General features: G+C 39.3%; 2 protein-coding genes across 5 annotated transcripts; one reads left to right on the forward strand and one right to left on the reverse strand.

Moving 5' to 3' along the window:
* Nucleotides 1–3736: 3736 nt before the first annotated feature.
* KLHL28 (kelch like family member 28) lies at nucleotides 3737–17955 on the reverse strand. The gene is made up of 5 exons (XM_088149612.1): nucleotides 17693–17955; nucleotides 14673–15571; nucleotides 12645–13088; nucleotides 10293–10501; nucleotides 3737–7794 (listed from the first exon to the last, which is right to left on the reverse strand). Exons 1-5 carry the CDS (start codon nucleotides 17888–17890, stop codon nucleotides 7631–7633), a joined length of 1914 nt encoding a protein of 637 aa, XP_088005738.1. The 5' UTR covers nucleotides 17891–17955; the 3' UTR covers nucleotides 3737–7630.
* TOGARAM1 (TOG array regulator of axonemal microtubules 1) lies at nucleotides 17847–60647 on the forward strand. Of its 4 annotated transcripts, none has more exons than XM_025170462.2 (22): nucleotides 17847–19467; nucleotides 23886–23937; nucleotides 26299–26433; nucleotides 27723–28019; nucleotides 29262–29527; nucleotides 29911–30143; nucleotides 31231–31331; nucleotides 40970–41137; nucleotides 41958–42056; nucleotides 42547–42719; nucleotides 44067–44223; nucleotides 44689–44766; nucleotides 45531–45684; nucleotides 46000–46105; nucleotides 48564–48799; nucleotides 51072–51230; nucleotides 52195–52321; nucleotides 53213–53328; nucleotides 54229–54418; nucleotides 57476–57695; nucleotides 58669–58755; nucleotides 59285–60647. In XM_025170462.2, exons 1-22 carry the CDS (start codon nucleotides 18319–18321, stop codon nucleotides 59536–59538), a joined length of 4557 nt encoding a protein of 1518 aa, XP_025026230.2. In that variant the 5' UTR covers nucleotides 17847–18318; the 3' UTR covers nucleotides 59539–60647. The 4 variants fall into 4 exon arrangements, with proteins under 4 accessions (XP_025026230.2, XP_088005737.1, XP_088005736.1 ...); XM_088149611.1 differs by having other exon boundaries at nucleotides 45525–45684; nucleotides 59285–60646; XM_088149610.1 differs by having other exon boundaries at nucleotides 27723–28031; nucleotides 59285–60645.
* Nucleotides 60648–62871: the final 2224 nt, after the last annotated feature.

Here is a 62871-nt window from a genome sequence, read left to right on the forward strand (position 1 = left end):
AAGTCAATGGGGGAGCCAGCAGCAAGTCGTAAATCGCTCCCACTCCCACTGCTTCTTTACCCTTGGTCATTCTGTTTCTGTTCAGGCAAGGAAATATCTCTGAAATGACGACCCGATGGGTCATGGATTGTCTAGTACCCAATTATATCTTTTGACTCCAGGTGGCCAAATGAAGCTGTCGAGGTTCTGACCCAGTGCCTGGAGGCTGTGCAGGTTTGGATGGAGTCAGGCCCAGCCAAAGAACAACAGGGAAACAGTCTAGCCAAGTTCAGCTCTTTATTGCTTACACCATCTAGACACAATCTTGCCAGACTGAATGTGTTCTATGCTAACCTAATAGATATACTCTGGGAGAATCTAGGGAGTGGCTATCTTAAGTCTCTTCTTCTTCCCATGCTCCTGCTCTGGACTATGTTGCCTCTTGCCTCCCGCTTTTCCTTCTGGGAATGCCCTCCCTCCTTCCTGAGAACTTGGGTCTCTACTGCATTCCATCACAGATGGGGAGGAACCATCTCTGATTCAATCCTACCAAGACCGAGTGGCATTGGTTTGGACTGTCCAGATCTGGGGTATTCCAAATATGACCAAAGGTGATGTGCAATTTGGGTGACTTCCTGGACTCATAGCTCCTGCTTGATGAGCAGGTGGCAGCTGTGGCCAGGAAGGCCTTTGCACAGCTTCATCTGATGCAGCAGTTGCAGCCTTTCCTAGATTGCAGGGGTCCTTCAGACAGTCACGGCATGACTGCTGCAATGCACTCTACGTGGGGCTATGCTTGAAGACCACCTGGAAGCTTCAGCTGGTCCAGAATCCAGCATTCTGCTTTGCGAGCTGCGCTAGTTGCCAGTTTGCTTCAGGGTGTGATTCAGGGTCGCTACCTATAAAGCCCTATACGGCATAGGGTCTGGTTACACAAGGGACTGGCTATCTCCCATAACATCTGCCCAGCCAATCTGATCTGGCAGGGTCGGCGCGCTCCAAGTTCCATTGATTAAACAGAAGAGTGCCTTTTCTGTAGCAGTGCCTGCCCTCTGGAATGAGGTTACCCCCTAGATTCAAATGGTCCCCACCTTACTGGTATTTCGAAGGGCCCTGAAGACACGGCTCTTTCCTCAGGCCTTTGGTGAGGATGATTGATGCATCTTTTCTTCTTTCTTCTTGTTCCCATCTTGGTTTGTTTTCTCTGCCATCTTTGTTTTGTGTATCTTGTATTGTTAAATGTTTTTAACAATTTGTAAACTACCCAAAGTCACTGGGAGTCAGGCTGCATATAAATTTAATAAATTATTATAAGCCTTACTCTCAAGGATGCTGGTGTTTTCCCTTAATCACACATGTAATCCAGTGATCCTCAATCAGGGTGTTGTGGCAACTTGAGGTGCCACAGAGATCATGCAGGGGTGCCATCAAAATTTTATTTTAACCTATAAACTCTTCTGAGTTGGGCATATATGTTGTTAAATGTTCTGAGTTAGCTGATGAGCTAATCCTTGAGTTAAAAAATGTAGGAGATGACTGTTTTTCCACCATGTAATCCAGAAGGGGAATAGTTATTCTCTAGGTAACAACTAAAAGTTGTGTGGTCAGTAAGGAACGGTAATAGTACTATTGGACACCAGAGAAGATATCTGGAAGTGCACATTGTGGCCACAAGTTTATAATGGATAAACTTGCCGGTACAATGAGAAAGAATGAAAATAACAGTGGTCAGGCAGACAAAGGAGGAAATACAAATGAGAAAGAAAAATATTGTCCCACAATTAGCAAGATTAAGGCAAATACAAAAACACAAGTGATTTCTGTCCAGAAAGTTACTTAACAATGGGATTCACTTGGTGTAGTAATGAATTTAATTCTACTCCACAGCATGTCATTTATAGTGACAAGTTCTGGAGTTCTCTGGAATGTTTATTCCCCAAGCATTAGGTTTTGGACATCCCTAGTCATTGGTCAATCCCACATGCAAGCACTAATCAAGGTGAACCTGCCTAGCTTCTGAGATCAGCCAAGGTCTCAGATGCTGTCATTGATTAAAGGCCATCAAGTCCAACACTAGATGGATATAATAGATGAATGAACCTAGTATTAGGAAACTTTTTTTCCATTGCTTTTATTGAATGATGTTAGTCACTGTCATTATGATGATCTCTTGTTTACTCCCACAAAGACTATTGGAATCAAATGTCCTGTGAAAAAAGGCAACAGGGCCATCTGCTCTGAAAGTGAAAGAAGTCATCCAGACCCTCCTGCACAACTCATTTCCATCACAGCTGGTCATCCTAGTATTATAAACTGGTGCCTCCATTATCTTGATTTTCATTTCCATCCCCTTTCTTTTAGACTGTCAGTTTGATGGCAAGGTCTGTTTTTATCTTGTTTTTATAGTTTTGTAAACTACTCTGGGAACCTACTAGATTGCAGGGTGGAACATAAAAGGTTTTACATAAATGTAATAGAAACATTTTTTACTGGGTTTATGCTTCTAGTCAGTGTTTAGCTTTATCCAATCAATCTTTTTTTAAAATATAATTTTATTGAAAGTTTTAAGAAACAAGAGTAAAAATTAATACAAACTAAAATAAAGTAAGAAGGAAAAAAGAAAAGGAAATCCTTAGACGGCTCCATTGTAATTGATATTATGCTCTCTCCGTGGGGTTTGTATATTTTAAAACTTATTTTTTAAAATTTTTTTGAGGTTTTCATTGTAATAATCACTTTTTATCTTTGTATAATGATCGTTTTTATCCATTTATTATTTATTGTACGCTGCCCAGAGTTGCTTTGTGTGAGATGAGTGGCTATATAAATGTGTCATATAAATACATAAAATAAAAATAAAGAAAGTAAAAGAGGAATCTAAAGTGCAAAAAGAAAAAAAAGGTAGAAAAATAGAAAAGAAAATATAAAGAAATGGCTTCCAATCTTCTTTATAGCACTTCTAAGTACAATTGTAGATTTACTTTTCTCTAAAATTACATCGTGATTCTTCTTTCTATAATCTATCCCATCTAATAGTCAAAACCATAGATCATAAGTTCATTTTTTTTTTGTGTTTCATGCAAAAAGTCCATAAGGGGTTTATATACAAAACAACTCCATTTCTTTTTTTTTCCTGCTGAGATAAATTCTTCACCCACATTTTTGTAAGTCAAATATTTTATATCGTTTTTTCTAATACATGTTACTTGTAAGCAAATTATATCTTGTTTTTTTCAAATAATGAATTTTTTTTTCTCTTTTGAGGAGCATTTGCTCTATTTATATTCCATGTTAAGCATTTGTAATCCATAATCAGGCCAAAAGTTAATCCCATCGAAATGGAATCTTTTTGTCCCATTGAAATGGAATCTTTTTCTTTTTAAGTCTATCAGTCAGAAAGAAGTTTGTTCGTCCTAGTCCAACATTTTAACTTTACACCAATGAACCATGGAGTAATGATTAAATAAATTTATTTAAAAAACAGGAAGCCCCCAAAACAAACTGTCGGCTAGGCAGCCAATATAGAAGTGTCACATACTGAGCAAAATCAAGGGTAACTGGCAAATTGCAACTGACTGCCATGTCATGCGGTGCCCCAGGGACAGGCAAGTAAGTTATCCATGATTACTACCTGACTTGGTTAGCATATTGGAAATAAAAGTGTGTTTATTAAAGATTATTCCTGGTTTGTCTATGATATTTAAAGATGAAGATAATCAAGTTAGATTAAAAAGAATTACAACTGAACTTTTTTGCTTTCATAAATTTATTTAGTAAACAGTGCACATTGAAATGAAATACTGTAGCAATAACAACAGAACATGACCACATTTAGCAAACAAAAAAGGAGAAAATTATTGAGTGGTTTCCCACTCAACTACCATCTTTGTAAAGAAGGATGGCAGAGAAAGAAAGAAATGAAATTCTGCTGGTAGGAGAATGCAAACAATAAAACAATATTGCCTGTCTGATAATATCCACAGAAAATCCCTCTGTGCAGGCTAGAATCCTACTGAAAACTACTGTGCATGAAGGTTTGGAATTGGGTCAAAGAGGTGAAAGCACAGCATAGCATGTAAGGCAAAGAAAGGAATTATCTCTCAGTTCTTTTATGAATGAAAAGGGATTTAAGGCAAGTTAGGAGTTCATATTCTTTCATACAATGGAAGGAGTTAACAAATGAACCTTGGTAGATGGGGTAGAAGAAAAAAATGGAAATAGAGAGAAGGCTGCCTAGGTTTGCCACATAACAAAAATACTTAACCGCTACAATGCCCCAATGTTACACTCTGGTTGACATATCTCCAGGGACTCTTCTATACCATTTTATATTTCCTGACCGAAGAGAAGAGCTAGCCAAGGGCTAAGTGCTAACTTCTCTCTCTCATAATTACTCATTTATCATGAATAGGTATATTATGAGAAGATAAATTCTTCTGTAACAGATGCTGACACTGGAAACATTTGTCTGGCTCTGGAGCTATCATTTTAAATGGGATATTACATATGTATATAATGCTGCCCTATCTAACTTACGTACAAAGCTGTGGGTTTAACTATTATTTTTTCCAAACAAAAGAAAAGCCTGAAAATAAGCAGCCAGTAAATGTTAAAGTGCTTTTGCTTAATCATTAAATAAGTCACTTGAATGGTTTTGTGGAACTGGATGTTAAGGTAGGTACTATTTTAGGAAAAGGCCTTCTCTGCAATGCTGAGCTATAATAAGCTTATTGCAGCCTACGTATGTTAAAATTGGTTGTCTAATTTGTCTACGCTTGAGCAATTCAGTGAATGGCAAAATAAAAGAGAACTGACTATGGTGAATTTATTTAAATATGTTATTCCCTATATTTGCTACAAAGACAGTGTCTACTGCACTAGTGAATTAATCTGCAATTAATCTGATCTTGACTAAAATAGCTATTTGTGCCTTAATTTGTTCTTAATATAGATGGTCTACATCATTAAAAACCAATCAACCAAGTCTCCTTGCAGACAAAGATTAAGCTAGGCTCAAATAAATCAACAACGTCCTTAAGCTGAATTGCACAACGAGGACTGCCCTCAAACTGCCTGGAGATTACTAATAACACAAAAAGTGCTATATTAAGATTAACTGACTTCCTGCTGGGTACATGCCATCACCCAAAAGGACTGAAGAATGTCAAATGTTGTCACATTCTGAACTCTTTTTAGAACAAAAACAAAAAAAATATCCTTAAGTCTGATATTCAGATCTGCCTACCAAAACAGCTTGAGTGGATGCTCTGCAAAACATGCATGAACAAGGCAGACAACCAGGGGAACTCTTCTTAAGTCCTTTAGCTACAGCAATATTTTTTACCATTCTCCCCTGCATGACCAATTTTCTCTTTCTCACTATCCAGAGCTGCTCTTTCTATTCCCAGAATCTCACTATGTGACTTCCTAAACACCTACCAGATACCAATATATTTTTCTAAATACAAAGGCAGCTTGGAGAGAGACCTAGGACAAAAAACAATTTAGCCGTGCATTTTCGCGAACTGAAACTGAATAGCTGCCGATCCATAACAAGCAGCTGCTTCTATTGTCCCATATGGTTGCTTTCTTCAGAGTCCAGATCTCCCAAATGAGTTTCACTGAAATGAATGAGAATGTCCTAAGCGCACAATTCCATGCATAAAAAAATCAATGTAAATGTTGCATTATGCTATTATTGCTGCATAACATGTATCAACTAGCATATTACAAATTGCTTGTTTCATCAGTTAAGTTGCTTCAAAACTCTGCTTAACTCCACAAATATCTAAACAAGAGTTTTAGGATTTGATAACATGTTCAAGTGTTGGTAGAAAAGTGATGTTAAGTAGTTTAAGAAGTGTGCTCTTCTGGTTTTAATCAGAACATTGATTAGCTCATGGAAGAAGAAGAGCCTTTGCAGCTTGGTTAGCTGCCATTCTTATTACACAGCACAGATTACTAGTCCATAATCTCCCCTTTTACACAGACAGAAGTAAAAGGCTCAAAATACAAATCAGCCACACATCTTATTATTGCATGTTTGTGAATACTACCAAAAATCGTGCTAAAGGGAGATGAGGAGAAATGTATTTTCAAAGGGAGAAAAGGCAGACAAGAGTAAATTTAAATACAACTCATTTGACAAAGCAGAAATATACATTGAAAAATACCTGAAATAGAAACCTGCAGAAACAGTTTCAGTTATCTATGTGAAATAATATTAAAATACAGGCTCATGCTTCAGTCTCTCAGAACCTAACAGTTTCAGGATGACCAGATTTCAATTTATTAGAGGAACCGTCCTGTTAATAGAACAATCCAACCACTACTAAAAAGTTCTGCTGAGTTGAAGGATATCTCAAAGCAATGTTTGGAGGGACTACTGTTGAAGAGTACAGTGAGATAAATATCCACTACTGTTGCCTAATTCATTTTTTAAGGAAAATAACTATCTATCAGGAAATAATAAATACTCCCTTCATTCTCTAATTTGTTCAGGTATGAGTTCTCCAAACATGCTCACCTAATAAAAATTAGCACAAGAAAAGTTTGAAAATCTCACAGGAATAGAGAAGAAAAATAAGTAAAAAGAAAGAGTCCATCATATTTTAGTCTGTCAGCATTCATTACACAACCTGCAGATCACCAAATGAAGACAATGTATTACTTTAGTCAAAATTTTGCCTTAGTCCAATGCTGTACATATTTGAAAATTAATCCCTCTTATTTTAGTGGGACTTGCTCTTAAGATTTCTAGCAATCTCAATAGTCTAATTGTTTAGCACCATGTCAAAGTCAGTACACACTGAAAAATTGGTTGTACATTCTTTGAAGTCACATGTGGGCTACATACCACAGATTTATGCACTGGGGTGGGAAGTTTTTTTTTTTGGAGCATTTACACATGTGTTAGGATATCATTATGCATTATTTCAGTAAACCCAAACAACATGGGTTTTCTCTATCAGCTTGTAAGCTGTAGATCTTCAGATAAAGGGTGAGAAGAATTATGTTTTAGATGTACAGGCAGGTCCAAATAGTATAAGGATAAAAATGAAACTTTAAGTGCATTAAGCTGAAAATAGCTATTCATTCTTATCCTCCAGCAAGTTACCCCCCAAAAGAGAGATGTATTAAGTGCAGATAAACAGATTACAGTATCAGATATTTACAAAACCTGTGTAATGGGTGGAGAGAAAAGGCAGCCCTTTAACTGTTCATAAAAAATTGTGAAGCAATTATGGTCTCTATGTAAAGATGGAGACAGACATCTAGTAAGATTGTGCAACACACTCAAATGATCCCACCCCTTTAGCAATACCTATGCCAGTCACAGGAAGAGAAAGAAGATCAAAGCTCTGAGTCCGGGAGTTTCTATGCCTACTGCAGGCAACACAGTGCTTCTTGTTTCAAGATAAATTATTTCAGATCAATAACAGTATGCAATGTGGATACCCATTAGAAACACAATTCCATATTCTCTCCTTCCATTTCTTTCCTACCAACAATACCCAAGCCTTATTTGGGGTTCACCTGTTTGCATTATAATTAAGCTGTCTCTCCTTTCTCCCATCTTGAAGAAATACAGCTTCTGCTGTGTATGGGCTGGGTATCTTCAGTCTACTTGAGTCCTCAAATATATTCTTCTTCAAAGTGCAGTCAAGCCAAAATTGCATCGGCAGTACATCATACCAGCAGTGTCCAGCCAATTATCAGATATAGGGTCGTATTTCTGTACAGTATTAAGATAGGATGACCCTGAGTGTCCACCAACTACATAAAGATAGGTATCAATTACAGCTGCACCAACTCCTATTGAAGAAGAAAAAAGAAAATATATTTCTATATTTAATATTACAATTTCAAGTGCTTTTCATAGAAACAAACTAAAAAAACCTCCATAATTTAAATAAATGTTAAAGACCTTGTGGTTATTGTGAGAAAAATAGGAGGCAGGAGTATTACATATGTTCACCGCCCTCATTTATGTATATACATGGGGCTACTCTTGAAGAGTATCCAGAAGCTATAGCTGGTTCAAAATGCAGCCACACGGGCAATTTTGGGTGCCTCAAAGATGGCACATGTTACATTTTGCTGCATGAGCTGCATTGGGTGCCAGTTTGCTTCCAGGTCCAATTCAAGGTGTTATCACCTTTAAAGCCCTCCATGGCATGGGACTGGGTTACCTGAGGGACCATCTCACCCCATTATATTGACTTATCCCACCTGGTCAAGCAGAGAGGACATGCTGCAGACCCCGTCAACGAAAGAATGTCAACTGGCGGGGCCCAGAAGGAGAGCCTTCTCTGCTATGGCCCCCACCCTATGGAATACCCTCCCCCAAGAGGTGAGGCAGGCCCCTACTCTCTTGACCTTCCAGAAAGCAGTTAAGACTTGGTTCTGCCAACTTGCATGGGGTGAGAAAAGAGGCAGCCAACCCTGGGGGTGGCTAGCACCTTGAAGATGCTCCCATATGTTAATATCTTTTTGATCACCAGTATCTTGGAAAATATCATTTATGTATGTATTTGGTTTTATTGTATTTTTATATTATTTTTATTCTATTTTAACTGATATTTATTTGTTGTTTTTATTGTAAACCGCCCAGAGTCACTTCCTCGTGAGATGGGCAGTGTCCAAATTTGAAATATAAATAAAACAAAAAAATAAAAATAATTAAAAAATAAAAAAGGCAGGATAAAAACCTAAAATAATAATAAAAACATAATAATAGTAACAAATGCCATAATGTGGAGGGTGGAAAATGTCCAAAGGTCAGACTTTTTCTTGAGGGAGGGGAGGAACACTATTAAATTCTCCCTTCAGCCCATCTCTTCACTGCCCTCCCTTATCATGCATCCTAGCAAAAGGCTGTAGTGTAGGAAACGCAGAACTAGAAATGTATGATGGAATGGAATTATGAAGGCCAGGCTCAGGGAGATAAGTGTTTTCTTAGTTCACTGAAAGAGCGTGGGAACTAAGAAAACACTTATCTCCTTGAGCCTAGCCTTCATAATTCCATTCCATTACAAAATGGCCAATATTATTCTAACATCATGAATGGGATAGGCAGAAAATGCTTTCTGGAACAAATTCTAGGCCTCCAGGTTATGCTTTAGTCTCATAAAGAACTTCAGCCGAAGAAAAAAGCAACAGTTTATCCTTGAGAAGGAGAGTTGAAATGGCCACATTCTCTAGGGCCAGATTAAAGGAAGGCCATGAAGGCTAAATTGGGTCCACTGAGTTCAGGAAAAAAAACCCCAGGCCTTTCATAGCTCACTGTTGTTATGAGGCATATTTTTATGTAATTCTTTATAATGCAAGTGAGAAAAATCTAAAGGTCACCAACAAAAGAAATTGCTTGGGAATCAAGTCCCAAATCAGTACTCCAAAAAAAAAAAAAAATCTCGCTCAACTTCAAGTACCAGAAAATAAAAAATCCACCTCCTGTGGTGATAAAAGGTACCCCCCCACACATGTAAGCTGCATTCACTACCAAACCTTTGAGACTCCCCCACTTCCCTCCCATACTTATGACCTCTGAAAGTACCCTTGTAAGAAAACATTCACATCAAGCTAAATTGACTCTGAGTGGCAACAGGGAGAAGAATCAATTACGACCTGTGGCCCAGTAAACCAAATTGCTTCTATTCACTGACCATATCTCAAAGATAGTATGGCTAGCATGCTGACATGAGGTTCACAACAATTTCAGTACTGATATCATCAAAAATTGCTGAAAGATCTAGAAGAATTAAAAGGGTCATGTTCCCTGCCTGCTCATAATTTCTAGGATTACTCATTCACCAAAGCCTCTAAATCTAAAATAGACACGGAGCTGTATTTTCCATGGTGAAGTCCATATTCCCACGAAACTAATCTTAATTAACTTATTTTATGTTAAAAAGTCCTCCAAAACCCTAAATGGGCCAAAGTTTTGATGCCCACCCTCTTTATTAATATAATCACTATGTTCCTTTCACCTTCAGATGAAAAAAGAAATGCAGTTCTTGGTTGTAAATAGTTTACCTATTTATGTCTAAATTATTGATGATATAAATGCTATCAGGTAAATCTCTCTTCCTTTTTCCTGAGTTCTTTGGTCCTCCGCAGCAAGGATAAATTTCTTTTAGGAAAAGACAGCTGAATAGCACTCTGGGATATTCTTACATGATATTCTATTTGCATAGTAATAGCATGGTAAGGTGAATTTGTTCAAGGTAAGACTTAATTACTCCCAAAGTCACATGAAAAAAAAGAACAGCAAAATTTAGCTGAACAACAGCAGCTATTGAGAAGTTTATTACCTGTTCTGGGTTCCTTCATTGGATGACAAACAGTCCACTGGTTTTGGTGTGGATCATACCGCTCAATGCTGGACAAGTGAGAAACACCATTATGCCCTCCAACTACAAAAATGAAGCCTAGCATAACCCCAACACCAAAGTTTATTCTCTTGTCTGCCATCGGTGCAACGGTTTCCCAGGAGTCCTTGTTGGGATCATAACGTTCCACACTGCAGATGAAAACAAACAACAATATTTAATGACAAGAGTTTTCACTGATTACTGCAAGACACTACTGTAACTGCACTCATGAGGGATAACCAGCATGTTGCGATTCCCACATGAATGCAGCTTCAATGGCCTCCTGAGATATTCCATAATACAACAGTTATAGTCAAGGTATTTTGATAGCACATAAAAACAGTACAGTCAAGGTGGAAATCATGGACCAAAAGGGGAAAAAGGACTGATTATGGCTTAAGGCACAAAAAGAAGCAACTAATTTTTAAATCAATGGATGTAAGACAATTATGCAACAGAAGAGGTAAAAGGGAGTATTGCACCTAGCCACAATAAAACAATACAAAGAAAAAAAAATACCCTCACCCTCATTTAACAGGATTGGGCTGTATGTCCTTTTGATGACTAAAATACTATGAACATTTCCACATGTAGAAAATGAAGTGTGAAACAGGAATAAAAAAAAATTGTAAAAAGGTAGCAAATGTAGGGCAATAAGGTAAAGAGACTCAAACATCTGCCTGCAGCAGTGTAAGGCCATGAAAATTTTGTACCTACCCTGTTTGATTTAGTTCAAAATTATTTTGCTCTACGTCCATCACCATTGGCCAGACAGTTGGTCATGGACAGGATTCTACAAATCCATTCCCTAGGTCACCATTAAGAATCACCTCTGCATTCATGTCCACCCCAAACTTCTTTTGTCCCCCCCTTCTGCAAATGTTCAGTGAACTGCGAAACTCCAAGGGAAAGAACAGGGCATTTCTCTATTGCCTTTTCACTGGGCTTCTACAAAAGTCCAGAAGGAATGAAAAGAAACTACCTGTTTTCCTCTCCAAGCGATCTTCATATATCTTGAAGAAAGGAGGAACAGGCCAGGAGTAGCAAGAAATAATGACAGGCATTTAAGCCAAGATCTATAACCTCTGGGCTAAAAATCCATATAGGATTTTTAATTAAATAAAATATGCAGTCTCTAGTCTGTTTATAGTGCTGGGAACCTCCCCCCTCCCACCAAAATAAAATCCATTTGCGTTTGGGAAACACAAACCATGCTTCCTCCAAACAGGCCATAAATCATGGCAATACTCCAGCTTCCAGAAGCTTCTACATTTCGTTCAAGAACTTCCACGATCTCTTTGTAGTAATCACATACAAATCACATACTAACTTAAGTTCTGCTAGTTGACCGTGAAGCTATTTTTCCACAAGAAACTCATCAATCAGAAGAGACTTGAACATTTGCCTGCAGTGGTGTTATTCCATGTTCATGAAGTTCTTTATATAGCCAAGTTTTGATTAAGTTTTAGAACAATTTTAACTCCAGGATATTACTTTAGATTTAACTTTTTTTTAATGAGGATTGCCTACTGAAAGTCTGTACAGTGGATTGGACTAGAATTAAATGACATAAAAGCTATAATTGATAAGTTGGACTCTAATTTTGTATGGGTTTAACCTGGGGAATTCTTGCTGTAATTAAAACTAACATAGATATAGGAAAAAATTCCCAGGCTGTGTTCACATTATACTCTTACCTATTGTTAATTTAACTATTGTTCCCCTAATACTTCAGAAAATTGGGTTAACATGGGCACACTAAACCGTGAACCAGCCACAAGTGTAGTTATGCAACACACTAGCATAAAACGTGGCTATTTCACATTTCACTGTAGCTCAGGAACATAACCCAAGTCTGCTAAAATTAAGTTGCCCTACAAGGCTTGAATATCAGATATCTACTCTTGCATCATCAACCAGGAGCTCTCATAAAGTGAGTATTTAGTTAGAAACAAAGCTTGGTGTCTGACATGTGCATGCACATGACCAATAAATGGTTCAAGGACATTTCTAAGTAACCTTCTAGCCATAAGATGATTTAAAACTTAACTAAACATACAGTTTCCTCCTCCCAAGTTTTGAAGGAAAACACAACTATAATTTTAATAAACAATCACAGGGAATTCCTTGGACAAATTACCTAAAGCATGACTTAACAAGGCATAGCGGGAATAATTAATATGGTAGACAGTCCTGCACATATCATCTATCTATCTATCTATCTATCTATCTATCTATCTATCTATCTATCTATCTATCTATCTATCTTTCCAAGTGTAAATATACACTTGCCTGTTCATATGAGCTGGACCATAGCCCCCAATGGCATAAATCATTCCATCCAAAACAGCTGCAGCAAAGCAACTCCTGGTTTTGTTCATTGGTGCAACAGGCTGCCACTCCTTCACCTTTGGAATATACTTCTCCACTGATTGCAGGTAGGACTGCCCGTCATAACCCCCCAAAGCATAGATTTCTCGTGACAGAACTGCTACTCCCAAAGTACTTCGACTCTCATTCATACTCTCAACTGATGTCCAAGTGTTTGTATCGGGGTCCCAGCATTCCACAGAGCTTTCATGTTTCCGATAATTGATGCCTTGACACATATGGGTTGCAATTCCTCCTATTACATAGATTTTCTGATCAAGGGCACAGATTCCAAATTCATAGCGAGGAACACTCAGAGGTGCCAAGCCTATCCAGGAGTCATTCTTAGGAAAATACATCTCAACACTGGAGGAGAAAAAAAAGTAATGAGGCAAAATGAAATTTCAACATATCAAAAACCACTACCCAAAATAGAATTTAAATACTTTTAACCTGTATCTCCTCATTCAAAGAGGTGTTTTTTAAAAAAACAAAAACTCCAGGGTAGTTGCTTGATACTGAACCATCTTCTAAATAGATCAGGGGGACCTCCCAAAAATATTGTGATTGAATACATATTTTGTGTTAAGCCATAATATGGTTTGGTTCGGGCTTAATGCCCTGTGCAACCAAGTCATTATGGCATATAAATAGTTGATGGCTTAAGTTATGTGTGATCTCTGTGGTATATTCATCAAACTAATCATAAACTAACCACTGCTCAGTGTGAGGTATGAAACCAGTCTCTAAATTGTAAGAATTGGAAGGAAAATCAGAATAACAATACTTAAATATAATTTTACTTGCAACATTTCTTAATATGAAATTAACATAAGAATGCAATTATTCATTATTTGCTCTGAGAATACATGGAGGATACCTTCACAAAATCTTCCTTGCACCATGACACTTTATATCACTCAACTCTACAAAAGCAGAGCTTTATTGTTCTCAAAAACAGCTCACCTATTTAATGAAAAGATTGCTCACCTGAACTTAGATTCTGTTTAATGGGCAAAGTTTGCAGAGTGAAGCCATCCTACCTGGTTTTTCATCTATCCTTCAAAGTCTTTCAATTGCTGCTGCTGCAACAGGTTAAATTCAATATATAAGCAGTTCACACAAAATCTACTGTGTAAGATCTCCTAAACCTTTAGAGTGGTCTGAGGGCAAGGATTCTCAGGAAGAAAGGGAATTTAAACTAGTAGCAGTATCTCTTCCACAGTAATACTACTATTCATAAAACTACTACGCAATATTTGGAGAGAATGTAGTCAAGTAAAATATAGCCCTTAAAAGGTGAGGTGGGGGAGACAGCATCCAGTAGGTTGTTGACTTTCCAAATATGAGCTCAATCATAAATTTTACAGCTAGCAATTTTAGGTAATGAGACTGATCTCATTACCTAAAGGATATGTAACCTCACCATATTTCTGTTGCAGTAAGAGCTCTGATAGTTGACAAACAAAAATAATAAGGCCATTCATACTTCTAACACAACAGAAGTTAAATTTGCAGCTTAATTTTGATCTCATTTGTAACACCATTTTACACTTAATTGTGAAAAAAAACTGAAATTTCTTCACTTTTTTAATAAACAGGATAAATTAGAGTCATATGATTAAGATATAAATATATTCCTGAACTAAAAGAATGCTAATGATTCTTACAGAACTGTGACAGTGAGAACAACAGCAAAATGAAGAGCGTTGCAAATTAAAACACCCTGCCAATTATCTGCTTTTCTGAGGCTTTTCCATTCCAAACTATTCCCGTTCTTGTACTATGGCATGACAAGCAACTGAAGGTTGTCAAAAACTCTATCATCCAATTTTCCACAGAGGTGGGTTCCACTGCTAGCTATCTTGACTTGTGAACAGAAAAGATTAGCAAGACAAATCTGCTCAACCTCCCCTTTTTTTTGTTCTTGTGGCTCTTGTTATTTCTCACCTTTCCAAACACGCAAAGAGTCCAGCTTTTCCTCCCACTGCACAGAGTACTTTAGGAGGGCAGCGAGGACGTGTAGTTAGTACAGTCTGATATGAAAGCCTATGTTCAGGCATGAAATGGTATTTCAGGGCTTCATTCAACAGGTGTTTACAAGTGTGGTCATCACGAATGAGATGATTGGCTTCATAAAGTCTTGTGAGAAATTTAACACTCAACAGAGGCAGCCGTACGCAATGAAGCAGCTGCGCCAGAAATTTCTGACGCTCCTGCACATCATATTTGATCCAAGATTCCAGTGCATAAAAAACCATTTCCTCCGTAACCACATTCAAGCAGTCGTTGGAAACAATTTCATCCAGCTCAGAATGGGTAAGTTCAAAGAACTCTTCTGTTTGACAAACATCTTCAAAGTTCTGGCAAATATATTTATTGGCAGCTGAGTAGAGATCATGGCAGCCATATGTCTCTGCAAAACGGGAGATCCCAATACAATTGCCAGGATCCAGCTGGCTTTCCAAAAAGGTACAACATTCTTTCAGCACAAGTTTGATTTGCAAGAGATTGGCAGCAGGCAGAAGTGATTCCACAGTGTCCTGTGATATGAATACAGTCCCTGTATAGGCGTATTCCACTATGGCCTGCAGAGCTGCTTCTGCAATGCACTGGAATTCCACCTCTGAGTTCTCCTTCTCGGAAAGATTGCCACTGAACATGGCTTTGAAATATGGGCTGATACTAGCAAGCACAACTTTATGGGCATGGATCTTGACATCTCCAACACGAAGGATGACATCGCAGAGTTCATGGTGCTGGCGGAGTAGATTCAGGCCTTGCAGGAGTTGCTCTGAATGTAAGGGGATTAAATTAGCAATCATATAGGTTGGAGATGACTGGTCCATCTGTAAAAAAAAGATTTTTTAAATTTAAAACAGACTTTCATAAATTTTCAACTAAAATACTTCTTTATATAAAGCAATATAAGAACTCATGCCCTTATCACAATGCAATATATTCTAAATAGGGTAGCTTTGAAGATGTCTCAGAAGCTGAGCAGGTCCAAAATGCAGCAGTCTGCTTGTTAAATGGCATTAGTCACCATGTGTTACACCTATTTTGTGGACCCTGCATTAGTTACCAATAGATTTCTAGGTGAATTTCAAAGTGCTAGTTTGATTTATATGCCTTGGTACCTATGTATTTCCAAGACTACCTACTCTAACCAGATTCAGCCCATTCAAGGAGGCTCTCTTGCAGAAGCTGCTTGTGATACCCTAATTCTATAAGGTGAATGAAGTTGAAGCCAAAAAGTGCTGCTTTTCCAAGATGGTACCAACACTATGGAACAGCTTTCCTCTAGATTATGAATGCCTTCAGATTATTCTCTTTGCATTTTGTTTCAAACCATTCCTAATTTTAAAGAATCACTGAGCTTCTTTATCCTTTTCAATTCCTATATATATCTCTGCCTGTCTTTTTGGATAGAAATACTGAAAATTTATTGAAAAGAGATTTTCATATTTCTCCTTAAAACTGCAAATATGTGTATACACTGCCGAATTATATTCTTTTCTTAATATATATATCTGTGTATTTTTGTTGTTTATTGTGCTATTTTTTATTTTCAATGATTTACTGATACAGTGTTTGAATAACAATAAGAAAAATGAGCGGGACTTAAACTGAAAATCTGAGTCTGAAGCATTACTCTCATGAAGCAGAAAACAACAAGCCTGCCTAGAGATGCAATAAGACAGTAGCCATAATATGCTATATATCATATACTGCTCAACTTATGTGCTTTATGTGGCTGGGGAACACTTTGAATAATATTCTAAAAAGCTGTTTCAGAGTATACAGAAAAGCAAACATGTAGTCAGTGATTTACTGAAGTAGTGTGCCTGTTATGGGGCTGACAAGTGCTGCATTTATGCTCCCATGTGCTCTGAAGCAACTTTTCAGTGTCAAATCTTAAAACTTTATACAAACTCTGCTTTGGGCTCCATGAAACTTTATGGCTATGGAATGCTCACTCATTTCTGGCGCTGATTACTTTGAAAAGCCTGATCACAATAACCAATAAAAAGAACCACCAGAGGTCCCTACCTTATACCAAAAAAAAAAAAGTTAAAATCTATCCCTACTTTTGAAAACCAGTAATTTACAGCCTGTACATTTGACTATGATAACCTCAGTCCAAGGCAAATGATCAGCTTTAACATCACTATTCTAGTCTCAAGACAAACATACTAGAGATGACTACAGAAATTCCTACAAATTCACTTGAGAACCAAGCCAATCATTTTCCATTCTTGCATTCAGGTCTAGCAACACCAACTGATAGCTAACTGTTCCCAATACTATGGTTAGCAATGAATGAAACACTACAACTTTAGGTTTTAGGCTAGGGAAAAAACACAAAGGAGGTAAATGACAGGATGGAGAAAGTTGGTCATGAGGTGCTATTCCAATGTCTCACCATTTTAATTATATTAATAAAAAAAAGGGTCAAAAGAGACATACATCTCAGCTACATATAGCTGAGGCAGAACAATTTTCCTCAACGTGACCTGCAACTGCTACCACCTCCAACCATCATGCTGGGTAAAGATGAAAAGAGTTTGGTAAAAGTGAATGCAGAGACAGAGGAAGAGCGAAGTGCCTGCAAAGAGGAGAAAGCGAAGGGGATTTTTATTTTCGGAGGTATAACGCGGGGGGCGGGGGCAGGGGGAGGCCAGGGCAGCCACCGAGATGGAGAGAATACAAACGCATCTTAACCTTCCTGAGGAACAGCCCAAAACGTTTTAGCAAATGCCCATCTCACGCCCATTTGCGAAGCAGAGCGAGCAACGGGGAGAAACAAGGCCTTCCCTCAGCCAAAGTCATCCCTTTCAACCTCCGTATCATCGGATGCTGATTTCTTATCGATATCGTGAGGCGCGCAGCCAGGCTCTTTCCAGTCCAGAGTTTCCCCATTTCGGCCATTCCCTCACAGTTAACATTGCAGGAGGAGAGGCACTCACCGGACTCTCGTGACTGCAGCCCGGTCCGGGCGGGGGCCTCAGCGGGCTCCTCAGGCACAACAACACAGCCAGACGCAGCGGAAGAGGAGAAGAGAAAGAGGCGACAGCCACCTGCGTCACTTCCGCTAACGACCCACAGACTCCTCCCCAAAGGTTTCGCCTCCCGGCAGCCTTTTTGCCATTCTCGGGGAGCGTCATTACAACGAGATAGAAGTTTACATTTAAAACCAAACAGCCGTGGGTGTGAATAATTATAGCAGCACCTAAGCTTCTAGCCCTGTCCTTTGCTTCGTGAGGGATTGGACTACATACCCCGGCGTGCATTACAGACCTAGGCGTTCTACGAACGTTCGCACGGTATCCCGCGTGAGCATTCTTCCCGCCCTTCGTGGCTTGTTTTTTATCAAGCGATTGACAGGCGCTGTGGTTCTCCACCCCCGCTGGGCTTTGTGCGCACGCGCAATGATTCCTCCGTCGTGGCTGAGGCGGCGAGGGAGGTGGCGGTAGCGGCCGTGACGCGTTTCCCTGGAGACGGCGATGCTCCCCTGTGAGGGGCCCGGCGGCGGCGGCGGCGGCGGCCTCGGGGCGGGCTGGCGGGGCAGCCGGGCAAGGCCCTGGAGAGGGGCATGGCCAGAGAGGAAGAGCAGGAAGGGGGTGCCGCCGGCGGAGGAGGAGGAGGCGGCGGCCGCGGCGGCGGGGAGCCGTGGGAAGCGCCCGTTGCCGCTTTTCCCGCAGGCCGCATCCCGCCGCCGACCCAAGCAGGAGCCACGCTGCGCTTCGGGCTGGTCCCATCGGAGCTGCACGCGCGGCTGCTGGACCAGCACGACTACCGAGGCCGCGTGGGCGCCATGGAGCAGCTAAAGCGGGTTTTGGGCGAGGCGCCGGGAGCGGCCTTGGCCTGCTTGCCGCCGCCTAGCCTCCTTGGGCTGCTCAGCCTGCTGCGGGCGCTGCTGGACGACTCTAACTTCAAGGTGGCGCTGGGTGCGCTGGAAGGGCTGCGCCTGCTGGCTGTCCGCCTAGGCCCGGCCGCGGGGAGCAGGTCCCGCTTGGAGCCGTTGGTGGCGGCCGCAGCTAAGGTGCTAGGCGATGCTAAGCTGGCCATCCGCCAGGAGTACCATCAACTCTTTCTGGGTCTGATGCGGGCAGCCGGCCCTCAGCCCGTGCTGGATCTTCTTCTGCGCCCCGAGCACCTGCAGCACCGCAATTCCCGCGTCCGCGAGGTTGTCCTGGCCATTTCCATCGCTGCTCTCCTCACCTTCCCTAGCGAGGACTTCGAGCTCCCCAAGCTGGTGGCTGCGCTTGCCCCTGCTCTGGCGGACAGCAAACGCCGGGTTCGTCACGCCGCCCTAGAGGCTTTTGCTGTCTTAGCCTCGGCCCTGGGTCCCGGTCGCACCAGCCTCATCTTCAAGGCTGTGGACGTTGTTGAACTTCAGGATAATTGTGAAGGAGTTATGAGTGCTGTACAGGCCCGGTTGGCGAGAAAAACCCTTCCCAAGCTGACGGACCAGTGGTTTGTGGAGTATGCTGTTCCCCTGCCGTCTTCAGCAAATGGGCGTGGCTTCCATTTGCCCCATGGAGCAGACACAGATTGGCTCCTGGAGGGCAACCGTATCCAGAGTGCCCACAGCTACTCTGGAGAGACTGCTGGGTCTTTTACCCCTTTTGCAGATCAAGGAGTATGTCCCCGGCGTGTGTTAAGTGCTGGGAAAGGGAAACTGCCTTGGGAGAGTGAACGGCCTGGAAACCAAACTTGTTTTGCAAAGGGAAGTGAACCAGTAAGTAAAATCATTGTATAGTACAGTGGTCTAAATTGCTCTTCTGCAACATGGTATCCTCTAGATGTCTTCGGGCTAGAACTTCCTTCAGCCAGCAATCTCATTAACTCTGCTGTGCTACTCTGCTCTGCTGAAGGGATTTGGAGTCCAGCATGTCCAGATGGTACTAGGTTAGGGAAAATTAGTTTGCATTCTGTTAAAGAATGAAGACTAAACCCCTTCACTCCAGATTTTTAGCTGGAGATTTGTTTATCCTGCCATTCCTTGACATTTGAGTGGCCCAATTGAACTTAGTTTTAGATATTCTTAATATGCCTTATGTTTTAAATAATATTTTAAGGTATCACATTTTAATACTGTAATAGCATAATTGTGATTTAATTTTTGGAAGCCAGCCTTAGTGCTATGGTTAGTATGGGTGGGATATAGATCTAAATAAATTAAAAATGATATAACTCTAATTTTATTTTTTCACCCAACCCCTAAAGACTTAACTTTCAGGTCACCCAATTTGATCCTCTTGGTCACTACTTTCTGATATAATTATTGAATATGATCATCATGCTGCACAGTTATGTAGTCAGGTTAATGGTTTTGTGGATGTTAAAGGAAAAAGAAGTAGAATTTAAGAAGATTGTTGCCTATGTTGAAAGATCTGCACTGTTTGCCAGTTGCTAGCTGGGCACAATTTAAGGTGTTGGTGTAAAACTTAAGGCCTTTTGCTTTACTGTTAAGAACTTGTTCTGCCAGTAAGATATGCTGGAGAGGCCCATTTGATGATGCCCTTAAACTATAACTTTACTAATATTGAGATGGGCCAGAGTCCAAATCCAGAGTCACTTTGTGTGAGATGGGCAGCTATATAAATGTGACATATAAATAAGGCATGTGGGGGAGGGCCTTCTCCTGTGCCACTTTGAACTGTAAAGGGTATTCCTCTTGAAACTGGAGTGCCATTGGCATCCACTTTCTTTAAAATAATAGCGAAACCACATTTCTTTCACCAGATGCTTTAAATGTTTGAGATCTTTATTGGTTTTACCTTATGTTTCTAAAAATGTTTTCTAGAAATTTAAAAAAATGTATTCTGCATTTTTATTGTTCCTTTGAGTGCTGCATAAAAATGCAATATGCAAAAAATTATTATACATTAGATTTGTAATAAATTTCTTAAATCATTGGAGCTTAATTTCCCCACAACAATAACCCTGTGAGATAAATTGGGCTGGGAGAGAATGCTGCCCCCAAACGAGGAAGGATTTGAACCCTATTTTATAAACTAAGGGGGCTGGGCAGGACATTTAAAGAGAAAGTACATATCTTTTCAAATGCAAAACTCAAATAGGTGAACAATTCATTGAGGTAATATTTTTTTAAGAAGACTATTCTTGCATACTTGCTATCATACCCATATAAATAATAGTTAGCTTAATCATTTTAAGACTTTTAGTTGGAAAACCCTGACTCTTACAAAACATTTTTGTCAGATTTCTTGGAAGCCTCTCTATAAGCAATTTGGCAAAATTACTATCTGTTAAGAACATTTCTTAGAATCTATTTTGTAATTTATTTGCTGCTTAAGGAGCATAGTATGTCTCATCTTTCATTTTTATTAATCAGTTGATATCTTTATATGATAGCGGAGAAAGCTTAGAAAAGATGGCTTGTTGTGGTTGCCATCTTTACATTTCATGTTTTGAACACTGTAGTACTTATGGGTTTAAACAAACATTTTTGCTCAGAAAATTCTAAATTTTTGAAGCAGAGTGATTCCCCATGGCTTCTACTCTTTTGGCTTTTTTTTCAGTCAGATGGCTCTTATTTATTGAAAGAATTACAACTGGGGCTTCAGATTTTTTTAATTAGGATGTTTACTGCCTTATGTTTTGATTTGAGCCTGTTATCCCACTATGTACCATAAATATAAGACATTCTTCATATGGACAGTTCTGTTCTCTTTAGTATTGTATAACGCAATAGCTTATTGGGGCTTGCAACATATCCTGTCTTGAATTTGGAAGCCTCTGTGTGCAGTCCATGAGGTTCATTATAAAGTGATTACTTTCTGGACTACATATGTCTGAAAGGTAATAGGAACACTCTCTTCCCCTCTTATTTATTTATTATTTATTTATTTTTTTGGATTTCTCCCCGGCCCATCTCCCCCACAATAGGGGACTCTGGGCGACTTACAAAAACCATTAAAAACTATAAATATATCTAAAACACAAATACATCCAGCATTAAAACAATACTAAAAAAAGGAAACTCTTCAGGTTTTCCTGATGGTTGAGTTATGTAAATGGGTGAATTTCAGGCATATGCTTTGGATATCTGCATAGTCTTCCCATGCTGTGCTCTACTATTCAAAATTTGTTTTCATACAGAACTTGCAGTTGTATTTAGGAAGGAAGATTTGGAGTTGATGGAAAGCTAAATTATCATGGAGATTAGCTGAGGTTTAAACTCCATCATATCTTTCCTTCTTCTGAAATTCCGCATAGGAGCATGATGTCAGCAAAAATTGACAATGTACAGTGGTACCTCGGTTCACGAACTTAATTGGTTCCGTGACTCTGGTCGCGACCCGAATTGGTCGTGACCCGAATCAAATTTTCCCATAAGGTTCAATGTAAATACGGTTAATCCGTTCTGACCCCTATGAATTTGGTTGCCAACTGATTTTGGCCGCCAACCGAATCAAATTTTCCCATAAGGTTCAATGTAAATACAGTTAATCCATTCTGAACTATATGTATTTTTTTTTAAACCACAAAAATATGAAACAGTACAGTACAGTACAAAGAGAGAGAATGCTAACCTTGCTTGAGGCGACTTCTGGCGTGGAGGACAGGAAGGCAGGTAGGGAGGCGGTTATTGATTGGAGGGAGAGTCCCCCTCCCTACAGGAAGCCACGACCACGTGTCACAGCAGGGAAAATGGCCGCGGATCCTGTTCGTCACCCAATGCGGAGTTCATGAACGGAAGCAAAATTTTGCGAACGGTGCTGTTCATGAAACGAATTGTTCGTGAACAGAAGCGTTCGTGAACCGAGGTACCACTGTATAGTCACAATGTCTTGAATACATGCCATAAAGAAGGACATTGGAAACTGTCAGATATTTCAACTGCTGTATTCCATATTAGGTAGTGAGCTGTGATAAGAGGAGATGGTAGATCAAACTGAATTTTTTAAAATTTCTAGTTGTGAATAGTCCCCATGTAGAGCATGAACCTAGCAACTGACTTTCAGGAGAGTGCAGGCCTTGATCTTGATAGATTTGTTCAAGCCATTATGGCTGATCAAGGTTTGATTGTCTGTACTTAAAAAGTGCCCTGAAAGTTTTTGAATCAACAGCTGAAGATGCTGCTTAAATTTGCTGTACATCTCTATTCTTCAAGAGATTTTATATACACTTCTATCCTTTGTTAGACTTCACCCCTGGACATTTCTTTTGTGTAGTATAATGGAGGTGATGCCACTATGTTGCAAGTATACGGTTTTCCATATGATCATGCCCTTTTATTTTCCTTGTCTGTTTCAGACCTATTAAAATCTGCGAGATGGGTGGCTATGTAAATATGATTTATACATAAAGTAGTTTAAAAGAGAAAAAAAAGTTACCTAGCAAAACCAAATTCAAATAACAAAATAGATACCAAATTAGATAAAACTGATATTGCCTTTGAACAATGCCTTTCTAAATAGAAAGGTCATAAGATGCAAGTGTCTTAAACCATTCAAAATAATTTCATTACGGTTAAGCCAATATGTTATTCATTTTACATTCATTATGGAAGGTAAATCTTTAGGTTTTTAGAGTTAGGATAAGTTAGAGAAGAATAAATGAGTATAATTTTCACAGTCTTTAATTTTTTAGCTAAGGTTTCCCAGGGATTTGAAGAAGATTAATAATTACATTCAGGTACATTCCAATGAGCTCAGTTTTGTTACAGATTAACATAAGTAGCCCCACAGTGGCTAAAGGAATTTGTGAAGTCAGCATTGTTCATAGGAGTTCAGTAATAGTACGGACCAATACAGCAGGTACAAAAATTAGTCTTTTGTGGTAATTGTTAAAAAAAAAATCATCTTTGTTTGATAAAGATTGACATTTGTAATAGACTAGATGGTTTCTTAAGCTGACTTTCATTTCTGTATCTACTGAAACTTGCATTGTTCCAAGAACTGGTGGAGTGGAGTGGATTTGTTATGGCAGGACCAAAGTGGCTCATCAGAAATTATCAGACTTTTAAGAATTCAACTTAGTTAAAATATCCTTTTTAAAAACTTCAGATGGTTTTCCACATCCAGGTTCTGCATTCCAGTCAGTGCGCTTTTTCCCTCTTAATTTTGCAAATGAAAAAATGGATATAAATTACATTATAGTACTGTTTGCCTTTTCTTTCTATTGCAGTGCTCAACATCAAATGATTTTCTTCACTCTCCTAAATTAAGACCTTCTCAAGGTAAGCCGGCGAAATACTAAGTATGTATAGAGCTCTTAAGAGCATCAGAGTCATTTATAGTGACAGAATGGTACAGTAGAACTGGGAAGGGTTCTGCCATTCGGGTGCCTGTTGTTCTTGATGTGACCGAGCAGCAGCCTGTTCTGCCATCCGCTCCATTCTCTTTTGTTGTCTGGCCTGAGTGAGTAAGACAGAACAAAGAACTGCTAAGATACTCTGAATTATGGTACCGTTGAAGATTTTTTGAAGCTGTCTCACTTAGTCATAGCTCAAAAGAATCAGATTTTTTTTTTAGATTTTTATCCCACCTTTATTATTTTTATAAATAACTCAAAGCGGCATACATACCTAATACTCCTTCTTCCTCCTATTTTCCCCACAACAACAACCCTGTGAGGTGAGTTGGACTGAGAGAGAGTGACTGGCTCAAAGTCACCCAGCTGGCTTTCATGCCTAAGGCGGGACTAGAACTCACAGTCTTCTGGTTTCTAGCCTGGTGCCTTAACCACTAGACCAAACTGGCCCTCTCTCTTTTTTTTCCTTTAGTACTCCCACTGTTATCTTTAAAATGTTGGGAAAGGATTCTGTCTAAGGCAGTCAAAATAGGAGAGAATGAGACTGAGAGGACAAGAACTTGTACTGCATTGATTGCCTAGTTATTAGAAAATATGAGAAGTTTCTTTGCAGTTTATATGCCTTCTAACTTAACTTAATCAAAACATTAATTTCTTATTTATATTTCTGCTTAGAAAAGGTGCAGGAGAGGATGATTCGGGGAATATCCCAAAGAAATACAGTATTAAAATCAGCTGTATTTTAGCTTAGGAAAATAGAGTTTTTGGGTTTGTTTATTTGTTTTAATAAGCAAACCCAGAAGCTGTACTTTCCTAAATTAAAATGCAGTTGATTTTAATACTATATTTCTTGTTTCTCCCCACCTCTGAGTGACAGCTAGAGCCAAGTGGCTGCTGAGATTTGTAGACAGAAAAAGGAACCAGTGAAGCATGGGAATGAACATGGGATATGTAGTTAGTATATTGATATAAGTATGAGCTATACTTATTAGAAAACTCTTACGGTAGTATGTTTTTTGTAAAACACCTGTTGCCTCACCATCCTGGTTGGAGTGATAGTGCCCCTAAATGGCTCCTGGGAGTTGTAGATGGTCCAGGACTAAAGTGGTCCAGGAGTGGAACATTGGTTTTTGAAGGAAAATGCAATTAATGATACAATTATTAATATTTGCATTTATATGTCGCATAACCCACGTGTATTCTCATATTTTCCTTCTGCTACTTTCAACTCCCAGCAGCCACTGAATTCCAGTTACCACCCTTGGGGAGCAAATAGAGGTGTCTAGAAGAAATACAGTACTGCAAGAGCTTTACTGTCAGTGGACAGTTTTATAAGACCAATCTAATGAAGAATATTTCCTGCAGTTTACTCCACATTTTCTAACTATGATAGGAAGCTGGCATTTAAAGTTGGCAAGTAGTACTGGGGAGGAAATTTGAAACTAGTATGTTTTACAAAGTATCTTAAAAAAAAACTTATAGTGTGATCTTTATAATGGTATACAATAATAGTGAAAAGACTGCACTAGCAAGAACAAACTTGCTGTTGCCCCCTTCATGAGTAGTGCCTTAGTGGTTTAGAAAGATTCCATGGTTTTTGTTTGGCAGGATGGGCTCAGTTAAAGTATGGCTCTGGTTGAAAGTACTGGACTTTTTACAATACTGTGTATTAAAGTTCTGGAAAGCCCTTAAAACCTGGTTTTGTTCCTAGGCCTGGAGTTAATGTACTTATTGATGCATTTATGGGCCCCTATATATATCTACAGTATATGGTTCATCTTTGTGATTGGTTTAGTCCGTGCTGCATGTTTCTATGTGGTTATGTGCATTTATTGTTTCTGGATTTTGTAAACCACCCAGAGTCTAATAGAATGGGCAGCTATTACAAATGTAATAAATATTATTGTTAATTATAATTATAAAAAAGTATTGAGGGCTGCTTTTTTCCCCCTACCCTGGAAACTTTATATATCTGATTAAAACAGATACTTAAGCAAATATAACATCCTGCTTTTGATATGCTATGGGGAAAAAAGGGCTCTATTTTTTTTTGTACCCCACTGGATATATTATTCTGTCTTATCTACGTTAGAAAAAATCTTGCTAGAAAAGGTTAAAAGGGTGGATTTTTACATGTTTCCTTCATGTTCTCCTTACAGTAAAAATAAGTGACTAAAAGTACAGGATAAATACTGTTTGCTCAATATTTTAAAATTTGAATATAAACTTGTCACTGTCAACAGGACAGGGAAACATATTTGACTATCCTTTCTTTTTTGCTTGAAAGGTGTGATGGCATCTCATCAGCCACATATTTCAGGAAAATGCAGTCTGCTTGGTTTCTCTCATAGTCGTGGCAAGAGTGGTAGTGTGGATTCTGACCTACAGTTTCTAGGACTTAGCAGTCCATGGCAAAATAAAGGTATTAAACAGCATGACCACCCTGGATAGTACACAGCATTCAGTAGTGTACAGGTAGTCCTCAATTAATGACTATTCGTTTAGTGACTGAAGTTACAGCAGTGCTGAAAAAAGTGATTACAACCAGTCCTTACACTTACGACCATTGCAGCATCCCCATGGTCACATGATCAAAATTTGGCTGCTTGGAAACTAGCGTGTGTTTATGATGGTTTCAGTGTTCCGGGTTCATGTGATTGCCATTTGCGACCTTCCCAGCCAGCTCCCAACAAGCAAAATCAATGGGGAACTACGTGATGCACTTAACTACTGCGTGATTCACTTAACAACCACATGACTTGCTTAATGACTACCACAAAAAATGTCATAAAATCAGGTGTGGTCACGTGATGCCTTGCCTAATGACTGCACTGCTTAACGACACATTTTTCAGTTTCTAGTGTGATTGTAAGTTGAGGACTACCTATAGTGGACTTTTTCCCATTGCTTTTCTGTTTCAATCTGTTCCATAAGGGCCCTATTATACTGAAACAGATTTGTGGATAATAAGGTGTTCCATCAATATTTTGAGTACGGAGGGATCAAATTAGCCATCCAAATAATTATAATACTAAGGTGTACTGATTTGGATATTTAGCCTAATTAGCTGGGTACTGATAACAGTTCTCTAAAGCAGAACTCTTTCCCAGCACTGCAGTCTCCTTAATCAGAATGGCACAGATTGACCTTACCTGTGTCAAGCATAAGCATAACCACTAGTTAAAGCAACAGTTCTGTTTTTAGAATATCTTGTTGATGTTAGATTGGTTCTGCTCTGCTCCTCTCTCAATCTTCAGATTTCTAAATTAAAATGTTTTAATTTAATGTTTAATTACTGTTTGTTACGTTTGCTCATAACCTGTATTGGGAAAACATACTTATCTTTTTAATAGTCTTACTGTATCTTTCCTTTACATAGATCAGGGAAATGCACTTTACAGTATTTCACATGTTACGTTTGTGTTGCCATTAGTCTTAGCCAATAGGAGTAATTATGAGAATTGTAGTGCTGCAACATCTGAAGAGCTAACTGAACCTAAAATGCTCCAGGAAAGGAAAGATGGCATAGCCTGGTTTAATACATAGAATAGCAAGTACTAAAAAGCACTTCTGCTGACATAATTAGGAGTTCATACAAAAATCTTCCATGCTGTTATCCTTAAAGATTAATGATCAAAAATGATTGGCCAATGCTAATTTTTTTCAGGATTCTTTCATGTAGATTGTCTATTTTGTCTCTTTTCCAAACAGTGTGTACTAGCCTCAATTTTACCAACAAGCCGCAGCGGACCTTTTGTAGCCCACCTGAGCATACCTCTCCTCTCCTGGGCTGTCATACTAGCCAAGGAGCATTCATTCTTCCATCCTACCCATTTTCATCACCCAGGCAGAGTCCAAAGCATACCTCTCCACCAACAGATTCACTTAAGAAATCACAAGATCATGCTGTTAATTTCTCTAATTCCTGGCCACTTAAGAGCTTCGAAGGGCTTCCAAAACCTACACATCAGAAGAAGTTTTCCAGCCCAATATCAGGAGAGGAAGCAGGTAACATCCTTGGTAAGAATCTGTTCTTTGCAGCTTCCAATAATGTGCACAAAATCTGGAAACAAGTTGCCAATAAAGGACAAAGGAAAGCAGATACCAGAGGTAGAGACATTAGCAGTACCTCTTAAGCTTTAACAACATTTCTCCAAAGCCAGTAATTTACATTGTCTTCTGTCAATATTTGTTTAATTAAGTTTCTACTTAATATCAGTTTTATCTTATTTTTCTTTGTAACAAAACAAAAAAGACCGGTACTAGACTAATTTAATTCTGATATTTCTGATAATTTCTGATAATTTTGATATTTTTCTGAGCTTGCAACCAATTTAATAAGAATATTTTAAATAGATATCCCTGAATTTAATGTCCTCTTACAGAATAAAACATATCTGAAGCAATCAATGATCATTAAATTCATAGAATAATTTGCTTTACTTTGCTTTAGTTTATTTTTGTTTTCTTTTTGTTTTTGCATGTTGCTCTTTTAGTCTATTGCATTTTCTTTTAATAAGTTTTTTTTTAGTTGTAAGCCACCCAGAGTCATTGGGGAGATGGCTGGCCTATAAAATAAATTAAATATATAAAATTTATTTCAAGCATATCAAGAACTTCAGAATATTTACCTCATTTTTCCTCAGAGAAATTATGTAGGAATGCCAATTCATTAACAAAAAGGCATGGTTTTCTCTGGCTTAGCTTGTGAAATGTGATACTGTTCACACTTCATCCTATCTCAGCTCATCTAGCAATGGAGGTGAGTTGCTTATTAGGCCTCAGAAGAGAGAAACTGGATTGGATGTAAGATGGGGGCTATTGAAGTCTAAATAGTTGCCATGACCATCTAGAGTTGTAGACTCTTCTTCCATGAGCACATGCTCCTCATACTAATGGATGTATCCCTAGTTTAAAATAATTCAGGATGTTTTTATCAGGAGCCACTAAGCACATGCTCAGAAGTCTTGAACTGCTTTTAAGAGGAGTCCCCAATCAGGATATAACACATTTCAAGGGAAGAGAGCTTAAAAGCTGGTAAGCATTTGTCTCAGGGAGGACATGCTTAAAAGGGCTCTTTAACGATATCTAGGGATAATAGGTAAAAATAAATAAACTGAAAACTTTAGAAGCCAATGTAGATAATGCAATAGTAGATACTAGGGATTCCATTCTACATAAATCAGTAAGTGCTCCTTTAAAACCTCAGCAGCACATTGCTAACATGTCCTATCTGGTCTCTTCATACAGAGGTGAAGCCTCAAGATACTCCTTCTCCTATTCAGCTGAAACCTGCCTTTGTGAGGTCCCCAGCTTCAAGGAGAGGCCTGAGTGGAACAAAGCCAGTGCCTCCAATCCCCAGAGGGGTGAGCCCCTTGCCTGATAAAGTAGAAATCAGTTCAGTGGGACAGAAGAATGGGGAGCCAGAAGACATCTGGCTAAATGAAAGGGATAAGAAATTGGCCATTGATTTTTCAGAGTTAAACATCAGTGAAAAAGAGCTCGATGAGGAAGAGGTAGGAATTCAGTTTGATTAATAGTAAATTTGCATGTTCTTTTTATTTCCATGGTCGTCTTATGTGGTGTAATTACATGGTGTTTTGCCCTTTGTGATTTATACTTATTTTTATCATTTACAGGCGCTTTTAAAAAGTCATATTATTGATGATCTTGGAATTCTTGCTTACCTTCTGCTATAGTACTATTTGTTAACTCAAGTGAATGCTGAAATGAAGGGTACTAAGTATTTATTAGAAAATAGGTATTACCGTTCAGCAAGAAGTACATGAACAGGAAATGAACCTTTGAATCAAATGTCCAATAATAGAGAAGTAACAGTGTCTGAATTCGTACTTACTTTTCTTTATAGCATGGATTGTATGTTGTTCCTTCTCTTTAGATGCATAGTTCTCTTCGGTCTCTTCGTAATAGTGCAGCTAAGAAGAGAGCAAAGTTGAATGGCAGCATTTCTGATCTTGAAAGCCCTGACTCCGTATTGAAGCTTGATCTAACTTCAGAGTCACCTTCCTGCTTGTCATCTCCAAGTACTAGCTCTTACAGTGAAAGTGGAGTTTATAGTCTGGAGTCTGTAACATCCCCACTCTCTACAGCCCCTCAAGGATTAAGAACAATGTGAGTTTTATTTGGAACTTAAGAATGATATTTATGTTGTTTAAGTTTGCGGGAAAGACTGTGCTTCATCATTGTTTCCACTAAGCTACCTTAGTTTGCTGTTTAACCAAATAATCAATTATTTGGAGAGAACTGATGATATAGAAGTGTTCTTGTGTTATTTAGATCAGAGGAGCACAGCTTTGCGACTTCATGGCCACCCCTGGGCCAACTTGGGCACAGCCCTCAGAGATTTTTAGTTCTTGTTAACAAATTATAGCAGCTTCTAATTAAGTTATTGACTGGAGAGTAATTAGCAGAATTTAATTTTAATTAAAGATAATTCACATTAAAAGAAAGTAGTGTTTTCTCCTGGCTTTACCTGCTAATTTTAGAGTATATGCACTGGCCTGGAAAAATTGTGTGTCCCTTATCTAGATCTTAAACAGTGGTATTTTGGGAGATTTAGAATGTTGTGAAAACCAAAAAACATTTTACTGCCTGTTACTGAGAAAGCTAAAGCTCTGTTTGTCAGTGTCATCAGTTGTTGGTGAAACAGTTATTTGCCTCATAAACCTCATATCTAAGGAAGTTAGTTAGGGGACACTTCCAGCTGTATATGCATATGTAAAGCAGGTAATCTGACACTCACCTATGGTTCCTGAATTTATAACTTTGAAGATAAGAATACTGTAGCACACATTTAGGTATTTTAATATGCAAATTAGATTTACGTGGGCAACTCTCTTTCCTCCACCCATCCCCCCATTTAAACAACAGGGAGGGGAACATTCCTGGGAATATGTTATATTAGTGCTAGCTATTGTAGCTTTCTGAGTAAATACTAAGTGTAAATTTCACTGGCTTGGCCCTCTTGAATCTTGCTAAAGCATCACTTCTTTCACTTTGTTTGAATTTCTAATTGAAAGCACTTCCTTGAACTTGCCATCCTGATACCAGCTACATTCAGCGTTCCCGAGAAAGTAATTCATTTTTTCTTATGTGCTCAGTCCACAGATAGCTTGTTCAGAATAATTTGATAGTCAGTATTGGAGTCCCTGTGCAAAGTTGGTATATATTAATCTTAAATATCTTTCTGTTTTAATAGATCAGACATATTTTCTCTACCTGGAGGTAATTCCCGCGCCACAAAGCTCTCACCTGCACGGAATCGAGGCTGTATCATTGTGGAGCAGAGTCCCAGTACAGGTATGGTATTGGGAATAGGAGAAAATATTAGATTTAGTAAAATGAAGACATTTTTCTTGTTTGTTTGTTTGTTTGTCAAATTTATGTAGCTGCCCATCTCACAAAACAAGTGACTCTGGGTGGCATACAACAAAGACAAAAAACAGTAGTTAATACATACCAAGAATTATTAATATTAAAAAAGCATTAAAAACTATAAAAAGAACAAAGCTAAAAAAAGAAAGAAAGAATGTTAATAATAACAGAGCAACCTTGCTAGTTCACCAGTTCCCTGGGGTCTCCAGGCCTGAAGGCACAATCAGATCTTGAGGGACCTTCAGAAAGTCAAAAGTGGTGGGGCCAGCCTCATCTAAGGGGGGGAAGATATTCCTCAATGCAGGCACCACAGCAGAAAAGGCCCACAACCAGGGGCCCGCCAAATGTAGCTTCCTAGATGACGGAACCCGTAGCATGCCCTCTTTGCTGGATCTGATAGGACCGGCAGATGTAATTGGGGAGAGGCAGTCCCTCAAATAACCTGGTCCCATGACATGTAGGGCTTTAAAAGTCAAAACCAGCTCCTTCAATTGGACCCTGAAACAGACTGGTAACCAATGCAGCTTGCAGAGCAGAGGCGTAACAGGTGTTCTACTAGAAATGCACATAACTGCCTGCACCACTGCTTTTTGCATCAGCTGAAGTTTCTGGATACTCTTCAAGGGCAGCCCCATGTACAGCGCATTACAATAGTCTAACCGGGAGGTAACTAGGGCATGAGTGACCATGAGTAGGGCCCCTCAATCTAGGAACAGGCGCAACTGCCACACAATATGAAGTTGTGCAAAGGACCTTCTAGCCACGACTGCCACCTGCTCATTAAGCAGGAGTCGTGAGTCCAGGACGACCCCCAGATTGTGTATGGGGTCTGTTTGGGGCAGTGCAACCCCATCCAGCACCAAAGATGGCATAGTCCTAGAACTAGAGGGCCCCAAAACCGAAAGCCACTCAGTCTTGCCAGGGTTCAATTGAAGCCTGTTGTTACCCATCCAGACCCTCACAGCCTCCAGAAACCAGAATAAGACATCCACAGCATCGTTTAATTCGCCAGGAGCTGAGATGTACAATTGGGTATCTCACCCCATGGTGACAGATGAGCTCACCCAGCGGTCTCACGTAGATGTTGAATAGGAGAGGAGAGAGCACCAACCCCTGCGGCACCCCCACAGTAGGGACTGAGGGTGGGGGCTCTTCTCCCCAATCACCACCAGCTGGAATCAATCCTGGAGAAAGGAGGTGAACCAGCACAACACTGTGACACCTGCCCCCAATCCTCTCAGTCGATCCAGAAGGATACCATGGTCGATGGTGTCAAAAGCCACTAAAAGGTCAAGTAAGGCAAGGACAGACACGCAACCTCCACCCCTCCCATGCTAGAGACCATCCAAAAGCGTGACAAATGCCATTTCCATCCCATACCCTGCTCTGAATCCTGATTGAAAAGGAGGCAGATAATCCACTTCATCCAAGGTTCTCTGAAGCTGTTGCACAACCACCTTCTCAATCACCTTCCCCAAAAAGGGGAAGTTAGATACCAGATGAAAATTGTCCAGTATTGTGGGGTCTGGCGATGGCTTCTTGAGGAGGGGGTGAACCAAGCCTCCTTAAGAGGTAGAGGAACAACCCCCTCATTCAAGGAAGTATTCACCACTGCTAGTACCCAGTTTGCTTTTACAAGCCAGGAGGGGCATGGATCTAAACACCAGGTGGCTGAGTTCACAGTCCTAAGGACCCAGTCCACTTCATCAGACCCAACAGATTCAAACCATTCCCAGATAATTGGGCAAGACTTCTCCCCAGGCATCTCCCCTGGATCTACAACAAGGCCAGCGTCCAATTGTGAGCAAATTTGAGTGACTGTGTGTGACAGATGCTGAACAAATTCTTCCACATGCCCCTGCAAGGGGTTCTTCAAGCCCCCTCTACTCGTGTCACCCAAACAGGGCCATGGGATGGCTCTCTGCAGACGCAATAAGGGCGGAGAAGTACCAATGCTTCACTGCCCTTACTGCCACAAGGTAGGCCTTAATCATGACTCTAACCTGTGTCCAGTCGAGTTCGTCCCCTATAGAACACCAGCAACACTCTAGATGTCTCTTCTCTCACTTCAACTCCATTAGCTCTTCCATGAACCACGGGGAGTGACAGGATCCACAAGAGGGGAGAGGTCGCATAGGTGCAATCTGATCCAAAGCCTCCACCACCCTCTTATTTCAAGAGGTGACCAAGACTTCAGATGGACCGTGCAGCAGGCCAGCAGGAACAACTCCAGCTCCTTCTGAAACCCATCTGGGTCCATCAGTCGCCAGGAGCAGACCAATCTTATGGGTCTAGCCTCCCTGCAGTGGATAGTGGCACCAGAGAATCCCATGGTAATCAGGGTGTGATCTGACCATGACAAAGGGGATACCAAAAGCTCCCCCAATTTCAGATCATGTAGCCACTGCTCCAACAAGAACACCAGATCTGATGTGTGACCATTGTCCTATGTCGGGCTCTGGATGACCTGGGATAGACCCGTGGCCATCATGGTGGCCATGAACTCCTGAGCCGCCTCAGACCCCACTCCTAGAGAAAACAGATTGAAGTCTCCCAAGACCATAACTCTGAGGAACTCCACTGCAAACTCGGAGTTGGAATCAAAGAGCTTAGGCAGGGAGGTTGCTATGTAGTAGGGAGGCTGGTACAACATCAACAATTCCAACTGATCCTTTGTAATATACCTGTGTTACCACGCCTCACCAGTATAATCATTCCTAAAAGACCAAAATCCCCTCTCACCCCTATGGGTGGTATGTATCTTCCTCAATCTCAGGTCCTCTACCAGAGGCCTGGGAGTTTGAGGGTTCTGCACAGTATCTTAGGTGTTCTTAGGACTGCACTCTTCTGGACAGAGAGCTCTGTTGTTGTTCCAGGGATCTGTTGGAGCCACTCTCCTAGCTTAGGACTCACAGTCCCGAGTTCTGCTACCACCACTGGGACCACTTTAGCCTTTACTTTCCACATCCTGTCTAGTTCTTCCTCCAGGCCCTGGTACTTCTCCAGCTTCTCATACTCCTTCTCTTGATGTTGCTGTCACTTGGCACAGTTACATCTATCACCACAGCTGTCTTCTGGTTCTTGTCTACACACACACACACACACACACGCATATACTGTACACATACATTACACACACCCATACATGTAAAATATTTATATGCACAATCCCATAGATTTGTATCTGTACCATGTACTTGATTGGTACATTGATATCGAGATCTTGGCTGGAAATACAGTATACGGAAAGCAGAATATTAACTGTGCTAGATCACTGAGAGAAAATTGTCAAAACTGCTACCAAAATAAGAATTTAAAATGTATTTGACCAGTTGGGTTTTTTTTTTTACTAAAAAAGCTACGCATTTTCTGTAGCACAAAATTAGGATTATCCCTGGTAGTATTAGTTGAATGAAAGATATTAGAACATATGAATAGAGAAGGTCCTTAGAAAATAGTTGAAGGCATATTTCCAAAGAGAAAAGCAGATTTCAGAAGTGTGACACTGATCATGCAAGAGGATAGAAAGAAAAAGAAAATTACAGCAAGTACTTTCAGAAGAAAAGGTTTCACTTTGTCAGAAAATCCATGATATGCACTAGTGACACTACCTCCCAGGGCTTTTAGTCATAAGTTGAAAATTGTTTAGAAGAGAAGAATGAAGGGAGGTATGATAGCAATCTTTAGATATTTAAAGCATTGGCATATGAAGGCAGGAGTAGACTTATTCTCTGTTGCCTTAGAGAGTAAAATAGAACCAATGGATGTAACTACAGGGAATAGATACCAGGTTAGATACTTGGAGGAATTTTCTGACAATAGGAGCTGCCAACCAATGGAATAGGTCGCCTCATGAAGTGGCATGTTCCTCTTTACTGGATCTCTCCAAGCAGGAGCAGGTTACTGTCTGAAATGCTTTAGCAGAGTTTTAACCAAGCAGGGAGCTGGACAAGATTACCTCTTGTGATATGTTTCTATCATCCTATGATTAAGCATTGTAGCTGGGAAAGATTGAAGGCAAAAGGAGAAGGGACGGCAGAGGATGAGATGGTTAGATAGCATCACTGAAGCAATGAGCATGAAACTGAGCCAACTCAGGGAGGCAGTGAAGGACAGGAAGGCCTGGCGCGATATGGTTCATGGGGTCATGAAGAGTTGGACACGACTCAACGACTGAACAACAACAACAAGCAAAAGTACTTTGTAATAGTACTTTTAATAATAATAGTATGTGTTCCTAAGTGAACAAAAGTCATGACAGGTTATGATGAGGAACCATTGGGATTTTAGTTACTATGAGGAATCCCAGACCTCTGCATTGTAAAATACAGTTGAGAAACCAAATGTGGAATGGAGTAAATATAACAGTACATCTCTTACACCCTGATTAGTTCACGAAAATAATACATGGAGAGAGACATAGAGAACTAGGGGAAGGAAGTATGGAATAGAAATTAGGTGACTAATAAGTGTACCAGGTTTCAACTCATGGAGAAATGTAGTACAATGCCCTTGTTTCATAGCTTGGATACATGGAGCTCAAAGACATTAATGGAACTGAAAGAGTGCTAAAAGCCCATGAGGACTACACCAGATGGAATAAGGCTGGTCACAGGTTAGGAACTTAAACAAGGAGTTGCTAGCTGTTCATTGGTTCCCCCCACCCCCCGTGCTAATAAATTTATTTAACAGCTCAGCAGTAAACACAAGACAGTTCTAATATTGCTAGAAATGATGTTTCCCTTATGTCACCAATCAGTACTATGAAATAATTTAAATATGGAAAACTTTCATCAAAAATACTACAGTAAGATGGCGTCTGTCACCAGTGGCATCTTCCTTGGAGAAGTAGTTCCTTGTCAGTTTACAATATGCTATAACAGGCGTGCACAACACGTGGCCCACCAGGCAGCCTTGTGCAGTCTGCCAACATTTTTTTAAAAAGTAGGATAGGTAGTCCTTGGGTTGCAACCACTCATTCAGTGACCATTCAAAGTTACGACGGTGCTGAAAAACTGGACTTAACGGTTGGTCCTTGAAATTGCACCTGTCGCAGTGTCCCTGCAGTCACACAATCAAAATTTGGATGCTTGATGAATGTTGCAGCATACGTGACCTGCGCAAACTGCCTTTGCTTCAACTCCCCCCACCTGCCTATTTCCCCCCATCTCTTCCCTTTTGGCTGCTGTGCACAGCGTGGCCGAGGTGAAGAGTCTGCTGTATGCTGCTGCCACCACTGCCCCCAGCTGACCTTCAGTGTCTTTGCCTTGCCTCCCCTTTGCCGGACTCGTCAGTGAGCATGTATGCATGAGCCGTGGCTGCCATCAGGCTGAGACTGCTGAAATTGGACAGGCCTGCGAGGAGCCTGGTAGCTGGGGAGGCAGAGGCGAGCCATGGGGCTTGAGGCTGGCCAGCATTGGTGAGCCCAGCGGAGGCGAGGCAAGACAAGAAGGTGATGGAAGGCAGTGGAGGGCAGTGGCAAAATATAGTGGCTTCTTCATCTAGGCCATGTTGTGCAGGGTAGCCAAAAGGGCAGAGATGGAGGAGATAGGGAGGTAAAGGGAGTTGAAGTGGAGGCAGTTTGCGCAGGGCAGCGGAAGTGTGTGGTCCTCTCCTAATGACTGCAGCCGAGACTGCTGGAACTGCCATTGCTAAGCGGCGCAGTCATGTGATGTTTTCCTTAACAACTGCTCATTTAGCGATGGAAATTCCAGTCCCAATTAGGAGGACTACCTATAAATTGACAGCTGCCACCGTCCAAAAGACATGCTGCTGAGCACCTCCCAAGCATCGCCATCACTGACAGCTCCAGTGCTTCTGCACTCTGCTATATGCAGAACAGCTGATTGGCACTCCTGGTATTTCTCTGCGGCCCAGAAGGATTTCTAATTTATCATTGTGGCCCTTTCCGCTAGAGAAGTTGTGCAGGCCTGTGCTATAGCCCTTCATCTCTATAATACAAAGCAGGTTTATATTTGTGTGTGTGTGTGCGTGTGTGTGTGTTTGTAGGCTTTTTGCAACGGCTGGATAGTGTAGTGGTTAGAGTGCCGCCCTTTGACATGGGAGACTAGGGTTCAAATCCCAGCTGGTACCTACCTTACCAGTAAGGGTCCTTGGGCAAAGACCCTATAACCCTTCACCTGTCTACCTTGGATATGAGAGTGACACGAATTAAGAGAGTCATGCCAGCTCGGATGTCACCTGGATTAACAAGGTCTGGGCCAGATATTGGGGAACCAGGACAATTGGATAATAAGTGGGCTACTGGAACAAACCATACATGGATGAGACAAGAGAAACTGGAGGTGATGGAATGCTACTACAATAGGAGACCTAATGTGAGGGGATATATGAAACGTATGAAGGAATTATAGATGGACAGAAGACGTTACTGCCACCCCCTCCATTACATGGATGTCACTGCCACCCCCTCCATTACAGAGCACAGCAGTGATATGAGGCACATGTTCATGGATAAACTAGTTTCAGTCAACCCTTGAGACTGATTACCAAGGATCAGTGGTGACGTACCATCAGATAGTATGCTACAGGATGCCAATAGAGCCCTCATAACAATTCCTACTACCACCATAACTCAAACTAATGAACTGATATATGCTACACCCATTCCTAGAGATGCTCGGCTACATGATCAATAACAACAGCAATACATTACCCCCTCCCCCCCCGGAAAATGAGGTTGGATGCTATGATCAAAGCAACTCGAGAGAAGTTAGTCAGCTGGTGGATCTACAGAAAAATGTGGAGATTAAGGATAAGACTCAGCTACTGAAAAAATATATGGACCTGACTCCTGAAGCCCTAGAGACTGCTAAGTAAAGGCTCACAGCACTGGCTACCAGGCTAAGGAGATACATTAGAGAAGCAGAGGCCGAGAATATAAATGCCCTGTTCTCCAAAGAACCATCCAAGGTGTACTCCCAACTGCAGTGCAACAACACAATAACAGAGCCACCAACAAAAGAAGCTGAACAATACTGGAAGAACATATGGGAGAAAGAGAAGGCACATAACACCAGTATAAAGTGGCTGCAGGACCTGAGAGCACACCACAGCAATCTCCCAGAACAGGAACCAGTCACTGTCACAGTAGCAGATATCGAACAGCAGGTCAAGAACATGAAGAGCTGGACAGCACCTGGCTTGGACATGATCCATACCTATTGGCTAAAGAAACTAACAGCAGTGCATGAGTGCCTAGTAGCACAGGTGAACCAACTGCTAGCAGCAGGCTCCCATCTAGATTGGCTAACGCAAGGAAGGACAGTGCTGATCGTGAAAGGCTCCCAGAAGGGAACAACACTGTCCAACTACCAGCCAATAACCTGCCTTCCCACAACATGGAAAATCCTATCAGGCATCATAGCCACCAAGTTACAGGACCATATGGGCCAGTCCATGAACACAGCTCAGAAGGTCATTGGGAACAACACCAGAGGCTGAAAACACGAGTTGCTCATATATAGAGCAGTCTTCCAAGACTCAAGGTCTAGACAGACCAATCTGAGCACAGCTTGGATTGACTACAGAAAAGCCCACAACTCAATGCCACACACATGGATTTGTGACTGTCTGGTGCTATACAAAGTCAACAGGACACTAAAGATCATCTTCAAAAACTCAGTGGGACTGTGGAAGACAACACTGGAAGTGAACTCAAGACACCTTCCACAAGTGGCCATCAAGTGCGGCATATATGAAGGTGATGCACTGTCCCTGTTGCTGTTCTGTATAGGCTTGAACCCCCTCAGCCAGATAATCACAAGGACCGGATACAGATAGAAATACAAGTTCAAGAGTAGAACTACCATCAGCCGCTACCTCTACTTGGATGATGTCAAGCTGTATGCTAAGAGTGAATGAGACATTGACTGATTGATCCACTTGACACAGATCTACAGTGAGGACATTGGGGTGTCATTTGGACTGGAGAAGTGTGGCTGGATGGTAGTAAAGAGAGGGAAGGTAGTTAAGACTAATGGGGTGGAACTACCAATGGGCCACATAGCAGACATAGAGACCACCTACAAGTACCTTGGTATCCCAGTCACATAGGAACCATGATGAGGCAAGGAAGACAGCAGCATCCAAGTACCACCAAAGGATAAGACAGGTCCTGAAGAGCCAGCTCAATGGGAAGAACAAGATCCATGCCATCAACACGTTTGCCCTGCCAGTTATCAGATACTCTGTTGGTATAGTGAGCTGGCCAAAGGAGGACATGGAGGCTGTTGATGCAAAGACCTGGAAGCTCCTTACAACGTATGGAGGTTTCCACCTCAAGTCCAAAACCCAGAGACTGTACACCAGCCGGAAAGAGGGTGGGCAGGGTCTGGTGAGTGTCAAAGTCACTGTCCTGGATGAAACCCAGAGCATCCAGGAGTACATCAGTAAGATGGCACCCAAAGATGAGCTGCTGAGAGAATGCGTGAGACATGGGAGGAAGTTCAAGCAGAGAAAGTGCCATGGCAAGAAAAGACCCTGCATGGGATATACCATCAACAGATAGCTAAGGTAGCTGACATTGGGAAATCCTAATCCTGACTAAAAGACAGCACTGAGGCACTGGTCACAGCAGCACAAGAACAGGCACTAAGCACCAGGTCCATAGAAGCAGGGGTCTACAACACTAGACAGGACTCAAGGTGCAAGTTGTGCAGAGAGGCCTCAGAGACAGTCCAACACATAGTGGCAGGGTGTAAGATGCAGGCAGGAACAGCATACACTGAGCAGCACAACCAAGTAGCTGGCATTATGTACAGGAACATCTGCACAGTGTATGGGCTAGATCCTTCCAAATCCAGATGGGAGATTCCACAGAAGGTCATGGAGAATAACAGGGCTAAGATCCTGTGAGACTTCCAGATCCCTACAGACAGGCAGGTACTGGCCAGTCAAGCAGACATTGTGGTAGTAGACAAGGACCAGAAGACAGCAATGGTGATAGATGTAACGGTGCCAAGTGACAGCAACATCAGGAAGAAGGAGTATGAGAAGCTGGAGAAGTACCAGGGCCTGAAGGAGGAACTAGAGAGGATGTGGAAAGTAAAGGCTAAAGTGGTCCCAGTGGTGGTAGGAGCGCTCAGGGCTGTGAGTCCTAAGCTGGGAGAGTGGCTCCAACAGATCCCTGGAACAACAACAGAGCTCTCAGTCCAGAAGAGTGCAGTTCTAGGAACAGCTAAGATACTGTGCAGAACCCTCAAACTCCCAGGCCTCTGGTAGAGGACCCTAGATTGAGGAAGACACATAACACTCATAGGGGTGAGAGGGGATTTGTTTTTCAGTTGTTGGATGATAGTGTTACCTGTTTTTGTAAGCCACTTGGATTCCCTTAGCTAACAAATAATAAATAGAAGTGGTACATTTTGAAGGCTTCTTTTTGGTAGACAGCTGGATATATAGTGACTGTAAAAAGATATGAGTGTGTGTACTATGCAGAATTTGTGTGAAATAATTCTACAGGTGCCAGAAAATGGCATCTGAAATATTTGACATTTTCCAGTGATATTCATGAAATAGTTCGATGTGGATTTATCCTTTAGGAATAACGTTTCATGAAAAAGCAACTTCCTGTGTGAGTGTTACTGGCCAACATCTGAGCTGTGGAAATGGATCAGGAGATTATGAAGATGACAGACAGAAAGGTTTGTCTCCTGCCATTCTGAAAGGGCAGAGCAAAGAGTATCAAAGGCACTGTAAATCCACAAAAGGTGAGTATGGATGCCACAGAATTGGAGGCAGAAAGTGAGAGGAGAATATGGAGCTGGAGCTAATGAACTGCTCCTTATATTTCTGGATAGAGACCTGTATCTGCCTTACTTCTCTTCACTCCTTTCTTTCACTTTCTCTAATTACTACTTGCCACAGTTGTATAAAATAAACTCTAGTATTCAGATGCAGCAGAATCCAGCTTTCTGTTTTAAAATTAAGCTGAAATAATCTTCAGAGTAAGGAGGAAAGAATCACATACATTAAAGCCTGTTTGCAGTAATAGGTTAGTATTTATTGATAAGCCAGAGCCTTCCATGCTGAAATTAATAAATGACCTGTTGTTTCTAGAGACTTTTCTGGATCTATCTAAACAGCTGCCTTTGCAGGTGACTTTGCTGTCAAAATCAGCTTTTCCTGTGCAGTTTAAATAGGATCCTCTCATTTTCCACTTAGGAAACTTCAGTTGTTAGTTACTGAAGGAGGTTTCAGTTTAGGATTTTACCCAAATCATGTTATATGTAATTTATATGGCAAGAATAATTTTGTTTAGTACAGAAAATATGAATACATGTTTTTTCCTTTTTCATCTCTCTGGGATAGAAACAACAATTATTAGCTGCTCAGTTTTTCAGAGGACAGTGTTATTTCTTTTTTTAGAGTTGGCTCCATGATATCAAGAAATCTTATTGTGCAAAGTTTATATAGTATTGGGGTATTAGTGACATAATTGCAATGTTAATTTTTTTCTTAATTTTGTGAAGAAAAAGAAAATGACTTCTTTGGGAAAAACTTAATTCTGATGTCATTATCTTTTTAAAGGATTTACAGGACCTTCTTCAAGTTTACAGCAGTTGTGTAGTCTAGAATACATTTCACCGAGTGCCTTGTCAGAAGATTCTGTAGTTATTGTTGGAAAAGGTATTTCAGACTATTACTTTTCAATTTATTATATCTTTGATTATCCTATCTTATAGTCAAAATGATCAAAGTGCAATTATAAGAAAACATCAAATATACCAAGAGTAGAACAGTGATCACATTATGCGATCCTCTCCCTACCACACCTCTCCTTTCCTTATATGCCTTTGGTGAAGTGAGTAATATTTTCAGATGAGCAACTGTAATTAGGAATTAAAAATTTAAAAAATCTGTTCCTGTGTTCCTGAGCCTTACTGGGTAGTGTACTATATGCATTTCAGCATTGTGCTAGCAATAAGACCAAAAAAATTATAAAAGGGACAAAGGACTTATACACATTGAGGAGACATGGTACTATTCCTTTTTGGTTAATGTGGTTCCAAAAACTGTTACTTTAAAAAAATATTTTAATAATATTCCTTGCGTGGAAATATGGAACAAAATTAAGCTTTGGTTCTCTTTTGGTAATCCAGTGAGTTATGCATTTCAGGAGTGTTTGAAAGCCCCTCTTCAGCTCCAACTTACGGTCAATCCATAATATTCTCAATGGAGAATGGAGATGCACCTTCGTTGAAACCAAGAATGGAACCACTTTCTGGGATCTATGGGAGAGCTGTCCAGCAAAGTTCTGCACCTTGCCTAGATGTGGAAAATGAAAGAGATGTAAGAATGGACATTACATTGTTTAAGAAAGAATGCAGTTAGTCCACATCATGACATTTTTCAGATTTCATAATACAGTACACCTATAGATAGTGGTAGCTACATATGGATGTTTTCCCAAAATGTGTCATATAACTATATCAAGCCAGTGTCTTCAGGACTTCAGATATGAGTCAAATGAGAAAGCAGTTAGAAATACACAATTTGACATGCCAGCCATTTTATCTCACTTGTGTATGTAGTGCATATGACCAAAGAATATGCAGATAGAGAGGTCACAATGGGCTTTCAAGTGAATTCCATATAGTTCCTGATGTCTGCTGTAGCACATTAACAAATACATTTATCTTCCTTTGTTTTATTCTAAGGGAGTCCAGCAAATACAGGTAGACCTCGACTTACGACCACAATTGGGACCGGAACGTCTGTTGCTAAGCGATGTGGTCATTAAGTGAGTCACAACCGATTTACGACCTTTTTTGCTGAGGTCATTAAATGAATTGCGTGGTTGTTAAGCAGATCACGCAGTTAAGTGAATCCAGCTTCCCCCATGACTTTGCTTGTTGTCAGAAGCCAGCTGGGAAGGTCGCAAATGGTTATGTGACCCTGGGAGGCTGCAACCGTTGTAAATATGTGCCAGTTGGCAAGTGCCCAAATTTTGATCATGTGACTGCAGGGATGCTGCAACGGTCATAAGTATAAGGACCAGTCGTAAGTCACTTTTTCAGTGCCTCGCAACTTCAAATAGTTGTTAAACGACTGGTCGTAAGTCAGGGACTACCTGTAAAGAAATGCAAAATATTCATTTTTATTTTTACTCATTTTATTATATTCTTACATTTAGGATGATAGTCTTCTTAAAGCAGCTTACAAAGTATATAAACTACAGTAAAACATACAATAACAATTATTTAAAATCTAATAAACTTTTAGTATCCTTCCCACAGGGCAGTTAATGAATATCTTATTTAGTCTCACTTCTTAGTCAAGTCATCATTTTATGCTTATTCCATTTAGCTTCATAAAAATTCTTAGTTTTGGTTCCCCTCAATTTCCATTTCACACTAAATATGTGTATACCATCAAAGGACAATTCCTCTGCATTTGTTATAATTGAAATACCTGAAACCTCTGTGGACACTAAGAGGCAACACTGACTTGATGGTGCATAATCAGTCTTGCAGTGCATTGCAGTTAAGAGCATCCAGCTGACATATTGGAGTGGGTTTGCATCTTGTGTCTGAAAAAGAGGAGAAATGTTGGCTGTGGATAAAGGTTGTGTTCTTTCTTAACAGTGCTACACTGTTTATTCATCACATACTGTATGTATTTTACTGTCTGTTGCAGATCAAAGTTGCCTTATCCAAATCTGCCCGAGAAAAGATGAGACTGAAGAAGAGAGAGGAGAAAGAGCACCAACAAATTAGAGATCTGGATGAAAAGGAATCCAACCCTTGGGAACTGCTCAAGATCAGTGAATCAGAAAAGATGACAACCGAAAGCAGTAATCCATTATTTCCTTAATGATTGTTTAATAAGGTTTCCAAAATGATTGGCATCTAAGGTTCTGTAGCATGCACACAAGGGTGTGTTCCTGATTTTTTTTTCTTTTTCAGTGCAGCCTCAGGTACATAATGATGTACTGCTGCTTCCTAGTTCTGAGGGTGGTTTTTTTGTTTTGTTTTTTAAGTGTTGCTGCAGGCAGCGAAGCATGCCATAAAGAATAAAGCTAAAAACTTTCGATATTCAGCATGGCTGTCAGATAAATCCAATTGTTCCTTTATCCAAATGTAGTTATTGTTTGTAGTAATCAGTTGTGTCTATAGCCTTCCAAGATAATTTATGGAAATTTTCTAATACCTAATATTAGGAAATGCTGTTTTCTGTACTTTGTTAAAGAGAACATTTACAGAGAACATTATGGAAATATTCTAAACAGCCATCTGATTGTTTGTTTTTTGTCCTTAAGGAAATGTTGCTTTCAGTCCTTTGTTGAAAAGAACATCAACTATAAAAAAGACACAGCCTTTGATCTTGCTAGACTCAGGTAATCCTTTTTATTTTTTATTTATTTATTTCAGAATATTTATGTACCACTCCCATCAGTACTGTGAGTGATATATAGTAAACCATTGGTAAAATACAGCATAAACAAAAACAGCCTTTTCTAATTGTCATTAAACACTAGACGGAACTAACAATATAAGTAAAAGTTTGTGCCTTCATCATGCTAGGAGCCAAAGCCCTACTGAAAAGTATGGTTTTCAGTGTTTTTCAGAATACCTATTTGTGGTAGGGATGCCCCACAGAAAAAGCCTCCCTTCTGGTCCACACCACATTTACTTCTCATAGAAGAGGGACTTAAGCAGAGCCTTTCTAGATTTCTGAACAGGACTGACAGTAGTAGAAATAGTCCAGTCCCTTCTAACTTTTGTCACTTTCAATGTGCTGGCAGTATATATTTTCACAAACTTACTTCATTAATCACCCAACATAGAGCTTACCCCAATCCTGAAGGGCTCTGGAAAGGCATTGAAGAACTGACTTTTTCCCTGGGTGTTTGGGTTAGGATAAGCAGAGTCCCCAACTGATTTTTACATTTTTCTTCTGATTGCTGTGTTGTTGTCTTAGTTCATTTTTAACAGTATGCGCTATTTTCTTTTGTACTTTTTGTTTGATGAGTTCTTGTATGCCACCCAGAATCACGTCTGAGTTGGGCGGCCATATAAACACAATAAATAAATAAATAAATGGCTTATTCACATCACAGAGTTAGGTCACTTTTGCATAATCAAATGGATGAAGTTGCAGGTGAAGACTCTCCAGGTTCACAAATGCAGTTCAAGGACCGGATGTTATCTGTCACGCACAGTCCAGAAATAATGGAACCATCAGATTTGAGACCCTTCCCCAAACCTGAAGTTGCTCTTTTGGAAGCATTGCAGTTTCTTGCTGATAATGATTGGTATGTTTCTCAGTTTCAATCTTTTTTATTATTGTAATGTTTGCTTTTGATAAAAGTAACTGGGATGAGGGAGAAAAAGTCCTGTTGGACATAGCTAAATAAAAAGCAATGGGCACAGTATCTTACTTTTAATTTAAATATTAAACTACATTTTTCTTTTACTGGCCATTTTCCCAGTGTGTAAACTCTCATTAAATAGCTTTTTTTTTTTAATTTTAGAAGCTTGATAAATGTGTAAGTTGAGAATATTTAATGAATCTGAGCTGCTTGCCTATTCTGTGCAATATGCATATTTTGTCCTTTGTTTGAACACAGGGAGAAGAAAATTGAAGGCCTGAATTCAATTAGGTGCCTTTCTGCCTATCACTCTGATGCTCTAACTGCAAAGCTGCATGAAACCAGTCTGGCTGTTGTTCAGGAAGTAAGTTTTCTTCTATTTCTTCAGATCTCAACTTTTGCAAGGGGGAAGGCACTGAATGACACTTGCTATTAACTGCTTTCTTTGTCATTTGTACTTTATTTTTTGCATCCCCTTAATCCTCTTAACCTTGGATTTTACTTTAAAAGCTTTCCTTATTCATGACGTTTGCTACTTCCACCACTTAATTTTCTTAACACAGGGTTCGGTGACCTGTGGCCCCAGCTTTTTTCTTGGTTATCTCCAGTGCCTTCTCTAACTATTACTGAATATCCGCAATACATTTTCTCTCCATTTGGAGGCAGGAAACACATGAAAATATTAGTGTAAATATGAAATACACTTAATATTTAAAAAATAATTCACACAAGGCTATCCAAAAACCAAGGATAAAATCTAGATGCTACACAGTTTGCATTATTGCCTGATTTAGTGTTGCTGCTGCATTCCCCAAAATATTAACTCTGATTCCTGGCCTCCAAAAGATTGTCCATCCCTGTTCTAACACAAAGGGCAGGCAAAAAATTGTGTAATATGCAAAAAACAATTGAAGATTCATTTTTGCTTGGCTCCATCTTCATTTCAGTGAGACTTTATTTAGAAAAAGGGCTGATGAAATATTTTTTCTTGTAGCATTTCTGGCCTACAAACTTAAAATTACCCAGATTTTAGTTTTGATGATTTGTGATATTTTCTACTAAATATGGATGCATTTAGCTTAAAGCTGTAGGCTTGTGTGCATATATAGGTAGTCCTTGACCTACGACCATTCGGTCAGCGACCATTCCAAGTTACAATGGTGGTGAAAAAATAGTGGTTATGACCGGTCCTTGGAGTTCTGGCTGTCCCAGCACTTAGGACAATCATGCGATTACGTGATTGCCATTTGCAACCTTCCCTGCCGGGTTCCCCAGAAAGTCAGTGGGGAAGCTGACAGGGTAGGTTGCATATTGCTGGGGTAGGTTTCCCCCACCCGCACACCCTTCCCCAGCCCCTCTGTGCTTGCACTGGCCACTCGCACACCCCCATGCATCCTCCCTGACTTGTGCAGCACCCCTACATACCTTTCCCGATCTACATGCAACTCTCGTGCACCTTTCCCAACCTGCGCCTTTCATGCGCCCTCTCCAGCCCATGCCATGCCTGTCATGCACCCTCCCCAATCTGCACCCTCACCCACCCTCCCCGACCAGCATGGTGGCTTTCATGCACCCTCCCCAATCCACGTGGTGCCTTTTGCGCACCCTCCCCAACCCACACCCTCACGCACTGTCCCCGACCCTTCCTTGCACCCTCATGCACCCTCCCCGTGCTGCGCATCTCACACATCCTCCTTGATCCTCCTCCGCACCCCCATGCACCCCCTTGCTCCCTCCCCGACCCGGCAGAAGCCACTTACCTTCCTGTGGGCCTGGGACTTGCAACTGCCTGCTAGCTTCCCCACTAACTTTGGTTGTGGGAAGCCAGCAGGAAGTTGCCTTGCCTAACTACTATGGGATCCAGTTAATGATGGCAACCGGGACTGCAGGTATTGCCACCGCTAAGCAATGCAGTCGCGCTTTATGACTGCATGACTTAGCAACGGAAATTCCAGTCCCAATTGCCATTGTAAGTCGAGGACTACCTGTATGTAAGCTCCACTAGGCATAGTGGTATCAACTGAAGAACCGACTTACTGGATCAGACCAAAGGCCTATCTAGTCTAGTATTCTTATGCTACAATGATCCACCAAAATCACTGTGGGAAGTCTAAAGACATGAGTGGAATTAATACCTTTCTGTTCATGTTATCCAGCAAGACTTGATCGAGCCACTTTATCATTTTATTTGCTCTTTTCTGGGGTGGAAGTGGGAACAGCATTTTTAGTCCTTGAATACCATTTTTTGACATCTGGTAACCTAGAGCTGATTAGAGTGTTCTAAAATTTGTCACATAATATATTCCTTTTATTAATTATAGGGAAATTTTTTTCACAACAATGAATTTGCCTTTTTCACATTGGGTTCACATTTTTGTAAAGTTATTCAGCAAAAACCCATACTCTTTTTCCTAGTCAATCACTGCATCTCAAGCTACATTTTCAGATAAATGACTTTTTGTGTGTGTGCCAACAGTGCATCATTTTATAGTTGTTTACCCTGAACCACTTCAGCACTCATTCCCCTGAGTGACTGTAAATTCCAAGAGGACAACCGTGTTTGTAGTAAGAAAATAAACAACTAATGAAATATGAACATTTTTTGGCAAGTGCTTACTTCATTAGCTCCAGAAGGTGGGACTTGAACCTAGTTAATCCACCTTAATGGGTTATGTTTATATTGTTGCAGTTATTATGATATCCCATATAACATGCTTGCATACACATATACTTTTATGTAATGTAATAGCTTGGTGGGGGGAATTCAAAATCAGCAGTAGTGTTTTGCCAACTGTTGCTGATTCAGGTCTTTCTTTTTGTAGGTGAAAAATTTACGTTCTGTTGTTTCCCGAGCTGCGGTTGTTTGTTTAGGAGATTTGTTCAACTACCTGAAAAAGAGCATGGATCAAGAACTAGATAATACAGTTAAAGTCCTTTTGCATAAGGCTGGGGAATCAAACACCTTCATTAGGGAGGACGTTGACAAAGCACTGAAAGCTATGGTTAATAATGTGACTCCTGCACGTGCTCTTTCTTCTCTGATCAATGGAGGTCAAAGGTAGAATTTTGAATTATGGCCTTTCAGAGGCTTTCTTGACTCTGCTTAAAATAGAATAAGTAGAACTGTCAAGCAAATCTAACCATTACCAAAATTCAGCTAAGTCTGTTGCAATTCTGATGATTCATCTAAGAGAATCTTTTCATTTTAATATAGGGTATGAGAGATGAAAATATGCAAAATTTGAGAAGTACAGTGTGGCTTTATGCCAAGCAGGGGATGTGGAGACCAGATTTTAGCTCCTGAGTGGGTCATTGAGAAATGTATGAATGTGAAAAAGAAAATGTTCATTTCTTGATTTAGAGAAAGCATAAGGTAAAGTGAATGTGTTCAAATTATGAAACGTTTTGCATTAATATTGGGTTGAAGTTGGGTTGCTGAATGTGGTTAGAGCAATATATGATGGAAGTAAAGCATGCATAAGAATAAATGGAATGTTTAGTGAATAATTCAACAAAGTGTAAAATAAGGATGTGTGATAATCCCGATTGTTTAAAATATTTCAGGATAAATGTATAAGGAATGATGGTAATATTGTGTTTGTTGGGGATGTGAATGTGCATTTACTTTTGCTTGTAGGTGGTATTATATTATTGTCTTGAAAACCTGAGTGATATGCAGTGAATTGTATGATGCATTGAAGAGTTGGGATTTCAACATTTATGTAGCAAAGACATAATACAGTGGTACCTCGGTTCATGAACTTAATTCGTTCCGCGACTCTGGTCGCGACCCGAATTGGTTGTGACCCGAATCAAATTTTCCCATAAGGTTCAATGTAAATACGGTTAATCTGTTCTGACCCCTCTGAATTTGGTCGCGACCCGATTTTGGTCGTGTCCCGAATCAAATTTTCCCATAAGGTTCAATGTAATTACGGTTAATCCATTCTGAACCATGTTTTTTGTTTTTTTTTAAACCGCAAAAATATGAAACAAAATACAGTATGAAGAGAGAGAACGCTAACCATGCTCGATGCGACTTCTGGCGTGGAGGTCAGGAAGGCGGGTGGGGAGGCGGTTATTGCTTGGAGGGAGAGTCCCCCTCCCTACAGGAACCCACGACCACATGTCACTGGAGGGAAAATGGCCGCGGATCCTGTTCGTCACCCGATCCAGCGTTCGTGAACGGAAGCAAAATTTTGCGAACGGAGCTGTTCGTGACCCGAATTGGTCGTGAACAGAAGCGTTCGTGACCCGAGGTACCACTGTATTTGTGTTAGACAGGGAAAACGGAGTAAGCGCAAGCTGTACATAAATACTGAAAAATTAGAGCAATTAGGTGAATTTGTGTACCTTGTTAGAATATTTATTAAAAATAGGGAGTAGGAAAATAACAGTTCTGCCTCTTTCTCCTTCCACACAATATATAGGCTAGAAACCACTCTCATTCAGGTGCGAGTGATGGTTCCCACCTGTCTCTCATTTTAGGGACAAACTGATTTGGTATTAGGCTGTTTGCTTCTTACTGTATAAGAACTTGCTCTTGTATGGGGTACTCAAGAAGTGCCTGAGGTAAAACAAGAAGAAATAGGATCAAGAATGAAAGAGCGCTAGATGAATGAGAATGAAATATAAAAGTGATTGAGTAGTACAGAAAAAGTATGCTGAAGTGGTTTAGTCATATAGATATAGATGGAAAGAATTGATTAGATCTTGAAAAAAAGAGAAAAAATGTTAATATACAAAGCAGTGTATGAACATGATGGAACCAAGGATGGAGAGGTATAGTAGATGGTTTGGATGTAAATTAGATTTGCCTACATTTCCTTTTCTTGTGTCTTTGGGCTTACTATTCTTACTCCCTTTATGCACTGTGCATAAGCTGGTTCACTCTTAAGGGTTTCTGTAAGCCATCTTGAAAACCATCTTTGATAGAAAAGCAGGATACAAGCAAGTGATGCTTGCCCGAGAAAACATTCAAGCATGCTTATTAGCATGAGTTCTTCTATTATCTACTTCTCCATTATTCAAGACATCCTTTCCTTAGCTTTAGTGGGAAAAAAAATTATCTAGCTGCTTTTTATTGCAACACACCTCCATTTTAATCTGGAATTGTGTTGTTTGGAAGGGGATTGCTACATAAAGGCCTTGCTTTGTTACTAGCCAAAATTTGTTACATTTAGCTCCCAGTATCTGAGATTTTATGCCTTTGTTATCTTGATTCAGTTAATAAAATGCATAAGAATTTTTGAAAGGGTTTCAGCATCACTGTTACAATAAATAAAAGTCATGTATTTTTCTAATCTGGGTATGCTGTTCCTTCCAACCAGCCACTTAAATACAGCAGTAAGAAGATGCACAGCCCAACACTTATCAGATGTTGTAGAGCACATGGGACCAGGACGTATATTGTCTGGCATTAAGGATATAACTGACAAGATTTTGTCTGCTGTGGCCAAATTTGTCCAGGATGGTTCACAAGAAACAAGGTGAGCAAATGCAGAGAGTGAGGGGAAATGTTGAACATCATGATTTTTGAAAATATGCAAGGACATGAAGATGTTTAGAATCTGTTTTGTATGAAAACTTAAGTTTCTATCTTAGTTCTTGAAGAAACAAAGAAGCTCAAATGGTGCTTTCAGCTGTGAAAAATTTTCAGAGAAAATGAGAAAAAAATCTCATACGGGAAAACACTGATTAAGTTTCTTCAGATGAAGGTTACAGACTTCGGTTTTTGTAAAAGATGACCTTTTGTTTTCACATTCTGGATGCCTCATTTACAGGGGGTTTATGTGTGAGAAGGAGATACAAAAACTTTGTTGACAAAAGCTGAGAAATTCCAAAACGCTGATGTGAGAAAAAATTATTGCTTGGCTTAGCTAAAAGTTGTTGCCTATTTGGTTTTTTAGCCCATCACATTAATGAATTAAGTACTTTTGCTTAAGCTGCTGCATTTATGGGAAATAATCATTTCTTCAGATATTTTTTATGGAACTAGGGCATACATTCCTACAGTCTCTGTGTGTGTTCATAATTTTGTTTGGACACCGTTACTCTCATTTTACAAACCAGTAACTTATGGTATTTGTCCATTGATCTTCAAGTATGCAATAATGGTATGAAGGTAGGGAATCACATTCAGTTAGTATGTTGATTCAGGATTTCTTTTTGCTAGAGGAAAGACTATTCCAGATTTCTGCTTTCTGGCACCCCCAAAGTTTGTAAGACTATAACTGCATCCCACAGCAAGTACATTTAGTATGGAGGATGACAGTTGTAGTCTAGTACACAAAGGTTGCCAGGTTGGGAAAGGCTTGGTCAACGTAATTTTCTTCCTTTCCTTTTCATTATATTTCTTTTTGGTTTATTCAGAAAAATAATCTGGTCTGAAAGAAATACATCAGATTAATTTCATGAGTATATACTAATAAAATTGATTGGTGGTGTTTGTAGATACTATGGGCGAAAGATGCTTTTCACTTTGATGACACATGCAGACTTCGATAAAATGCTCGAAAAGCACGTGCTGCCAAAGGACTTGCCTTATGTTAAAGAGACAGTTAGCAACCTGCGTCAGAAGGTATGTTACAAAGCACTCCAGAATAAAATTGAATAAAAATGAACCAGGAAGTTGATATGAATTTTGGGAGTGATAACGAACTGAACATGCTGCTGTATGGCTTGGATAGCTTTCCAATAAAGATTTATGTTTTAAAAGTGTAAGTATCTGAAGGCATACTTCTGTATCGTTGTACCTCTCTGCCTTTTGAGCTTATGTAAGTCCTTTTTCCAATTCCTCTCTTTAGCAGATATATGCTACTGTATTGAGCTTCCTTGAATAACTTTTCTCAAGTCTTGTCTTTTGCAGCCCTGACTTAAAAGGTAGTTACTGGGCTGCATCATAAAGGTGAGGGATAATTTTCCCTTTCTCTTACACTAAAGGTATATATAATTTTCCCTTTCTCTTATATTAAATTAATATATAATTAGTACTAAATTAATTATATATATAATTTTTCCTTTCTGTTATAGTGAAGGTATTATATACAGTTTGCTGTTGATTTTGTATTCTAATTACCATTTGTTGGCCTTTGGGGTCTACTAAGGCTGGGCACCTGTTTCCTAGCCCTTGGATTTCAATTTGAAAATAAATTTTGAGTCTTGGAACTCCATCTTGCCCTTTGCTTTAGCACATAAGAAAAAATAAATGTTTCCCTTATGCTTGTTTTTAATCAGTAGTTTAATTTTTTTTTTATTATCAGAACCTTCTACATTTATTGTTTTCCTTTTTCTCTGTTTCTCTGCTTCCTCCTGTGTTTTTGCATGTTTACAAATGTTTGAAGTCTTTTGAGATAGTTTTATAAATGTGCCCTTCTTTCTTGAGGTTACAATGCTGGAAGTAAATGAAGATATGAGGCAATATAAAGAGAATTGAAATAAACTTTTTTTTATCCTGGTTACATAATTTCAGGGGCTTGGGGAGATGCCAATAGTTACACCCTCAGCCAAAGGAAGGCGTTCTCATACTGGCAACATAGACAATTCAAGATCAAACATGTCACGCGAAGTACTCAGTGCTAGTGACAGGTACTGTTGGGCCTTCCTGCTTCAAAGCTTCCATCAAAATAATATCTTTCAGATGTTGCAACTCTAGAAGAAAAATGGGGGTGTCGGTTTTACTTGCTCTTGTTCGGTATAAGTGAAAAATTAAATTTGGAATGCGTCTGTAAACTTGGCAGATAAAAATTGGAAAGAGAGAAAATACCAAATTAACATTTCAGGACTTCCTTCTTATGTGTATATGATTGCTTCTTTTTAAAAACTAAATTGTCAGGTTTTTATGCATGTCGTATGTGAGAAGCCAAAAAGTTAAATAACATTTTCTTTTTCCTTATGTTAGTTCTTGAAAGGCTTTAACTGGTCTATCACTGTTGACATTCTAGAAGAACAAACAAAACTTGCATGTAAGGGAAAAAAGATAAAGAAATAATTCAAGGAACATATAGACAACACTTCTACCATTTACTGACCAAAATAACTATTTTCAAAATATCAGTTTTGTACAGTAAATGGTTTTTCATGGTTTCACCATAATAATCATTACTTGATCTGCAGGGTGGAAATATTTCCCGAATCAATGAATATATACTTAGGTTGAAACTATAAATCTAGTACTGAACTTTCCTTTCTAGGTTTGCAGTTGCAGTTTAATTGCTGCATTAAACTCCCAATAGTGGGTACATCTCTTTGTATTCATGTTAAAAATGGAAATTTTTAAGTGATATTTGATTATATTTCAGATGAGTTTGTAGTCTACATGAAACTTACATCATAACTGACATGTTCTCCAAGAGAACTCAAGTTGCTTTTTCTGTAATCTTTTATAAGCTAATTTAATAACTTTAAGATTATTGCAAAAATTGTTACATGAAAAGATGCATGGTTGGACTATACAATTACAGAATGCTCTCATTATTTTCTCAACAGAGAGATTAGAGAAATACGTGAGATGTCTAGGAAATTAGTTCCTCGCAATGCTTTGGAAAGTGCTGAATATGTAAAGCTGATAACAACTTTACTGAATGCAAAAGATTTCCGTGATCGAATTAATGGAATTAAACAACTGTTGGCAGACACAGAGAACAACCAAGACCTTGTTGTTGCAAACATTGTGAAGGTAACATTATACAGATTACAACAGAACCGTTAGTGTTGTCTCTAGAACTGGCAGGAGATCACATAGGTGATAAACCATGATATTTACACTGAAAAATATAATAGAAATACAAGAAACAAATAGATGACTCTAAGGAAAAGAAAAGTAAATTACTAACCCAGTAGATAGAATTATAGTTATAGCTGGAGGGAGAGAGCAAAGATAAAGAAGAATGTTGTCTTGTCTCGTGTCAGAAATGCAGGAACTGGAAGGGAGATCATTATTAATCTAAATTTTAAAAAATTAAAAACTTTAATAAAAACATAGATTTATATAATTCTTGCCCAATGCCGGGCCACGTTGATGGCAAAGGTATTTCCGACCAGCAAGTCATTCTGTGTGCATGTCGGTCCCAAGGGGCACTGCAAAAGATGGATAATTGTTTGAATAGTGCCACATTCACAGTAAATATCCTTGTCCTCAGGAAGAAACCCCCTTTTTTCCATTTGATCTTTAGTTCTACCCAAGCCAGTGTGCAGTCTATTTAAACAACTCCAAACCATCCACTCCTCCTCTGAACCTCCAGGCAACTCCTCAAGCGGTTCTATCCAATCATAAAGATGTTTTGCTTGGGATTTCCATCTTTTTAATCGTTCTGTTTGAGGTGTGGTAGCAGTCTCCTCTGCTCAATCTAAAAAGCTCCTTCTTGATTTCAATCTTTTTGTGGGACATACTTGACCAAATAATGAGTGTGCCGGATCATGTAACACCTTTCCGTATTCCATGTCTTGTGCCACGCTCCTTCTAACACCTGGCGAGGCTATTCCTGTCAAGATATACAGTTTATCAAGTGGAGTGGGGCGCAAACATCCAGTAACAATACCACATGTATCACTAAGCACCCTATCCACATGTATAGAATGCACAGACCGGCCCCAAAGAATGTTGTATGTTATATGTTGTCAGAACATTGGCCCATGTAGCCTGGTATTGTCTGTTCTGGCAGCAAGAACATGGCATGGCACGAATGCTTTTTTGAGTTCCATTTCCTGAGCTTCCTTAATAGGAAGAAAGCTGAGTTATGTAGAGTGCATTTCATGTGTTGCCTCTGTCATCCTGCAGCTGTTCAGAATACATCTTGCCACTACAGGGAACCATCGTGCAAGATGTATTCTTGGTAGCCTCAGGATGGCAGGTGCAACATGGGAAAAACTTTCTGTATAACTAGGACATGACTTTTTCATAAACTATTTGATTAAGATTAAAACGTAAAACTTGCCATTACCTAGTATTTTTTCTGGATACACATTCTACAACATGTTGGTATTCTAGGATTTAATTTTAGTCTTGATATTTTAAAAAAGTATTTTATTTTACTATATCAAAATAGGTAACAAAAAAAAGTATAAATACATAGAACAGTATTAATGTGTTGAAACCTCAAAGTTAATAATGATGAGAATAAGAAAAAAAGGAGGAGAGGCCTGGAAATGATAAACAGAACACCTTCAAAAAGTATACACAATGATTCTTGTGTCCTAGTAGATTCCAAATACTAGGAATATTGCCAAGAAAAACACATCTTTAGGAGCTGGAACATTAATCAATATAGTTTGGATGGTTAAGTTACTGCCAAATTTTGGACTAGAATTAATAGAATTGTTACTGTGGATCAGTTGTACTTCCAAAGGCAAGATCATTGCAACCCACCCCAGCTAAACATTCTCTGAAGTGTCCAATACACACAGCAAAACCTTTTTGTTATATTAATTTAACATTATAGGAAAGTAGTTTCATGTTACTCAAAACAACTTTCACAAGTGGACAGGGCGGTTCAAGCTCATTGTTTCAGAGGCCACATAATTTTTTGATTACATCAGCTTTCCACAAAGAGAATTTATTGATTTATGAGTCACAGTTTATTTCTCCAAAACCTCCAGGCATGTTGGAACTCAAAATACTGAATAACAAACACTTGAGTCAAATAGACTCCTTACAAACATTCTGACATAAAATTTAATTTTACAAATATTTTAGACATTGCTTCCACAGAATTGTGTTGATTCAAATAGTATTATGAGACACCCAATTCAGCCAGAAAACAGATTTACCTCAGTTTTTAACCTCTGGTAAAACCATAATGTAAGATTTTCATGAGTAAAAGGTCAATTTTTTCCATGTATATATTGCAGCATTAAGTGCTTATACAGAAAATGATATCTGCATTACTAAGGATATCACTCCTTGTCAGCTTTGAATTGAGGTTAAATAACTATCAAGTGGAGCATAGGTATAAATACATACCCATTACACTTTGTGTAAGCAACATTATACAGAGTGCAGAAAATTAGTGAGAAACAGAGGGAAAAAAGGAAGTCAGGAAATAAAAAGGAAATTTGGCTAAATCTAGTTTACCCTAACATCAATCTAACTCTCCATATATTTTTATTCTTGCAAATTATCTGTATTTCTACCATGTCCACATACCATGCATCTTACTAACTCCGTACTATCACATTGCAAAATGAATTGCCTTAAATGAGCAGGTCACTCACCACCCTAATTATCATTGTTTATTATTTCCTTTGTGTGGTAATTCTTTGTCAGATACTCTTTAAGCAATTGAGAATCCCTTGCAATTTAAATTCCTTTACTACTTGGGGTTTTTAGAGTATTCTTGAATTAGGAAGCCTATTGGTTAAAGAAAGTTAAAACTACTTACAAGGGTATGTATGCCCTTGATTTGCAAAGGGTTTTACTGTCTTTTTGCCGACCAACAATTCTTGGGGATATTCTGTAGTCACTCTGTAGTGAGATGGGCAGTGACAAATTTGAAATATACATACATACATACATATATACATACTCCTCCCTCCCTCCCTCCCTCCCTCCCTCCGGTGAATCAATATATGAAAGAAAGAGAACAAGAACTTGCTTGGGTTTACACTGAAAATTCTGGAAGAATTGGGAACTGAACATTGTCAATTTTTAAAATGTGGAATCCTATGAAAAACAGTTTAAAATATATATTTGGTCTAAGATAATAATTCCAACTATTGTAATCATGTGTCTGTCTAGATCTTTGATGCCTTCAAGTCTCGCTTACATGACTCAAACAGCAAAGTCAATCAGGTTGCTCTAGAGACCATGCACCAGTTGATTCCTCTATTGAAAGAGAAACTATCTCCTGTTATCAACATGTTAATTCCTGCCTTGGTTGATAACAATCTGAATTCCAAGAACCCAGGCATCTATGCTGCTGCCACCAATGTCATCCAGGCTCTTTGTCAACACTTAGGTAATCTATTTTTCTTTTATCTACTAGACTGAGCTTCAAGAAGTAGTGTTGCAAAAAAGAGGGGACTGAACAATTTGGAGTTTATGGGTTGTTACCTTATCTACTTAAAATACAAATGTGGATATATTAATGCTTGCTTTGCTCAGTTTGTAAACATTCCTCCAATGTACCAGTCTCATTCAACAATACTTTAGGGCACTTCAGAAGATCTGCAGCATGTAGGAAAAACACATTGAAAGTTTCACATTGCAATAATATATGGTGAGATATGGTTTGGGTTACCCATAGTTTGTTCACTATGTCATAAAAGTCCACTCAAATTAAACTACTGGCCTACATGTTGCTTCTGGACCTTTTCCTATTTTTTGTAGTTCCCAGAGTTACACTAGATTGTGCTATTGAAATTTGGTAGCCAAACATTTATTTTTATCTATTTGTATGCTGTCTCAGTCACCTAGGTAACTCTAGGCAGGTTTTGGTACCATACTTTTTTTACTCTTCTCTCCAATTTAAATAATAAAGTGTGGTCTACTTTCTATAACCCCACTCCACAAGCACAACTCCATTTTAAAAATACTTTTTAAAAAAGGTCTCAACCATTCTGGTGATATCACTGCAATGCCATATTTCTCAGGTAGCATATAGACTTAAAACAATAATGAAAAAGCAGGAGTGTTCTCCACTTCACCCAGCCCCCATAAATTGTAGTTCACAAGCCACAATATCTGAATTATCCGTCATGCTAAGTGAACCTAAACAAACTATACTTTGATTTAATGCAGCATGTAAACTCAGCCATTGAGATTGTGATTTCTGAGACTTAAGGCTACATTTTTCTATCCCCTTGCCATCTTCCAAACTCTACAACTACGTTTCATCTTTATTGTTTTATACCGAAGTCTGTTAATAGAACTCAGAGCTAAGTCTCCTGAAGCAAATCCTGTGTTTTATGTCCTTGTTTCTTTGCTTCAAGACAATTATCTGCTTCTCCAGCCATTCTGCACAAAGGCCCAATTTCTGAATGGAAAAGCCAAACAAGACATAACTGAAAAATTAGCTGGTAAGGCTTTCAGCAGTTTTCTTTATGCTTCATGACTTTTTTTTATCAGTGATTTTTCTCTGTAAGGCTGATCCATATTGAATAAGTCTGTCATGCATCTTCGAGAGTTTTTATTATTGAAGGGTTAGCTATATTGCACTGTTGACACTAGGTAGAGGTTTTATTCTGAAGCTCAGGGCTAGTATAGTAAACTGAAAAGCAAATGTAATACAGTCTGTTAATATTCCATTCAGTTGAAGAGTTTGAAAACAGAGTAAGAATTTAAGTTTGATAGAAAACTCTTTGTCCTTCCAATATTTACGACATTTCTAGAAGATGCTTTTGACTTTTTGTATGCAGTACGTATGTTCATAATTTGATAGCGGCCACCACAGTTGCTTCTATACGCTTCTGTATTTGCAACAAGTCTGCTTAAGATTTATTTAGAATTTCTCTTCAGTTTCAGGATATAATCTGGGAAGGTAGCATCTTGCATATACTTGTATCAAAAATAACTACCTTTCTCCCTTGGTTCTTTTCCTAAATCCAGAGCTCGTTGTTGAGCTGTATCCACGGAAGCCTCATGCAATAGAGCAGAAAGTCTTGGTGGTTTTGTGGCATTTGTTGGGCAACATGACAAACAGTGGCTCCTTACCTGGAGCTGGTGGAAATATTCGGGCAGCCACTGCTAAACTGTCAAAAGCACTTTTTGCACAAATGGGTCAGAATTTGTTGATCCAAGCTGCATCTCAGCCCCCACACATAAAAAGAACTCTGGAGGAATTCCTTGACCAAACTACGTGAAGCAGACCCAGATATGGATATAAAGGTTATAACAGGTTCTGGATAACAGCATACAGTTTTACATGGGCTGGAGTGGATCATTGTCAAGCAGCCTGCCTTTATTATGTTTGCGCTTTTCATGCAGAAATGAAATTGGAGTGACTGCTTTTAATGACCACCAATTTAGGACTATTTTTCCAGTTTAAGTCCTAGGCTGAAACCAAAATCAGTATGGCACTTGCAAACTTCCTTCCTCTCCTGGTGCTGTTCCAAGATTCTGTAGAATTGGGATTGGATGTCTGTGAAAGCAAAGTCATCTCTGCTTCTTTGCACTCTTTTTGACTTGGTGGCATGGTGCCCTGTGTGTACTAACAAAGATGAATTTTAGAAATAGTTTTAATCATGAAATCATGTTATGACATGTCTTCTCATATAGCCTTAAAAGGGGGGGGGGGACTTTGGAGAGACATGAAGAACAGGGTTCTGTGTGATATTTGTGGAAAAAATGTATTTTAAAAATCAGTCCCACTCATGATTGTGCAGTGTTAGCTTGCTTTTGCTGCTGTTGATGTATTACATCTGCTTGACAGTTGGGCATAATTATCTGCACATTGTTGTAAAACTTTGAAAAGGTTTTAATGAAGCATGTTGACCAAAATTTATAGAAAATAATTTTTTACAGATTTTGAACACGTCTTAAAAGAGATGGCACGTGTTGAATATAGCTTCCATATTTTAGTGTGAAAAATATTACTGAATTTTATCTGTCCAAAATTTATAAAGGTGTTAACTTTTCTGACCTTATGTGCAATCCTCAGCAATATAGTGCCAGTTCTGCTCTCAAAATATGACACCTACAAGTACTGTATTCATCTGAAAGAAAAAAAAGTTATAAAAATAAATGGCTTTATTTCTGTAAATAATGTGGTTTATTTCTCTTTCCCACTTTCTGCTTGTCCTGAAAATTACTGTGTTATATAAACATTAATATGTGACTTTGTCTCATATATATATATACACACACACGTACACACACACACTTACATAATGCTGTGCTGTTGGAATAAGCAACATTATGCAGAGCACAGAAAAGGTGTAAGAAATAGTAAACCAAATAAGAAAAAGCAATATAGCTAAAAAAAAATTACACCAATACCATTCATTATATCTCCCAATCTTTGGTTTCACCACATTCATACAGCATTTCATATATTGTCTTTTGTTCTTTAAACTTCTCACCTTTTTCCCCCAGATTCTCATCAACTCCCCAACTTTCCTCTTTTGCCCTGAGCAGAAATAACCAACCAAGGAAGCAAGAAAGAGGAAACTACTTACACAGTACAACATCTTCCAATGCAATGGATACCCACACAATTCCTTCAAAAAGTGCCTGACTACACAACCCACCACGACAAAACAAGTTCAACCTACAAAAGAATAACACTCCCATACATCAAAAACATCTCCAATACAACCAACAGCCTACAACTACTCGGCTTCATTGTAGCACACAAACCAACAGAATCCCCTCAAAACAAATCAAAATAACCAATAGCCCAAGAAGAAAAAATGAGTCATTTACTACATACAATGCAAGGACTAACAGCAAATATGTAGGATAGACGGGCAAAAGACTAGCAGAGTGTATCCACGAACACCAACCAGCAGACAGAAGACATGATGAAAACTCCTTAATCTCACAACACGTGGACGGTCCCCACCAGTTTCAACTGGAGTACTATTAGCAAATTAGACCTAGCCAAATCCAAAAATGCTAGGGAATTCCTGGAAGCAGGAATAAAGAGATGAAGGTAGGAAACCTGATTCTTTAATAGTTCTGAGAAAAAAACCACCATTTAATGGAAGAAAAAAAACCCGGTATACAACTTGGAAAAAAAACTCAAAAAATTTGCTAAGCAATAAGATCTGGAATTAATCTGTACACTTCCATTAATGTTATAGAGGGCGTAGTTTATTTTTTGTTTTTTAATACAATATTTTATTATTTGTCATCTTTTATGCAGTATTTAGAAAACAAAACACAGCAGTACAGTACACTAATTCTATCTTAAGTACCAAAACGTAAGGTTAACCTTTAAAACAAAATAAAAGGTGGGAAAATAACAGAAACAAAGAGTATGGAACAGAAGGGTCAATACTTGCAAACTTAGAGCTCTTACGCAGTTAACATCTTTAAAATGACATTTTTGACTGCAATTTCAAGCATACTTCACCATTTATTATGCCACAGGTTCACCTGATTACAACATTCTATTAAAAGAAAGTAAACTGTATTATTTTACTACTATAAAACCAAATATTTAGCAGAGGAAAAAATACAAAACTGTATCCAAGTAGTAAGTTATCTGTATTTTTATTTATTTATCAATGTACAAAGATCAAATTAAAAGCGGAGAAAAACTTCGTAACAAACCTTTTGAAACCATTTAAAAAAACACACCACAGGGATCCAACATCTGGGAGTAAAGTTACCTGAATACGTACTGGGACATTTCAAACATTAAATAACAGGGCTTGTTTATTTATAGAGGGATCAACAGCTAAGCTCAAACTATATATTCTTCAGCTGCACTATCTTAAAAAAGTTTTTGGATAGCTCTAGTATAGAATTATTTCATTAGCTTTAGATGCTTCCTGACTCCAAAACCTTACTGGAGAATAAAATATTTCAGATTTTTTTTGTCAGCTGGCTGATTCATGAGAATGCATGGCCCTTGTCAGCCACCACCTAAATACAATTTAGAAGCATTTTTATGAGATTGATCAATTCGTCTTTGTTGAGCATGCTTCACTGTAAATGAAAAAATTACAATGAATGATTGAAATCATTCAGCATAGGAGACGACTGAATTTTTTTGGTACCGAGTTTGGTAACTTCTGACAAAGCGAATATTTTTCTGTAATAAATCTGACGTGAACGATTGTGTAGTTTCGTTCTTCCATCACCCAGATTAGCAAATTACAATGACAGAAACAAGTCCTTAAAGAGTACAGTTGTTTTTTTGAATTTTCCAGAGATGCTTCTCCTTAGCGCCTTAGTTCTTGCCGAGATATTATTCAGCGATGCAACAGACGCTTACAATTACTTTTCTAAGCTTCAGGTGAATCCTGAAGAGGGTTTAGGACGCCTTCTTTCATTTCCTCAGCAAATATCGTCAAAATTGTGCTGGAGTTTTCCCGTCAGCTGTACCCACGAATTCCCCAGATATCACACAGAAACATAAAAATCGTCCGTTCGCAGCTCCCAAAGGAGATTAAGCCATTATCAGGGCAGGGAGTGACGGGGGAGGCGCTTGGGTGAATGTAGGAGCCGGTTACGCCGCCATCTTAGCC

The sequence above is a fragment of the Python bivittatus genome, unplaced genomic scaffold, assembly GCF_059951505.1.
Source record: "Python bivittatus isolate LINGU-HERP-01145 unplaced genomic scaffold, Pbiv_v1 ctg000580_np1212, whole genome shotgun sequence".
In the NCBI taxonomy this organism is placed as follows: Eukaryota; Metazoa; Chordata; class Lepidosauria; order Squamata; family Pythonidae; genus Python; species Python bivittatus.

What these genes read in the sequence shown, in the direction of transcription:
- KLHL28 (XM_088149612.1), bottom strand. Translation starts at nt 17,890, where the DNA reads ATGACGCTCCCCGAGAATGGCAAAAAGGCTGCCGGGAGGCGAAACCTT. An exon ending in GCTGCAGTCACGAGAGTCCG is followed by an intron (nt 15,572 to 17,692) that starts GTGAGTGCCTCT and finishes TTTTTTTTACAG; the next exon opens with ATGGACCAGTCATCTCCAAC. An exon ending in CTCTTTGCGTGTTTGGAAAG is followed by an intron (nt 13,089 to 14,672) that starts GTGAGAAATAAC and finishes TTTCTCCTCCAG; the next exon opens with TGTTGAGATGTATTTTCCTA.
- TOGARAM1 (XM_088149609.1), top strand. Translation starts at nt 18,319, where the DNA reads ATGGCCAGAGAGGAAGAGCAGGAAGGGGGTGCCGCCGGCGGAGGAGGA. An exon ending in AAGAGCTCGATGAGGAAGAG is followed by an intron (nt 29,528 to 29,910) that starts GTAGGAATTCAG and finishes CCTTCTCTTTAG; the next exon opens with ATGCATAGTTCTCTTCGGTC. An exon ending in CATAACTGAAAAATTAGCTG is followed by an intron (nt 58,756 to 59,284) that starts GTAAGGCTTTCA and finishes TCCTAAATCCAG; the next exon opens with AGCTCGTTGTTGAGCTGTAT.